Raw genomic sequence first — 72089 nt, forward strand, 5'->3', positions numbered from 1 at the left:
TCAAGTAATGTCTGAATAATATCTGACCTAGTTTAATCCCAAACCACTAAGCTTGGTAGCTTTTGGCAGCCATCATTTGACTGATTATTTTTCAGCAACTATGTATCTATTTTGTTTTGCTCCAGGATATTTCCTATGAAATATCCATGCCTTTTTTGTACTTGAGTGAATCCACAAACTCACTAACTTGATACCTGAAATACTATACTCCAATACAATAATAATGATTATTGATAATACTTAGCTCTTACATGGCCCTTTACGCTTTCAAAGTGCCAAAGAAACTTTAACTCTTGAATCTCAGATTGCTTTCAGACAAGCAAAGTGATCACTGGCATGTTCCCCTATTTTAGCCTGGAAAGGAACCAAAGGCCCTGAGTAAGGTGATTGTGATAAGAACCAAGTTTCATTATTGTCTAGGTTAACCTGAGGGGGTTTCCTGTGGTGGCTGCATGTCTTTAGACATTTTCCTTAAAATAACAGCAATGATGCATCTGCTTTTTTAAAGTAGTGTATTCAACTAGAATTCCTCTAAGGGTATGTCGACATGGCAGCTGAGCGGTGTGATTCCCAGCACAGGTCGACAGATTTGCACTAGCTCAGCTCCAGCTAGTATACTAAAAATAGCAGTGTGGACCTTGTGGCGCTGGTGGTGGCTCGGACTAGCGGCTCAAGTTCAGACCCTGGGGATGGGCAGGCTCAGACTCTGGCAGCTAGCTGGACCCACCACTGGTTCTGCCACACTGCTATTTTTAGCATGCTAGTTTGAGCTGACATAGCACAAGTCTGTCTACCCATACTGGGAATCGCACCTCCCAGCTGCAGTGTAGACATACCCCAAATTTTCCTAATTGTCTCAATTATCTCTGTAATAATATCCCAGATTAGAACTCTGTGATTTCCGCTGACCTGTGCTCTGCAGGTTTGTGAAAAGCTTTTCTATGGGTTTCTTCTGTCCTTATTTAGGTAAAATTCCTGTTAACATCAATAAAAGACTGCAGGATTTAGCCCAATGACTTCTGTGGGAGTTTCACCTGAGGGAAAACTGAGGCAAGAAGGATTTAGTCCATTAAAAAGGGTTTGAGGAAGAAGTAATGATTTTTTTTTTTTTTAAATAATTCTGATAGTAACTATAGAAAATCATGCCACTGATGGTTCAGGGCTACATTGGACTAGATAGGACGTGGGCTCTGCCCATGCAAGGGAGTAAGCACAAGTAAGAATTTGCCTTACGCCCCTCTGCAGCATTAGTGAACAACACATTTTCTTTTTAATAAATAGATAAATATTCGCCCCATCATCTTCTGCGAGGAGACAGGTTTTTACCACCTCTACCATGGAGCAGCAGTTTCTATTTTAAATTATTCAAGTGGGTGTCTGAGTTCTGAGGCTGGTCCCCCCCCTCCCAAATAAGTGAAAACTAAAGCCATTGGTTACCAGGTAATGGAGTGATCTGAGGAAAGCTTTGCTAGAAAGAAAATTCTTAATTCACTGTGAATATTCTGGAACCAAAGATTACCGATATGCTAATTTACACCTTCTGAAGATCTAGCCCTATAGCTCCTATAGGACTTACAGGGCCAGATCTCAACTGGTGTGAATTGGCATATACTGTATAGAACAAATTCCTATAGGATATATAGGGCTAGATCGTTCAGTAAACTCAATGGAGCTACACCAATTTTTGGCAGCTGAGAATCTGGCCTATAGTCTATAATTAGGTATTTTATAGATGCTATCACAATGTCTTATGGTCACTTATATTTTCAGTATAAGTGGCATAGTCCTGCTCCCACTGAAGCTGATTGGGATTTTTCCATTAATGTCAATGGGTTTGTAGTATGGATGCCCAAGGAATATGCAAACACACTTTTGACTTAAAAACAACTAAAATTGAAAACAAAAATCTATCCCTGAAACCATGGCACAGAGTTGTCTTGGGCAACCCTCATGCTACTTTTTATCAGCTGCATAACTTGTGTACAAGAATTAGTTTGCCTAAAAATAATTATTCTATCTTAATGAGTCATTGTTCTAAGCACAGAGATATTGCACCTACTCAGCTAAAAAAAAAGCTATTAATATATGAAAATTAACTGAGACAAGTTAGCAACAACTCCTCTGTTCTCTAATTGTCTAATTCAAAATAAGCTTTATAGACTGGTTTAAATAGGCTGTGATTTAAGTAGTTGGTTCCCTAATTTATTAGTCCCCTTTGAAAGTCCCAGCCATAGTCCCTTGCTGGATCTCAATATAAATAGATATGTGTCATTGCATGGTTATCTCAGAATTTTAGAGAAACATATTTGAGCTCAGGAGGAGTAATACATGGACTGACTTCTTTCCATTCTCTTATTCCTTCTCAACTATTTTCTTTCACTGTATTTTCCTGGGAAAATATCCCAAATCTGATCAAGTGGCTTGGAGTGGTGTTTGGTTTATAATCACTTGCACAAGCTGCTTTCATGATGCGTTTGGCCATCCTTCAACTCCAGATCAATAGCTGGATCTGTGTATTATTGGAAAACTTGTAGCATTACTACATTGAAATTCTTCATTATAGACGTGCTGCCTAGATACAGCTGTTGATGGGTGCTATGCCTTAAAGTTATCAGGGAATCATGCCCTTTGTACTTGGCACAATTAATGCATTTCCATTTCTGTACTTGCTGCCGTTCCATGGCTAAAAAGCATAGCAATAGAGGCAGAGTATACTTTAATGCTCATAGAACTGTTTCAGAAATGCCTGCTCAGAGTGGCTCTTTTTAAGGTCTTAATTTTACTGTGCACACTGTTTTAAGTCCTGAACAGGAATGAACAAGCTAACAGGTTTGGATAAAATAAGAACCTACCTGAACCTGTGACCAAACTTTGAACTGCACCTGAATCTTTGAGATCTGGAAATATTCAGTCATCTATTTTTTTTTTCCTAGAGATGGGCTTGAATCAACCCCCAGATCTGAACACTCTGCCCCTTAGGTTTGTATTGTGAACTCCCTATTTTGTAGGTTGGACCCAACTCTCTGTGTTTTCCATTTCATGTGTGGTTTTTCATTGGACTGGAAGTGGATGTGCTAAAGAACAGGTACTACAAGAACACTTTAATCGTATTTCTGGGAAGTCTGGGGAATCTCACACACGATACTGTTTTTGTGACTTTTCCAATCCAATAAACAGACCAAATAGGTTAAGCTTTGACTAGACTCCATACTTTAGAATGTTTTGTGACCCTTTTGAGATTTACCTGTCAATAATCCTGGGCTCACAAATCCCAATGAGAAAATAATGGACACAGATAGGATTCCAGCATACAAGTGTTTGAGTTCTCTGGGAATTCTAGTGGACTTTGTACGTGAGAAATGCGCCCAAGCTGCACATTAAGGATCTGAGTGTAACTTTCCTGAAGTTTGAGGGTGTTCTGATATGGGACGGTAGTTCAGCCCAAAATAGAATTCAGAGTAATAGAATTTGGATTTAGATCTGGTTCTGAACATACCTAAAGTTTGGGAATTTGTCCTAGCTCATCTCTAGTTCATTGTATATAAATGAATGTATGCAATATTTGTGACATACTACCAAGCGGGAGTCGTTAAGCTCTGACCTTACAGTTAAACAATTTTAACTAAACTTAACTCAGAAGATTTAGTAACTTCTTTCCTTCAGTGAACAATGTACTTTCCCTCACATAAATAAATGCATAGCTGGTAGTACATTCCATTGGAAATTGGCTTCATCCCTGAAACAATAAGATGTCTGCTATAATCTTCACGTTATCTGTTAATTTATGATCTGTTTTGTTTTTTCTTGACTGCACATTCATCCCAATGCATTCTTTAATTTCTGCCATTCGCAGTGCATTCTTATGTGAAGGTATGAGGCTTTTATACATATACCTCAACATGACTTTCCTGAAAGTAGGAATGCATTCATCTCTGCATGCAGTCTAAGGAGTTTTGACCTTGATAGGTACATCTTACTGTTTTAGTATTGCTGACTTTTTCCATCTTGTTGCAACCTGACAGGATACTGAAAAGTCTTAAAAAGCAAGTGTAAAATGGAACTAGAAAATCTCTTGCACTCAGTGTGCACAAAGATAGACACACTGGAGCTGGCAGTAATTACTGGACCAAATGTGCACATTCTTAATATTTCAGGATTGATTTAATTTGAAAAGCAAATAGTAATAGGGGACAGGCTAGCTAGACAGTAAACAATGTATCCCATGCTGATAACTAATTTAACAGGTTGTGGGATTAATTTCTAATATAGACTGTAGACAGGTTTCATGTAGGCATTACTGTCTGTTTGGCTGGTCAAACGGGAAGGTCTTTAGTGTTCATTTTTAAGTGGATTGAGGGTACAATTTTGTAAGCGTATATTTCAGACATGACCTGGGCACTTAGGTGCCTAAATCTCATTGACTTTTAATGAGAGATGAAAGAATACTGGAATGAACCCTAAAGAAAACATAAATCAGACAGCACAATTGTGATGAATAAATGGCTGTCTTCATGCTATTCTAAAGACTTACCCACAGTTCGTAGGATCAAAAATATTTCTTTGGATTGCCAAGGGCTTAATTGCTTAGAGAGATAACTAATGGGACTCTAGTTCCTTTCACCTCTAGTTCAAATCCAGCCCATGGTGATAGTGTTTGAAAGGCCATCTCATGTTTGATCAATAGATTAGTGAACTTGCTTCAACTTTTGTTGGATGCATGGCCACCTCACAAAACCCACCAGGCTAGTTGGCAATTTTTGCTTCCCAAGTGGTGTTGGTAGCATCCCTCTTTGACAGTCTCATCAGAAGCCAAGAACTGATTAAGATTTTGGGTCAAATTCTGCACTTGATCAAACCCATTGGAATCAACAGAATGTGACCCATTTTCAATGACTGAATTCTCGCCCTCAAGAAGTAATTAATCCAAAACAAGGCTGAGGCACACAGGTGTGTGGGGGCAGGGGTAGCCTGAAGCTTACATACAGAACAGCCTGAGTGCTATCAGGGAGCACCCTGGGGTTGAGGCTACATTTAAACAGGAAAAGGAAGCTAATCAAGACAGAGAGAAGGGGCAACAGCTATGCTAGCTGCTATGGGTTGAAGGCCCCTGGCCCCAGCCTGACCTAGGCCTTAAAGAACTTGGTTAAGCTGTGCCTTCTCTGGATAGGGTCCAGAGTGACCTAGACAAATTGGAGGATTGGGCCAAAAGAAATCTGATGAGGTTCAACAAGGACAAGTGCAGAGTTCTGACTTAGGAAGGAAGAATCCCATGCACCGCTACAGGCTGGGTACTGACTGGTTAAGCATCAGTTCTGCAGAAAAGGATCTGGGGATTATCGTGGATGAGAAGCTAGATATGACTGAGAAGTGTGCCCTTATTGCCAAAAAGGCTAACGGCATATTGGGCTGCATTAATAGGAGCATTGCTAGCAGATCGAGGGAAGTGTTTATTCCCCTCTATTGAGCACTGGTGAGGCCAAACCTGGAGTATTGCATCCAGTTTTGGTCCCTCCACTACATAAGGGATGTGGACAAATTGGAGAGAGTCCAGCGGAGGAAAACGAAAATGATTAGGGGGCTGGGGAACATGACTTATGAGGAGAGGCTGAGGGAACTGGGGTTATTTAGTCTGGAGAAGAGTGAGGGGGGATTTGTTAGCAGCCTTCAATTATCTGAAGGGGGGGTTTCAAAGAGGATGGAGGTAGGCTGTTCTCAGTGATGACAGAACAAAAAGCAATGATCTCAAGTTGCAGTGGAGGAGGTCTAGGTTGGATATTCGGAAACACTATTTCACTAGGGGGGTGGTGAAGCACTGGAATGGGTTACCTAGGGAGGTGGTGGAATCTCCATCCTTGTAGGTTTTTAAGGCCCGGCTTGACAAAGCCTTGGCTGGAATGATTTAGTTGGTGTTGGTCCTGCTTTGAGTAGGGGATTAGACTAGAAGACCTCCTGAGGTCTCTTCCAACCTTAATATTCATGATTCTATGACCTCCTGCTTAAGGGAATGGAAGAAAGTCAGCCTGCCTCCTGGAACAAGAGAACAAGGAATGCTCCTGGCTGGGGTTGGTTTGGGTTTTGGCCTCCCCTCCTGAGACCTTGTGCAATGGGTATTGCCACTAACCTTGTCGTGTTTATTCTGTGGAGAACTACATTCTTTAGAGAGAACTTTATGTGCTGAATTCAGCTGATAGGGAAATTGAGCCATTTGGATTTGTGTCACCGCAACCAGGTTCCAACCAGAGACACCACTAATGTATTTCTAAATGTTAGATCATGTATCGTATCCTTAGCTATGGATTTTGTTACCACTAGCAATCAGAATAGTCCTGAGCCTTACCAACTTTAAGGAGCATTGCAATAGCATGGCCCGTCTAGAAGTTACAATATTGGGAATAAACTCCTGCACATCAGTATTGCAACACAGCTCTTTGTAATCCAAAATATAACTTTCTTATTAGATACCTAGATCCAGAGCCTCTCAGACCAAGTCAAGTTGTTGGGCTCCAGCAATGTAAGTTCTGGCTCCACAGGGGAACTTTGAGATAGCTGTTTCAGGAGGGAATAGAACCAGGCTTGTAGGAGATGTTTCTTTCTCAGATAGGAACCCTGTTGGTGGAAACTATGAAGCCCTGACTGGTTTAAATTTGCTCTTACCAGGGCTAAATCCTTCATTCAGGGTAGCCATTGTCCCACATGATTGGGGTGCAGAATATTCCCTAAGTTTTAGCATTTAGTGTCACCTCCTTTTACTAGCTCATTTTAATAGTTACATATGTTTTCATATAATCTATTAAAATGTATATTTGAAATCTTTAATTTGTAGTTCTAAAAACAAAACCAACCCCCTCTCCCCACAGATTCCTTGTTGTGACAGTTCCTACAGTGCTTTTCAGAGTTGGTTGGTTTAAAAAACCACAATCAAACTCAAAATCCAGATAACTTCAGCCAGCTCTAGTACTTGCCCAGTGATACATCTTTCCTGCTATAATGAAAGAGCCTGTTTAGTGGCTGAGGACCGGGAGTCCTGGTTCCTCGGGTCTTTTTCTACCACTGAGTAAATTGTGAGTTTGGGACAAGTTGCTTACCTTTCTGTATTTCAAACTACCAAGCTGTAGCATGGGCATAACAAGTCACCTACCTCTAAGCGGTGTTGTGATGTGTAATTAATATGAGGAAAATGCTTTGAGATCATAAGAGGAAAGAATATAAGTAGGGAAAATAACACTTGTAATACATCACAGCATTCTTCTAGCAGAAGACAGAAGAAGGCTATAGATATGGTGAATATGGTTTCGTTTTATTTACATAGCTGAGTTGGTGAAATTTCATTTGAAAACTATTTGAAAAGCATCAAACACAAAAAGATCCATATGCAGCTGTTTTAATATTAATTCAGTAGCTGAATCTAATCTTTTCACAAAATACAACTGTGTGCTTTGCAAAAATGGAACTAAATGCCGGTTTGCTTAATGTAGTTAGCACCATACTTAATAGTGTAATAATGCTGCTTTATACTCTCCTCATATTTATTTTGTCTGATTGCTCCACACTGAAAGAAACTATCAATATAGTATTTGCTGGTATGAATAAAGATGGGAGGATTATAGATGCAGTTTTATGGAACACGACTAGAGATGGTGATTCCTCAAATTAAGAACTCTGACATTTGGGAGGGAACATCCAAACCACACAGGTTTACAATGTTTATATATTTCATTATCTAAATGAAATACATAAAAACTTCAAGTGGGTTAATATTAATAATCAAATTAGTCTAATTATTGGGTTGATTAAACCATATCAGATAAACCAGCCATTCCTTATAAATTCTATGTAAGGAATGTGAGAAGGCAGCATTCTTGTCAAGTTAACACCCAAAATAACAGGGCATTATCAATCTCAGTGCCAATTGATATATTTAGGCTCCAGCCAAATAGCTGATATAGGAGGATCAAATCATTCCCAGGTTGAAGCTAATTTGAGGTAGCTTGCCCAGGTTAATAGTGGTTAGGTGATAGCCAACCCATACGATGCAGGGTTATAATGAATTCCAATATAATTCAAGATGACAGATTTTTGAATGTAATAAATTTAGGTGAAAATAACATGATTTCTCAGGATTAAGCATACAACTCCTAACCCATGAAATGTGTGTGATCTTTTAGATAGCAAAGGTGTTTAACCTAGTGCTGGTTTTCATATCTGAGGAACTATTCTATAGTCACTTCTTAAATTCTAAGAGTTCTAGCCATGGCTCTACTAGCCATCTGCTGGAGTTAAAAACAAGTACAAGGAGGCTGAGGTACAAATGTTCTTCTGCAAAAGCATCAACCTTTTTGATTTGGTTTTCCAATGTCTATTAGTAGGAGGTGGTTGTGACTTTTGTGGTTTCATTCAGCTTCAGGTATCTAGTTGAAGAGATTACCTGATGGTCTTGGTGATTCCAGTGTTTAATGTTGATAGAATTGCTGGCTAGATGTTACTTGCTTGTAGAGTATGTTGATGATGTATTCTGTTGGACTCCCCCTTACCAGACAGGAGGGTGGAGGAAGCACTGGCCTCTTTGTTAGGTACAGTAGCCACAGACCAACCACCAATGGCCATAGCAACAGCCGTGGCAAGCAAGCAAGTCAGCAGCAATGTTCCTTCCTTCCACTTTTTGAACATGGTGATCTGGCTGGTATTTTCTCCTTTGAAACTTCTCTTAGGAGCTTTTTGGTACATCAGAATAGAGAATTCTTCTTCTGAAGCCATTGACATCACCCAAAGGGGTCTGATTAGGTCCCCTTCATAGAAATGAAAAACCTTCCAGTCACTTCAGGCTCGGAATGTCCACAGATCCAAAAAAAATACAGCCAGTCGGTCAACAGGTCCCTGGGTATTTTGAGGTCATGGGTCAGTCCACAGACAGACATTCTTAACCACCTTAGAATGTCCTGACTCAAAAATTACACCCAAATGCAAAGGTAGCAAAAAGTTCTAACTGAAATCAGGAATACACCACTCAGACTTGAACTCATCCAGACAGGGACAGTTCCTGTTCTACAGATTCATGTACCTTCCCCTTTATATTTTGATCAACTCAATTTTGAACAGTGTTTTTTAAATACACCATCTGGGAGAAAGGTTGGATTTTAACTTTGAGTAAAAAGTCTTGTCCTCCTTAAATCACAATTCTGGCCTTCAATTTTTATGTGCAGGCCTGTCTGCTGCAGAATGGATTATAACTAGGCATGAAGCAGATGCAGAGGGAAGATTCCTGGCCCCAAGCATGTGGAGTGGTTGCAGATGTAAAGCCCACACTGTGGCCCCATTGTGAATGTTATGCCTCCAGCAGGGCCAAAGGATTTCTCTGCAATTTCTCCTCTTAGCCACTGAGGCTGATACAGTGCAGGGGTTCAGAAAGTGAAGTTCCTCCTCTTCTTCTGCTAGCTGCACTCCTCTTAGATCCAAATCAGCATGGAGCTGTGGTGATGAGGAGTTGATCACAGTTGCTGCCTCAGTGGCTGTCGTCAGTGAAGAAGGCAGGCAGAGCCATGTGGCCTGGGACCTTATTGTAGAGTAAAAATAACACACATTTGCTGCACACCTTCCATTTCAGATTGTTGAAATATTCTGTGATGTACTCATCACTCTGAGAAATGAGAATCCTCACATATAGAAAGTTCATCCATCCTAAATACTAAGACCTTTACTTAGTTTTCACTCCTTCCTACGCAAGTTCACACTAACTTCATGCACACGCCCACTAAAAGACTGAGTGATAACTGAATAAAATCTTTAGGGTTTGGCCATTGGATTTGAGCTCCAATATATCAGAGACTATGTTAATACTGGAAGTGCTCCCATTGGATGTATACATTTTCTGTGTGTGCCATCTGCTGGAGTGTGATCACAACACAGTGCCCACTCTTAAATCTTTTCAATTGCCATTGTAATTAAACAATTACAAATTAAGTAAATAAAAAGATGGTAAATATGTGAACAACACATCTTCTAGTTTTTTTGAAAGCACCTTTAAGGGGACTGTAGTGTGTGGTATGTATGTACTTACTAATAAGTGTCAATGCTGCACATACTTTAAAAAAAAGTCAATTTGTCTTAATAATGTGGAGCTGCTACAAACTAAAAGGCACAATCAAAAGTCTCCATTTTAAAAGACAAACTTTAAAACTGAAAGATAAGTTGTCACAGGGTCACTCACCACACTGGTGCCTCCTGCTGGGCATTTCGGGAATTAGCTCAGTCTTAGCAGGTGTGCCCTTGGGTGGTGGAGGCTCTCCCATCCTCACCTTTGCCTGCAGACCTGTTACGTCTCCTTTCTCTCGGCATCTGCTTTGTGGCACCATGTGTCTGGTTTTTGACTGGAACACCAAGCTGAAAAGGGACCTGGTGGCTTCAGTCAGCACAGCTGACTGGACCGTTAAAAGTCCGGTCGGCAGTGTTGCGGCACTAAGGCAGTCCTGGCACCATGCTGTGCCTTGGAAGTGGCCAGTGGGTCCAGCTCCTAGGTTGTGGGGGGGTAAGGGGCTCCACACGCTGCCCTCGCCCCAAGCACCAGCTGCGCACTCCCACTGGCCGGTTCCCAGCCAATGGAAGCAGGGGGGGGGGACAGTGCCAGTGGGCGAGAACAGCATGCATGGAGCCCCCCACCTGCCTACTAGCGCTGGACCTGCTTCCAGGGCACGTGTAATGCGGTGTCAGGACAGGCAGACAGCCTGCCTTAGTCCCCCCCCCACCCCACTGCACCGCTGACCGCGAGCTGCCCAAGGTAAACCCATGCCCCAACCCCAAACCCCTGCCCAGCCCTGAGCCCCCTCCTGCAAACACCTCATTCCCAGCCCCACCCCATAGCCTACACCCCCGGCCCAAAGCCCTCACCCCCCTGCACCCAACCCGCTGCCTCAACCCACAGCCGCCTCCCATATTCCGAATTGCTCAGCCTCACCCCCCCAACCCAGAGCCCCCTCCTGCAAACCCCTCATCCCCAGCCCCACCCCAGAGCCAGCACCTCCAGCTCAGAGCCCTCACACACCCCAACACCTTGCTCAGCCCCCTCCCACACTCCAAATCCCTCGGCACCATGCCGCAGCCTGGAGTCCCCTCATGTACCCCAAACCCCTCATCACCAGCCCCAACCCAGAGTCTGTACCCCCTCCCCCACCTTAACCCCTTGCCTCAACCTGAAGCCCCCTCCCACATTCCAAATCCCTCAGCTCCCCCCCACACACACACCTGGAGCCCCCTTCTCCAGCTCAATCCCCTCATCCCCAGCCCCATCCTGGATCCTGCACCCCCAGCCGGAGCCCTCACCCCCTCCCTCACCCCAAGCCTCAGCCCAGTGAAAATGAGTGAGGGTGGGGGAGAGCAAGCCACCGAGGGAGGGGGAAATGTAGTGGGGGGGGGGGCAGGGCCTTGGGGAAGGGGCAGGACTAAGGTGTTCAGTTTTGTGCAATTAGGAAGTTGGCAACCCTTACACCTCCAAGGAGAGTCCAGCCACTCCTCGCAGTGGCTTGGCAGTTCACAGCCGGGCTGCTCCTTTAGCAGCTAGTGGGGGAGGGCCTAGGCCCACCCACTACTCTGTAGGATCCCTGGGCCAGGGCCCAAAGAGCAGCTTCCTGCTGCTTTTTCCTTACAGCTCCACCAGTCTGTCTTAATCCCCTGGGCCACTGCCCCACAGCCTCAGCATATTTGGCTCCTGCCTCTGGCTCCTTCACCGTCTTCCCAGGGCCTCAGGCCTGTAAGCCCTAGCATCCCTGTTCATGGTGTAAGTCTCTTCAGCCCTCTAGGAAGCTGGTCCCTTCCTTTGGGCTTCCTGCAGCAGATTGACTTGCGCTGGACTACAGCTTCCTTTTATAGAGGCCAGCTGGGCCCTGATTGGCTGGGCCAGCTGCTGCTCTAATTGGCTGCAGCCACTGCCCTAATTGGCTGCTTCCTTGCGGTCCTCCAAGCTGGGTTTTAACCCTATCAGGGTCAGTGCTGGACAGATGCCCCATTACATAAGTAAACAATATTTGTTTAGAAGTTCTTTAGTATCGAGTTTAAGGCTGATGCAACTAGTAGCTGGGTTATATTATTTTCAGCCTTAATAGTTTTAAAAGCCCTGAAGTCCTGGGAAATGTATTCTTCCAATACCAAATTCTACTCTGCTACACAATGGAGTTGCTTCAGATCTTTACTGGTGTAACTGAGAGCAGAATTTGGCCCGATAGCTGGATTGTTTTCCTGCCCATAACAATATTAAATTCCTTTCCTTCCACAAAACTGTAATTTTAATAAAGGCTATAGTTTAAGATTTAATGTTTCAATCCAGTGGAATAGTAACTGAAAGGATAAAATTAAAACTATTGGAGAATCCAGAGAGTGAACAATCTGAGTGCTATTGTTCTAATGTTAGTTTGTCCACTCTGACTTTTGGCATTTGTATTTTGCTAATAAATAATAAAACATAAATTTAAGCCTTTAAGACATCAAATCTTAGTTCTTTCCTTCAGACCTATGCTAGTGTGCCCTTCTCGATTTGTAGTGCCAGACCAAATTCTTCCTTGTTATACCTGTGCAACTGTATTGATTTTAGTGTACTGTCACAGGTATGAATGAGGTGAATTTCGCCCACTTTCTTTCCGTTGAAGACTTGTGCCATAATTTCACAGTGCATTCCGGAGTAAACAGACAAACTCATGTTTGAATTTTAATGATTTAATCTCTCATGATTTAATTGAAAACCATTGTGTGAAATCCTGGCCCCATTGAACAAAATGGGAGCTTTGTCATGGACCTCCATAGGGCCAGGTCTTCACCCATTGTATCTAATATTTTAAGTACTGATTGTGTAAATATACACGCTTTATTTTATTTTTTGTAGTTTGATATCATGAAGTAAAGTGGACAATTTAAAACTTTTTTTATGCACAGTACTTTTATTTGTACTTTTATTTGTCAAACACCTTTTCCATATTTAAGGTCTGTTCATCTATAATGACACTAACTTGTAAAATACTGATCTATATGAATAGATTTAACACTAGTGACGTAGTTACTGCGCAATAGTAGACCCAATGTCATTCTGAAGGTCAATAAACTTTTCACAATACCTGATAATGAAACATCATTTAAATCCAGAGCAATAACAAGGTACAATAGCACATTCATATCTAAATCAACAAATTTGCTTACATCCACACTGCAAATTTGAAAAGTGTTTTCACTATTTGCAGATCTTGTGGGGATGAAGGAAAGCACAGGAGAAAAATATGGGCCTGATCCTGCAAATACCCTTACAAGTAGCCCTATATATACCTACAGCTGGCTTGAGTAATGTTTTGGAAGATTGGGGCCCAGATTAACTGTTTATGGGTCCAATCCAGTAGTCCTTTCGTAGGTACATAGCAATAGGAATAATGACTGCAGGATCAAGCCCACTATTATCAAAGCAGATAGGGACAAGGCTAACTCAAAATATTTATGGAAAATAAATTTACAAGTTTCTGTACAAATAACAAAACAAAACTCTCTTCATTTGACAATATTATTTCTGTCATGTTTCCAAATTCCAGGCCACAAACTCTCAAATAAGGTATTAAAGGAATGATTGTCATTCATTTTCCAGTTATCTACATAGTTTAATATAATCCTTTTTTAATTTGATAGCAAAATTCAAATATAATGTATTAATTCCATTACTGAGGAAAGCTTTATCTATTAAAGAATAATAATTATTATTAAATGGAAAATTAGAAACTAAGATACCTCTAGAAAAGTAAAGTCTGTTTCATTTTTTTTTTTTGTGCAGGGTGAACAGAAAGAGAATTAATATGTAGTTCGTTCTCAAAGAAAATGAAGGCACCATGATTTTTACAAGTTTTTGTACCAGTGTAAAATATGTGGTCAGCAAAATACTGTGCTTAACATTTTAAGGTATCAGGCATATCAAGGCATGTTCTTAACAGAAAGATGCAAATCAGTAAATGATCAAGTTAAAGGAGACACAATCCAGGACAAAATGTTCTCCTTTTGTTTTCTAAATCTATATTAATGGAGGCATCTTAGTCTAGAATGGAGGTACTGTGATCTAGGGGTGCAGGCATGGGCATGGAAAAGAAGAATTTCTCAGTTCTAATCCTGGCTCTGCAACTGAAGTGCTAAGTGGCCTTGGGCAAGACTCTTGACCTCTCTAGGCACAATTCAGATCTTAGTTGTACTGAAGTAACTCCATATGAGTTAATTTCACCTTGGGTGTGAAATTTTAGTTCTAATGAAGTCAATGGCAAAACTCCCAGTCACTCCAATAGGGCCAAGAATTCACCATGTGTTTCTGTTTTCCCATCTGTGAAATGTGACTAGTAGTACTTACTTACTTTCCTCATGTGAAAATGTATTAGTTAGTGTTTGTAAAGTGCTAAGTAACACTAATAGTACATTTTAGAAGGGAGATGGGATTTAAGCACCCTTTGTCTTCTATAACGTGCCCATTTATATACATTGTTTAAATTTTTAAGTTAGCAGTTATAATATTAATACCAGGTGGTTTTTAGAAGTATTCTCTTTTCTACTTTAATTAGGGTGTCAGATTTTTGATATCCAGTTTTTAAGAAAGTTGAATAAAAGTTTATTTCTTTTATGTTATAGTGAGAAAAAAATAGTCTAATCATATAACATATATGGAACTAACAAACCAGTAGCATTTGAACTGTCATTCTTCAGGTACCTGTCCAATCCACTGGCTGACACAGTGACATCAACATGTTCCTATTACATTTTTTAATGCCTGCAAAGAAAGATATTAAAACATTTTATAGGGATTACAGAGGTAAACAATTACATTCTATACCTTCCATACAAGCCTCTATCTGCAACATGTCATGAAAAATTAGATTTAATATTTTGTAGCTACAGCAAGAAGAAAAAAGATTAATTTCCCCATTTTAGCTGTCTGTTTCTCCAGAGTACTGTATCAAAAACTAGGGCTGTTGACTAATCACAGTTAACTCACGTGATTAACTCAAAAAATTAATTGCAATTAAAAAATTAATAATGATTATTCACAGTTTTAATCACACTGTTAAACAATAGAATACCAATTGAAATTTATTAAATATTTTTGGATGTTTTTCTACATTTTCAAATATATTGATTTCAATTACAACACAGAATACAAAGTTTACAGTGCTCACTTTATATTATTTTTATTATAAATACTTGCACTGTAAAAATGATAAACAAAAGAAATAGTATTTTTTAATTCACCTCATTCAAGTACTGTAGTGCAATCTCTTTATCATGAAAGTGCAGCTTACAAATGGAGATTTTTTTGTTACAAAACTCTACTCAAAAACAAAACAATGTAAAACTTTGGAACCTGCAAGTCCACTCAGTCCTACTTTTTGTTCAGCTAATCACTAGGATAAGCTTTTGTAGTAGGCATTGCAAGATATTTGTTTGCCAGATATGCTAAACAGTGGTATGCCCCTTCATGCTTCAGCCACCATTCCAGGTGATACGCTTCCATGCTGATGACACTAGTTTAAAAAAATGCATTAATTAAATTTGTGACGGAACTCCTTGGGGGAGAATTGTATGTCTCCTGCTCTGTTTGACCTGCATTCTGCCATATATTTCATATTATAACAGTCTCAGATGATGATCTAGCAGATGTTGTTTGTTTTAAGAACACTTTCACAGCAGATTTGACAAAACACAAAGAAGGTACCAATGTGAGATTTCTAAAGATAACTACAGCACTTGACCGAAAGTTTAAGAATCTGAAATGCCTTCCAAAATCTGAGAGGGATGAGGTGTGGAGCATGTTCTCAGAAATCTTAAAAGAGCAACACTCCAATGCGGAAACTACAGACCCTGAACCACCATTCCAGACCACATGAATCCATGCTGATTCCCTATTTGGAATGGTAGTTGAAGCATGAAGGGACATATGAATCTTTAGTGCATCTAGTAAAAACCTTGCAAAAATGTCTAAAACAGTGCCACGAGAACGCCTGTTCTCACTTTCTGGTGACATTGTAAACAAGAAGTCAGCAACATTATCTCCCGCAAATGTAAACAAGTTTGTTTGTCTGAGCGATTGGCTGAAGTAAGACTGAGCGGACTTGTAGGCGCTAAAGTTTTACATTGTTTTGTTTTTGAATGCAGGTTTTTTGGTACATAATTCTACATTTGTAAGTTCAACTTTCATGATAAAGAGATTGCACTACAGTATTTGTAATGAAGGAATTGAAAAATACCATTTATTTTGGTTTTTACAGTGAAAATATTTGTAACCAAAAATAATTATAAAATGAGCACTGTACACTTTTTGTTTTGTGTTGTAATTGAAATCAATATATTTGAAAATGTAGAAAATATCCAAATATATTTAAATACATGGTGTTCTATTATTAACAGTGTGATTAATGACAATTTTTAATAGCTTGACAGCCCTATTAAAAATGCTTTTGTTCATGCAATGTGAGGGTCATCACATCTGTGCAGAAGCCCAAAGAGAATAAAGCCATTCCAGTGAGAACTGTTACAATATGTTTTCTGCAGAGACTTTATAATAACTTATCTATTCTCTACCAAGACTGTCAATACTTTAATGCTCTGTTTAGGCAGCTCTCTTAACCTAGGGATCTGAAATAACTTACAAACAATTTACAACTGAACCAATCTATACCCAAATCTGAGGTGAATACATCAGCTACTAATTAATGGGACCTGAATTTTGTTGTTGCTTTTCTTCTAGTCATTCCACATGGGTTTCTACATCAGGATATCTGCTGTGCCCTAGTAGTGTAAGGTGGGGAATTTAACTAGTTCATTACCACTTCCTCTTCTTTTTTTTCTACCCAACTCTTTGGGCATGAATTTTTCCAAAGCTCCTGAGTGACATAGGCACACACATCTCAGTGGAAGTCAATAGGATTCATGCTCTGAAGTCACTTAGGCTCTTTTGAAAATCACATTCTGTTTCTATAAGGTTTCAGTAAAAACATTTTCCTGGGCCTTATATTCAACACAAAGTCAGCATTACCAAACAGATACCTAGTATTGCCTATACACTTAGTTGACAGAATGATCTAGGGGCTGCACTTCATTAAGATATAATACTTAGATAACATGCCAGTGGGTATAAGGAAGGCACTTTGGAAAAGCCTTAGCTAGCTAGCAGTAGTAAATTAATCTGCTGCCATTTTGATCTTTGAACTCCCTTGTAGCACCATCTTCCCTGGAAGATCTCCTTTTTTCCTTTTCTTCCCATTCTTCTTGGCACTTGTGAGACCTCAGCTGGAGTACTGTGTCCAAGTCTGGTGCCACAATTCAGAAACAGAGTAACCCAAACGGGAGCAACAATAAATGATAACCTTTCCCCCGGGTCAGATTTTAAAAAAACTTGGCATGTTTAGTCTTGAGAAAAGAAGATGGGTGGTAACAGTTTTCAAATATGTTTAAGGCTGTAATAAAGAGGATGGTGTTCTCCATGTCCACTGAAGGTAGGACAAGAAGTTATGGGCTTAAAGAAAATTTAGGTTAGTTTAACTTTCTACCTATCAGAGTACTTAAACTCTGGAATAGGCTTCCAAAGGAAGTTGTCTAATTCCCATCAATGGTTTTTAAGAGCAGGTTGGACAAACACCTGTCAGGGATGGTCTAGGACAGGAGTGGGCAAACTTTTTGGCCTTAGGGCCACATCTGGGTATGGAAATTGTATGAGGAGTTCACTGTGCAGGAAGGGGCTCTGGGCTGGGGCACAGGGTTGGGGTGCAGTGGGGGGTGGGTGAGGGCTTTGGCCGGGGGCATGGGCTGTGGGGATGAGGGTTTGGGGTGCAGGAGAGTGTTCCAGGCTGGAACCAAGGGGTTCGGAGGGCAGGAGGGGGATCAGGGCTGGGGTAGGGGGTTGGGGTGTGTGAGGGAGTCAGGGGTGCAGGCTCCAGGCAGTGCTTACCTCAAGCAGCATCCAGAAGCAGCAGCATGTCCCACCTCCAGCTCCTATGTGGAGGTATGGCCAGGCAGCTCTGCATGCTGCCCAGTCCACAGGCGCTGCCCCTGCAGCTCCAATTGGCCATGGTTCCCGGCCAATGGGTGCTCTGGGGGTGGCACTTGGGTTGGGGGCAGCATGTGGAGCCCCTTGGCTGCCCCTGCATATAGGAGCCGGAGGGGGGACATGCTGCTGCTTCCAGGAGCTGCACGGAGCCACAGTATGCACGGAGCGGGGCAAGCCCCCGACCCCGCTCCTCGACTGGAGTGCTGGAGCAGGGCAAGCCCTGGACCCTGCTCCCTGGCCGGTGCTTGAGGGACAGATTAAAATGTCTGAAGGGCCCGATGCAGCTCCCGGGCCATAGTTTGCCCACCTCTGATCTAGGATAACTTGGTCCTATCTCAGCATAGGGGGCTGGACTTGATGACCTCTTGAGGTCCCTTCCTGTTCTACTTTTTGATGATTCTGTGAGTCCCCAAAATATGCAGCTTCTCGTCTTGATCATTATTTACAACTGAAGCTGTTTCATTACACATGGCTGAAAACTCTTATTTGTTTCAGTGATTGTCATATTCTTATTTTAATATTCAGTACTGTATAAATCTTGCTCTTGAGCAGTGAGCTGCAAAAGGACACCAGTCAGAGAGAGATATTGCAGACCTCACTTTGATATTCTCCTAAGTGGCATAAAACAGGATTTAGATATTTATTTGTTCTAGGCATAGAAGGATGTACTTTGTTTGACCATTTGTGTACAGATTAACTAACCTGTCAGGACAGGGCTAAATAAGAAGGCTTCTGACTGATTGTTTGGCCTTTATCAAGTCATTGATTTTGAGGACTCCCTTTCATATGCATAAAACCTGGAATTTCCTTGTCTAACCAATGTCTTTCATTAAACCACAAAGTATATTTTTATGACAGTTGCTACTGACCCATGTAACTGGTAACAGATACATTTTGATACACAGGACCTTGGGGTGGCTATTCTGCAGGAATGTGCAATGAAAGATGTTTCTGCACCTAGCCACATTTTCAGCGGGAAATGTTGCTCTGCATGTAGAACTCCTGTTAGCTGACTTTCACATATCTGATTTCTGGAAGGTCAAAAACTGGTTTCAGACCTGTTCTTAAAGCTAATCCTGATAAAAGGTGTACCTAGTTGTAAAAAATACCCTTCACAATGCTCTATACATGTCTGTTTACTGTTTCAGGATGTTTCCTGATTGACGTAGCAAACTTCTGATCAGTCAACCCCTGAACCCCACACCTGCCCTGGAGTGGATGAATGAAGTCCATTCGTCATTGTCAAGAGTGACCAGCATCCACATCTGGAGTCAGCTGCTGTTCTCGTTTACACCAGTGTAGCCCTATTGAAGTCAATAGGAGAGCACCCGTGTACTTGAGAGCAGCATTTGGCCCATTGCCTTGAAAAAGGAGCGATGAGGGTTGTGTGGGATTTGGAAGGGATTCTCCCTCCTGCTGGGGTCTCTTTAGGAGGAACAACCCAAAATCTTACCCTTTAAGACAGAAGTCCCTGGCATGTGTCAGCTGTGGTTTAAGTAGATGGGGTCCTCATCCATGATGATGGTTCCTAGGGGCCATGGTAATGTATGTAATAAATAATAATCATTGAAATAGGAGGATATGTTTTCATTGCAACAGCTGAGGAGGAAGAAGAACTACTCCCGCCAAGCTGGGAGAGGTGAGAAAGCTCTCCCTCAGGGTTGGGGAATGCTGTGTTCCACCTGTTCCCTCTTCCCTTATCTCCTGGGTGTCGGGCTCCATACTTTTCAGTCATGATTGGGCATAAATGGTGTGAGGTGAAGACACTTATGGAGCTGCTGTGGCTATGACTTTGGGAATAGAGACCTTGGAAGCCTACTGCAGTTGTCTCAAATGCTATCTATTTTTTGATACCTTTAGAATTTAATATAATCAACAAAATGTATCTAACCTAATCATTCTTTGATCTATCTGTTTAATATACCAGAAGGAAAAACATTGCAGAGGGAAAAATTGTTTCAAACTTCTCATTCTATAGACAGTATATTGGTAAACTGGCTATATCCTCATTACCCTTAGAGGAATTTAGTAATTGCTATAGATAAATACAGTTCATACATTTCCCAGTGTTTCTCATACTTTATACTTTATTTCTCATACATTAGTAGTGTTCACTAAAATGTTTTTGATGACAGATAATTAGACCTGTTATAACAACAGCTGATGATGCTTCTTGCGGGGGCCCACCTCTGCCAAAACAAAACAAAAACCCTTCACAGCGAATCCCAACCATATCACGCAAGCCTGCAGGCATGGAACACTCAGGACTTGCAGTGTCAGAAGCAGAACAAAATTCTGTTTGAATTGGATGTTTTTTAAAAAGTAATGACAGTTTCTGCATGCAACATCTCATCAACTGAAGACAGCACTTGTCTATATACTTGGAACTTATTTATCAGTTTTGAATAGTGACCAGAACCTGGTTCTGCTGTGCAGCAGAACACGTGATCACCTAGAGCAGCAATGCATTAAGAACAACAAAATGTTTAGTTCAGAGCATGCGTGACTGCACCTAGGAGGGTGGACATTTCTCAGAATTTGACTACAACCTCAGAAACCTTAGACCTCTGAGACCACTAGTGATGTGTTGTTAGTCATCCTGACACTTGTCTATGTTTCTTCTTGGCATGAGAAACATCTCCAAAAAGGGCTGTCGTTCATTTGGGTGCATGGATAAGTCATTGCTTTTCTGGATGTTGTTAAGGCCTCTTCCTTTCGGGGTCTGTACTCTGTACCGTCTCAGAAGAGTCACCAGGATCGCCTTCATCATTACCATGGCAATAAACTTTCCTACACAGCCACGAGGGCCAAATCCAAATGGCTGAAAGTAGCGAGAAGGAACCTGTGTGAAACAATCAGAAAGGTGCATTGAAAGCACATAGAACAATTTCCAGAACTGAATTATTAAGAATATCATTGAAATCTCTAAGCATTTTATGGGGAAATCTTTAGACAGATTCTTTTTGGTTTAAGTATTTTTTTACATGTAGACTTCCTGGCCTTAATATCATTTTGTTTGTTTTTATCCTTTTTTTTTTTTTTTTAAAAAAAGATCAAATAAAAAAACTTGTGGAAATAACATTTAAAATTGCAATCTCATTCTATGACCTCAAGAACTGCAAAAGTGAGGCAGCCAAATTCTGCCCATAAATGATGGCCAGTAGATCCCACTGACTACAGTGGTCTTGCACAGGGTGTGAATGAGGGCAGGAACTGGTCTCGGAAGCTGGAAATATGTGTCTGGATTCCAATGATATCATAATCTCATCAGTTAACTTATTGATTGGTGTGGGTTGCTGTTCATTTAGAATAATGTGTGTTATGTGGCAAACAGAATGAACTAAGTCAGATTGTATTGCTCACATTACATTAGTTATGAATCCCAAGAAAATATCTGCTTTAAATACTTGCTCAAAGGGGAATATTTTTAGCTGCAAAATGAGTTTAGAAAGCAATCAAGAAATCCACTGAGAGAAATGGTTAGAATGGAAATAATGGATAAGATTGATGAAATAATCTAGAGTGAATAATTAACTTGATAAATTTAGCCACTTTTTCTCTTTGTGAATTTTCCAGAATGATGAATTCTTGGGCTGAAGATTGTGTGCAAAGTTCATTGTTGGTAGTTAACTATCAGCATGAAAATATTCGCCTTGTTGGTTAGTTTTGATTGGTTGGACAGAGTACATGATACTATTTATTCTCTGACTGGATGAATGTAAATCCTAGGATCTCATTTCTGGTTTGAATCTTCACATTCGAGAGTTCAACTTTAATTTTCATATTTTCTTAATTGTTTCTGCAAAGATCCCCACCAGTAAACATGTTTCCTAAAACATTCACTAAAAATTAGCACAAAATGGATGTCAAAATGGATTCTTCTATTCACTTTTTTATTTGAATATTATGTGTGGATGTTTTTGGAGGTATTTTCCAAGAGCTAATAAAAGGTTTGAATAGGTAACAAAACAGTACCCACACACTGAGTATACAACAGGTGCTGCTAAACCTCTGGGAAACATTAATACTAATGTTACCCTCAAACCCTTAGCATTTGGCAGGTTACTAGAGCATGGGGGAGGGAGTTTGCATAGTGGGAAAACCCACAAAACCAGCATAAGGAGGTTTGCCTTATACAATCAATATGGGGATGTACCTGTTTTAGGAGAAGATCGTGTCAAGCCCTCCAAGTTTGCATGGCTTTTTGGCCTGCTACCTCTTGAAGTTAAGGAACTCAATACTTGCTTCAAACCATTAAAGCCTGATAATCCTAAATGCCTCTTGAGAAGTGCTAAATTGATCTTAAAATTTCATAATACATGTCCTTTACCACTGAATGCATTGCAGTATCTTCCTCTTACTTCCAGTTAATTTGATCAAAAGCTGAGGAACCAAATAATTTGTGTTATAAGTAATACCCCCCCCGACCTCTATTTTGATACATTTTTACCACTTGGAACAGCTCTTAGTGGATAATCTAATTTCTAGCTATGGAAAGCAGCCATTTAATTAATGACAAGCCAAAATTCTGAATAGGAGAAGAAGAAAAGCCCAAGGAAGACCCCTTAATAGTAGAAGGTGATTGCAAATAAGTTTTGCTGTTCATACATTGCTGTTGACATTGGGCCCAATCCTACAAGTTGCTGAGAAGGCTATCCCCGATGGTACTACTTGTGTGCTTACAGTTAAACCTTTCCTGAGGCGCTTGCTGGAGTGGTGCCATTTTGCTCAGCATCATGCATGATTGAGCCCACCATAATCATTATAATGTGCTATGAAAACTGATGTGCATCCAGGTGCTTACATGGATAACGAGAAACTGACTTGTGGAAAGGACTTAATCCAATTAAAAGGAAGACCCATTTTGCATTTTAATTAGAAATAATACTCTATCCCCTAGCAGAAAGAAGACAGGAAACTTACGTTCTTCTCAAAATTTTTGAGAGAAAACTCATTAGGCTTTGGGAAGAATTCAAGCTTATGCATACGTCCAATGTTCAGAATGATGTTTGTCCCCCTTTTCACAGGATAGCCATCAATTACATCATCTTGTAAAGCCTTGCGCATGACCAAATCCACAACTGGCTGGTATCTCATACTCTCATTAATAAAATTCTCCACAACCTTTAAGTTTGACATGTCATTGCTCTGTACATCTCTGTCACCTTGAGGAATAAAGCAGACAAAAGAAGTTGATTTTGCTATTCTAATTTTACCTGGTTGATATTTGAAATGTTGCAGTTGATGCCAGAATGGTTTTGGAAATCTCTCCATTCAGTAAAAATGCTGTCTCCTTTCATGATACATGGTGACAAGGAGCCTATGGGTTCTTGTGGCTTTGTGTTGCCTCACATACTACAGAAGCCAGCCATACTGTTTACCAACATGGACGCTATGTGACTAATAAAATGATCTACCCCAAAGCCAAATCTCCTCTCTCCCACACAGTCTGGCTCTAATCCTGCTGCCATTGAAGACCATGGAAAAACTGCTTCAGTTCAGTGGAGCAGGAGCAGGGCCTTGTATGAAACTGATTTAACATGCCATAGATTCTTAAGCTGAAGGGCCAGATTCACTGACATGTGGCACAGGCTGTGCGTGTAAATTACACCTCCAGTGCACCAGTAAGGCCCTGTGCTGAAAGATGGGGCTACATACACAAGGAAGGCAATTAGCATTTCCACTGCCTTTCTCTCTTAGGGGTCGCACTAGTGGGGGAACGCAGGAAAACAGGGCTAAGACCTGAAGGTTTCTCTACACAATATGACAATGAGCACTACGGAGGTGTGATTTTGAAAGCATACTAACATGTTGAGCACTAATTCGTCCGTGTAGACCCTGCTAGGTCATTCTAGAAGTTTCCTAGTGGATTTTAATGGAGTACTATTTCAGAGTTTTCAAATTATGAAACGTTGCTGCATCATGTAGATGAGCCCTGGTTCAACTCCTGTTGGAGTCAATGGAAAGACATTCATTCATTTAAATAGAAATTGGATCAGGACTTTAATTCCTGCCAGGAACCAGGAGTGATATAGGAGATACAATACCCACTTCTCGGCCATCTACTCTTAGATTGGTCTACTGATCTCTCTATCTACCTTACAATGATGAGGACCATGTAAGTGTAGTGTATGAGATCTTTTCAGACATCTGCAGGAGCCCTACTATGGCTGGTCAGAATAAAATTCCCCAAACATTCATGAATTGGCAAACTGTGATTAAAACAAAATTGAAACCTTTCATGGTGATGGGTTGATTAAAATAAAACTCCACTGAAAACCAAGGATTCTGATGGAAGCCTACATGCCAGGGGTTTCAAAACATGCGTGCCAGGCAGGTTTCCATCTGAAACCTTCCTGGTTTTCTGACAGCTCACCTGTCTGGCTTCTTGGGAATCTGGGCTTATAGGCTTCCAGCTCCTTGATGGGGAGCTGAGAGCCCAGAATCCTTGTTTCCCAGTATTTCAACTCCTTGACAGCCCAAACTCCCAGGGTGCTCTGCACCGGAGCAGGCCACCTGGAAGGCTGTTTCAGAGTGGGAGCTCCCTGTACAGATGAGGAGAAAACGTTTAATAGAAATTTTTGAAATGTTTGGGTTTCATTCTGAACTGTAATAAAACCAGACTTGGAAATCTCTCAACCTCCACAAAATGGAAGTACCCTTCTCTGCCCAGCTCTACTTGTACTCCCTCAGTGCAGGGGACAGTGAATCTCGCCCAAATTTTACAACTATCCTATACTAAAATATTTATTTTTTACAAAGTTAGCTAACTGTTGAAGCTATTTGCTGTCTTCGCGCTGTTCCAGTACAGTTCTGTATCCTCTTCAGTGAACTTTAATGGAATGGTGCAGGGGACAGTCATGGAATTTTTTGAAATCCTGGCAATTACTGGAACTGTTTGAAAGCTAAACATTTGGAGAAGTAAACTTTCGGTCAGTTGTTCAAAGGAAACAAATATTTCTGAAAGCTTCCCTGCTGTATTAACTCTATCTTCTGCTCTCCCAAATGAGTCTGCCTTCAGAATTACAGGTCTTTCTGAAAAACTGGAGCCTAAGGCAGCAGGGGTTAGATCTTAATATGGGCGGAAAACTCTGTATTAGTAAAAGAAGAATAATTAATTAAACTTACTATCTCGCCAAGGTACACAACACTGACTGGGGAAATCACTGATGTGTACGAGATTATAGGAGACAATTTACTTTAGAAAACTCAGCAGTCTGATACATTGTGGCACATGTAGGTTTTGCTGAGGCATTTTGTAGTTGATAGATATGAGGCTGCCTTTTGGCATTAAATTATAGCTGACTGCTTCTAGGAAGCCAAGTATAGTTGTGAAAGAGGCCTTTCAGCTACATATTAATGAGAACTGTTGTTACTCTTGTATGGCCCATGGGACTCAACACTTAGATATCAATGTGCTGACTTAACACACAAGTCCAGAGTTTTCTGGATTCACTTGGGTTACAAGGCTCCTGGCCAGCTAGAAAGACAGACACATCCACATGAAAGAAAGATAGAAAGAGAAGAGAGGTGCAGCTTGCTAGCTGGAGGGAAGAAAGGTGACAGGTGCCGTTTAGCTAAAGCTCTGGGACAACATTGAAAATATTCTCAAAATAGTTTTGCACAAATGTTACTTATTTCAGATATGCAACTTGGTTTATAAGCAACATAATGAACCAAAATAAAGGAGCAGAGTGCCTGGAGATAATGGTGGATGAGAGTGAATGCAGTGAATATTTACATTGGTTTTTAGGCTGGGAAGAGAAATTAAAGAAAGGGAAGACTAAAAGTTTAAGATAATTTGTGGGTCTTCTGTTCATTAGCATCCCTCAGAGAAGACCAGAAAATGGACCAGAGTTTTAAAAATCCTCAAGTCATTCTCTTCAGCCATTTAACCATTTTTGTTGCTTTTGTTTCAACTTACTCCAGTTGATCTACAACTTTCTACTAATGAGGTGCTCAAATTCAGGGAAGCAATTAAGCACATGTTTAAATCCATACGTATTCAGGAAGTATTTAGGGACATGCCTAAATCCTATTAACTTCTTTGGGATTTAAGTATAGGCCTGAAGCTAAGCACTTGCTAAAGTGGACTCTGAAGAGGGATGCTTCCCAGAACGGGGGCCTCATTTCAGTATTAGAAATGTGGCTTCACCAGTATCTTAGCGAGGGACTTTCACGATGCAGGTGATTCATCCTTTGGTGTGTCCATATAATATATCTTAATGAGATTGCATATTCAAAATAAAATAAAAGATTAAGTTTATCGCTAATAGATCAACTTGCAAATTCTGACTTTCTCTTTTTTCCATATGCTTTTTTGATTGCTTGAATGGTTTGACTATTATGCAGAAAATATTCACATGATAGATTTCTTAATTTAAAATTTTCCGGAGAGAATGTAGTATTTTTAAACAGCTTTTTACCTGTGCATACTATGTATATAGGGATAATATGATGTGAATAGTTGTTAGCTCAGCTAAGCTGGAGAGATCATACCTAATTTCACAGTTCAATACCAGTGGTTAAAAAGCATCATGAATCAGTTTCTGCTCTCAGTTACACCAGTGTAAATCCAGAATAATTCCACTGAGGTTGGTGAAGTGACTATAGGTTTATACTGGTGTAACTGAGGGCTGAATTTGGTCCCATCATTCTAGCCGATTGCCTCTGATCCTAATTTATTATTTCCTTACTAGTTGTTTATCTTTTATCATTTTTTTCCACTCAGTTTTGAAAGATCTTTCTTTTTATAATATTATGCAGCAAGATAATTATTGCACCTACTTCACAATAAATAAACTTTAGATTTTTCTTCCTGAAAATGATTAGATCACTGCTCAAGCATAATTATTTTCCAACATCATTGTCTTTATAGACAGCCTTTACCTATAATAGCTTGGATTTCCTTCATCATATCCTCTTCCACTTTAGGGTGCTCTGCAATCAGTACTAGCATGAAGAAGAGAGTCACAGACAGTGTGTCAGGTGCAGCTATCATCATCTCCAGCACACACTGGTTCACATTCTCACCAGTCAGATCTCCACGACTCTACAAAATTCAAGGGGGCAAATGTTGAATGCTGGACTTGAGCTCCAGCAAAGGTTCTTAGGTCAACAGGAAAGGGAGAATGTAGAATATGTAGACTCACTTGAAACAACTGGTTCAAGCCCTATCAGACTTTACTCAGTCCTTTATACTACTGGGAGAGAGAAGTAATAACCACTTCATGTGTCTCTCAGATGAAGCACTGAAAACCAATGTCTTGCCTGGCATATATGATCCTATAACTCTTTTAAGAAAAGTAAGGGTTTGTGCTTAACCCAAATTCCTCCTCCACTCACTGTGCTGCAGCATACTGTGCACCATTCACTTGCTATACTCCATCACAGAGTGTACTTGATTACCAGACATTCTGCATGGTTATGATTTCTGAAGCACTTGGGGATCCTTTGGAGTAAAAGGTGTTTATATAAATGGAAAATATATGGGCCAAGGAGAGGGTGGAGGGGATATGGGCATGAGCTTGAGAGCCTTGGGCACGTGGATATAACCTGAAAAGGTTCAGACAAGCAACCAAACATTTGGATGCAATTATTCAAAGCCTGGAACTTTGTTGCGATGCTCCAAACACTAATTAATTTGTATTAGTTTTAAATGACATTACTTTCTGCTATATAGGTTAAGTCAAACTCTGTTTACAAATCCCATTTTGTTCTCGGTGACAGGAGCATTTTGGACAAATTCATATTTTGTTCATATTCTCAGTACCTGTGCAAAAATCAGTTGTGATGCAAAGTCCATGTGGTCTTCCAGTTTTTCAACAGTGGAAAGTCTCTGTCGTTTCTGTTCTATTAAGATTTCAATTGCTTCTTTCAAATCCTTGCTGAAAACAGATAGAACCCAGTATATCTATAAACATCTGTGATATTTTAGTGCTTAGTAATGCAGGATGGGAAATGTAACAATAAAACAGACAAACAAAAACATTCTTTGGATAATTCTGTAGTGAAGCAGTAAAATAAGGCAGATTGCCTCTAGAGAAGTGAAAAGTGACGCTGTTCTTATAGTGAACCTATAAGAGCATAGATTTGCCCTGCCAGACCAGATTGGTCCATCAACTAAGGTAATATGTCTCTAGCAGTGTCCAATACAGGTGGATCCAGAGGAAGGTGGGCAAACCCATAGAACAGGTAGCCTACTGTAAAATGCTGTACATGAGAGAGGAAAAAATTCATGACCATTATTAGATCTGATGAAAATGTGGCAAGGAATTTCACAACTTGACTATATACTGAATGAAGTCCTTTTTTGCACAAAACCGTGGGAGCGTCTACACTTGCCAATGACTTTTTGCGGTGAAACTCAGATATGCCCAGTAAAAATAATGTGTGTTTTACTGGCGCTATATTTGATGTTTTCCAGTGAGAGATTTGACTGCCCTCTTCGTGACCAGGGGAATCCCCAAAAAGGCACACTTATTTTATGTATAGTGATAGAGCCATTTTAATAACAACTGTAGAGGGATTAAAATGTCTGTAGTTGATACAATTTGTGTGGAAATACTGTATGCAGGAAGTCCTGATTAATGCATGGTCCTCCCTTCCAGTTGAATCAGAAACCTATGGGAAACCCTGGTATGCTACAGTTCTCTAATTCAGTTCACTTTAGGTTCAGGAGTCTGTCACATTCACAGTAAGAAGTAGTGGCCACTAAAAATTCAACATTTGCCTCTAGTTGTCATCTAGCAGTAACTGAGCACCACGGTTATCTCCTTAAGATATACTGAGTAAAGCTCTAGTATCATACATACCATTGTGTAGTGACTAATGTTGGCATTTTAGAGATTGACTGGAGGCAGGATTTCACCTTCTATGTGAATTTTGCCATTGACTTCCCTGGGGACAGGATTTCCACCATGGTAGATAGCCTTCCTTCCTTAAAATCCCATGAGTTCTTGTGACACAATAGTATGAAAAGTACTTAATACACACGCTTTTATAGTGAATATTTTATCAGACTAGTCAAGGACATCTGTCCAAGTAAGGACAAAGTGACTGCCTGTTTGTTTTATAACCAGTCATTTTTTGGTAGAGGAAAACAAAGGAGACCCTGAAAACTCAGTAGAAAAGGTTTTGGTTGTTTTTTGTGCTTGTTGTCTTTAAACAGAAAGATGGCAAAACTAATGTGTTCCTATTTGAGGGAAAAGAGATGACAACCAGCATGATAAATGCTAAGTTTAAATCTGAAATGAAGAATTTTGGCAAAGATATAAGCACCAACAAGCAGGATTATACTGATGTGCTGATTTAATATTCACTATATTGCCATGACTATAAAAAGGACTTGCTGTCTCAAGGAATTGCCAGCCTTCTAGGTTACTACTGGAGCCCTGGTTGGTTAGGTAGTAAGTGAAAGTGGATACCATAAGATGGCATTTCACTGCCTGTGTGAAGTGAACTGGTGATTTTCAGTTTTATACCTGAGTTAGCACTAATGTGTGTCTCAGCAGAGAAACCAAGACTAAATTGAATTAAACTGAATGGTCCCTCTCATTCACTTTTAAAACAGAGAGAGAAAACTGACAAGCAAGAGTGACTCTAGGAAGGAGGGATTTATGTTACTCAGGTGATCTGTAAATCCGTTGATACTTACGCTGACTTTTCATATTTCTTGTACAGCCAAGAAATCTTAAAGAAGATGTCAGGTTTCAGCAAAAGTGTTTGCCAAGCATCGAAGTAGTTCTGAATTTTAAGCACAATGGCATTTTCTGAAAATTAAAAATAAACGAACAGCAATGTAAAATGTAAACTTCAATAGCTAGTTCACACAAATGTCACCCTAAACTGCACAATAAAGGCCTGCTCCTGCTGAAGTCAATGGGAGCCTGATCAGGCCTTAAAAGTAGGGTTTCAATATTATCATATTTCTCTTTTACTGCCATGGCATTGTCATTACTGACATTCAAATATTTTGTTTTAATGTGATAAATAGCAGCGTGAAATATTTTTAGACTCCTGTGCAGATTGTGCAGTTTGTAAAAGCCAAGGCACTTCAGCTGAAAGGAGGCTGCAATGTGATAACCAATGCCAAGCCACCTCCCACACAAGTGGAGTGATGGTGGGTGGGGGATTACAAATGAGTGGAAAACTTTAAAAGCACATAATCGTGGGATAGGTGCCTGCAGGTACGTGGAAATCTTGTTTTGCAGATTTCACAAACTTTTGTCTGCCAACAAACATTCTGCAGCTGGCAATTTGGTACTTTATGTTTGCAGCATGCCCACAATAGAGGAAGTGTGGATTACTTTGTGAGCTGTAGCTCACGAAAGCTCATGCTCAAATAAATTGGTTAGTCTCTAAGGTGCCATAAGTACTCCTTTTCTTTTTGCGAATACAGACTAACACGGCTGTTACTCTGAAACCTGCCATTTGTTGACTATATCGTGATTGTTAGGAACATTGGAAAACTAGCCTAACTGTCAAGATGCAGATGCTACTTCTCGATACTTGGGTCTTGTCAGGCTTAAAAACTGAATACAGGTTTTTAAAGACCTTTTTAAGCTCTTGCTCATGATTAGAATTAATTGCAATCAAATCTGACAGTGTTATTAAAAACTGAGCATTAGAGCCAGACCATGATGTACTTACTCAGGCAAAACTCCCCATTCATGGCAATGGGAAATTTTGTGTGAATATGCACCTTAAAAGTGGATCCATTATGAGATATAAGAATGTTATCTGTACCATCCAAAGGGATCCCTAGAAAGAGTGTGTTAGAAGCGTCCAGTGTGATCTGTCTCATAAAATTCAGCACATTGATGTTTCCCGGTCCAGCAGTCACATCCTCCAGTCTGTCCAGATGGTCTTTCGTTGATTCAACACAAATTGCTATCATGCGCACGAGACCTGGACCAGACAAAGCTGAAATGTACATATAAAATAGTCAGATTGTTCAACTTTCATGTTATCTGTATTATCTACCCAGTGGCAATAAAGTTGTAACAGATGATGATGTAACCAACATAATTGGAATACAATATTTTTACAGTTTTTAGCTTTTTAACCTATCCTCTGATTTAAACAAAAAGCCCTCTTTGGACATATTGATTAAAATAGCAAAATGTTAAATCAAAGCAAATATACGCTCCCATTCCCCAGCCATTACTATTATAATACTTAACACAGTGTGAGGCTTAATTAATCTGGAATTTTCAATTCTCGGTGCCTTTGTTAGGTACCTGGATCCATATTTATGCACCTAAGTAAATGGCCAGATTTAGAAAGGAGCTGGGCAACAACTTACATTGACTTCAGTAGCTGTGGTGGTCAGCACCTGTCATGATTTAGTAAAACAACTTGAAATATCCTGAGCATGAAAGATGCTACATAAACCAAATTCTATTTAATTCTTCTCCATTTTCTAATTTTAACAAAGCTCTAGTAATAACATATACCTCATCATCTGCCCACTTTCTATAAAATTCCAGTAGACTCCAGTAGACTTTCCGTCTAGTCTATATTGGTTTCTAATGGTATCTTCTGATTTTTGCCAGGGTGGTTGTTCTCACATGGACTATAGATTGTCTACAGAGCACTTGCTGGTGGTTTGTAGAGAACTAGCCAGCCACATGGTGGCTTGTCTATCTTACTACCAGATTGCATTAAAAGAATATAAGAATGGCCATTCTGGCTCACACCAATGGTCCATCTAGCCCAGTACCCTGTCTTCTGACAGTGGCAAGTACCAGATGCTTCAGAGGGAATGAACAGAACATGGCAATTATTGAGTGATCCATCTAGTTGCAGTTTCTGACAGCCAGAGGTTAGGGACACCCAGAGTGTGGGGTTGCATCCCTGACCTATCCTCCATGAACTTAGCTAATTCTCCTTTGACCTCAGTTATACTTTTGGCCTTCACAACATCCACTGCCAGTGAGTTCCACAGGTTGACTCTGTTATGTGAAGTACTTTCTTATGATTGTTTTAAACCTGCTGCCTATTAATTTCATTGGGTGACCCCTGGCTCCTGTGTTGTGTGAAGCGGTAGATAACACTCTTTCTCCACACCATTCATGATTTTATAGACCTCTATCATATCCCCCCTTAGTTGTCTCTTTTTTTTCTAAGCTGAACAGACTGTCTTTTCAATCTCTCCTCATCTGGAAGTTGTTCCATTCCCCTAATAATTTTTGTTGCAATCCTCTGTGCTTTTTCCAGTTCTAATATATTTTTGATTCAGGGTGACCAGAACTGCATTCAGTATTCTAGGTATGAGTGTACCATGGATTTATATAGTAGCATTCTGATATTTTCTGTCTTATCTATCCTTTTCCTAATGGTTCCTAACATTTTGACTGCCACTGCCTGTTGAGCAAATGTTTTCAGAGAACTATCTATACTAGCTCCAAGATCTTTTTATTGAGTGGTAACAGCTAATTTAGACCCCATCACTTTGTATGTTTAGTTGGAATTATGTTTTCCAATATGCATTACTTTACACTTATCAACATTGAATTTCATGTGCCATTTTGTTGCCCAGTCACCAGATTTTGTGAGATCCCTTTGTAACTCCTCACTGCCAGCTTTAGTCTTGACTATCTTGAGTAATTTTGTATCGGCTGCAAACTTTGCCACCTCACTTTTTACTTCCTTTTCTAGATCATTAATAGGGCCCTACCAAATTCACGGCCACGAAAAACATGTCACGGACCATGAAATCTGGTCTTCTGCTGTGAAATCTGGTCTTTTGTGTGCTTTTACCCTATACTATACAGATTTCACAGGGGGAGACCAGTTTTATCAAATTAGGGGTCCTGACCCAAAAAGGGAATTGTAGGGAGGTTATTTTAGAGGCGTCACGGTATTGCCACCCTTACTACTGCGCTGCTGCCTTCAGACCTGGGTGGCCGGAGAGTGGTGGCTGCTGACTGAGGGCCCAGCTCTGCAGGCAGCAGCGCAGAAGTAAGGGTGGGAATACCCTACCAAGGCATCCTTACTTCTGCGCTGCTGCTGGCAGGGGCTCTGCCTTCAGAGCTGGGCGCCTGGCTAGCCGCCACTGCTCTCCAGCTGCTCAGCTCTGAAGGCAGCACTGCCACCAGCAGCAGCGCAGAAGCATGGGCAGCAGGACCACAACCCTCCCTACACTAACTTGCGGAAACCCCCCCACCCCAACTCCTTTGTGGATCAGGACCTCTACGGTTACAACACTGTGAAATTTCAGATTTAAATAGCTGAAATCATGACATTTACGATTTTTAAAATCCTGTGACCATGAAATTGACCAAACTGGATTGTGAATTTGGCAGGGCCCTAATTATTAATGAATATGTTGAAAAGCAGTGGTCCCAGTACAGATCCTTGGGGGAACCCCGCTATTTATCTCTCTCCATTGTGAAAAATGACCATTTATTCCAACCTAAAAATGTTATGGGTGGGATTTTTAAAAGCATTAGTCAACTCTGCTCCCAAGAAGTCAATGAGAATTTTAAAGTTCATTTAATGAGAGTAGACTTAGGCCAATTTTGAGTGTGTTTGAAAATCATGCACTCAATGCTTACTCTACTCTTCGATGTAAGAAATTTCTGTAGTTGCCTCAAGGATGTTAAGCTATCATATATGGGGACAGGTGATCGAAACAGTGGTGAGTGGGAGGGGAGGAGGTCAACACTGTAACTGAGTTGGTGAACATTTGTGTAATTAGAAGTATACCTGCCCAGGACTGAGTAGACCAATCGAACCAAAATCTAGATGCCAATTGGAACCAGCTGATATTTTTCAGCAACAATGTCCGGTAGGGTGAAGATGTGGGACAAAACCCCAAAATAGGGGGTGGCAGAAGAATAATAGCATAGAAAACTTAGAATGATGGCAAATTAATACTTTTCTAATATTTCATGTCTTTTCAGCTTCTTAATTCAGGCCCCAAAATCACCACAGGGAGCTGTTGCAGTGAGCCCACAGCCTTTCTTGAATTATGGGGGGTTGCAGAAGGACAAAGTAATAAGGGAACTATTGAAACTCCGTGGGTTTGTTAAGAAACCTGCAAGTTTTGTTGGAATCATTAAAGTTGTTAGGTTCAAATGATCCCCAAATGTTATAAAAAGTCTACAACTGAAATTTGACAGTTTAGGTTTGTTGACACCATATGAGCCCAAAATTACAAATATTGTGCAGCCCTAAAATAAAGTTTCAGGCCCAGATTCTCAAAGGAATTTAGGCACTTAACTCCCATTGAAAGTAATGGATGTTAATGGATCTAAATACTGCTGCAGATCTGGGACCCATTGTTTAGTATTGTCATAACACCTCACATTTCCTTTTTGAGTCTGGGCCTTGTTACATAGCAGCTAAGTTGATATTCTCAGCTGACCCTGTTACTTCCCTGATTTTCAATGTTCTAAAACAATTAATGATTCCTGCTGCACAGAGCTCTTAAGTTCATTCTGAAATGATAAACACATTTTAAATTAGGGTAGGAGTGAAGTTTCTTTGAAATCAGTTGAAGTTGGGATACAGAACCTTCTAGTTAAATAAATATTCTTACAAAATTGCCATTGAATTAAGATGAACACTGGGCCACAAATGTAAAAATATTCAAATCTGTGGCTTGTGGGACATAATTAGGATTTGCTTAGAGGAAATTAGGAATTTGCAAAGTTATTGAAAGTCCTTCTCTAGTGTCATGAGAATCAGGATGAGTGAGGAAAGAAGACTGAAATATTTTGAGGGGCTGGTCAGAGAAGGAAAAATGGTTCCTTATACTTACTTACACAAAATGCCAATCCCAGCATTTCAGAAGCACAAAATATATGGTACAGTAGATATGTGATAAATATAGAAATACATAATAATTTACCTTTGGTGAAAAAAGGTCGAATTTCTTTCCAGAGTGCTGGGTTATTATTAAATATAATACCATTTTCATGCATGCCAATGCACTGTAACCCAAGCTTGCTTCCAAATCTAGAGATATATTGCCCATGTTTCATTACATGGAAGATACTGGAGGATCTGGGAAAGGAAAAAAAGATCCTTTTGTAAATATATACCTTTAATTTGACTTATTCTACTTCAGGCCCAATTGTCTGAGGTGTTGATCACTTGTGAGACACAAAGCACTTTCAACTCAAACATACTATGCATGCAACATTGAGAATGCATCTGATGAAGTGAGCTGTAGCTCATGAAAGCTTATGCTCAAATTAATTTGTTAGTCTCTAAGGTGCCACAAGTCCTCCTTTTCTTTTTGCGAATACAGACTAACACGGTTGCTACTCTGAAACATTTCTTATACATATGATTCTTTAAAAGCCATGAATTGATTGACAGTATGATGCATGGCATTATTTTTATAAGTACAGTTTTTTTATACTTGGGCCTAGGCATGCACTGTTTTCTCAGTAAAATGGCAATTGACTGCTACGGAAATTCAACCGGAGTAAAGAGCGGAGATGCATAGAAATCTATCGGAACATAGACTTTGCCATACTGTCTCTGACAATGGCCAGTATCAGCTGCTTCAAAAGCAGATGTAAAACATTTGATGGCAGTTATGCAATAACATGTCTATAAGGGAAGTTGCTTCTTCACCCTCGACAGTTTTTGGTTGCATTTCATTTTGAATCATGAGGATTGATAACCTTTGTACATTTTTAATTTTGTTACATAATTCTAATGTAATAGAGAATGATGTTCTTATTATTCCTGTGTCTCATCCTTTAGTGATTTCTGTTAAGATTTGTTCCTCAATAATCTCTTATGGCAGGGAGTTCCACAAGGGATTGCATGGAAGTACAGACTTGGAAACCTTATATATACTCATTACGCTTGGAATGTGGTGGTGTGTTTTATTCGTGGAGAGTATTGTGTTTAGGAAGGTTGAGCCTGGTACTGAAAATACAACCCTCTACATCTGTTCACTAGCCCCAGACACATTAACAGAGTGAGATTTTCTAGGTTACCAGTTGAAATCCAGTCCAAATAACTGGAAATTGTTATAATCTAACAGCTTCTCAGTGACCTAAATGAAATGAGTTGGTGTTCCTGAGTGCACAGGCTTTCACATCTTAAAAACTACCAGCACCATTAGCACTAATTGGCAATAGGAAAAATTAAATACAAACAAAACAAACATACCCAAAAGTTTTGGAAGGGCTATAAATTCTCATGCTTCAGAGCATAAGCCAATCTCCATTAATGTGGGTTAGGAGCAAACCAAAGTAGTGAGTATTGCTAAGGAAACTCTCTGGTCACTTAAATCACATGATATTTATCTGTTTTCTAAGTAGATGATCCAGTCTTTATAAACTACTGTTGCTTCCATCCAAAATGAATGTACCTGTTCTCTTGTGAAAAAACAAATGTTGTGCTGAATGTAAAGATTTTGAACTATTGACCCCATTGGAGCTACTGACTTGCCACAGATAATTGTCCAAACTGAAGTTTCCTTTTATGCAGGATATGAATGTGGCCATATTTTAATGTGATTTGGAATTCAGCATAATGGTTCTGAATTTTCTCTCTACTTTTCACTCAGCTCTCCTTAGGACCACAGTCATATTCTGATCATTTTGACAGGCTCAATTTATAAACTATGGGACTGCAAAACTGCATAGCCTGTCTTTGAGGGATTGAAATGTTCAGATGTTAGATCCCATTAGTCATAGCAGGCATATACTGCCACCTACGCATTTTATAGATATTTGATCATTGGCAAACCGATGATGAAACCACAAATATACATGTGTAATAAAATTCTGCTACCTGAACATAAACACTACCCATTGGAGAATAAGGGAAGTCTCTCACAAGGATGCTCCTTAGAGACGAATAAATGTGACCTCAGTCTTCCAGTTTCATAGGGCTCAATCCTGCAAGGGTCTGAGTCCTGTGGACCATTAGCTGCTTTGCTGGGTCAGAGCCAGAGTGCTCATTGCTTTGCAAGATCCAGCCCATAGTACGCAACATGCATCACACGATTCAGTGCCTGGTCTAACTATGTACCCACGGTGAATGCACAATATAACAAGGACCTTGCTTTACCAGTATATGGTAGTTAGTTACATTACAATTCTTTGCTTTCATATGTTTAATATAAAATTACTAATTAATTAGCAGAGATTAGAAATACTCATATATATAAAACCAAAGAAGAAATATTACAAAAACAAAGTATGTGTCAAAAACAACCCTAAATAAATAAATAACCCTAACACCACCAGAATATACCCTCCTCTTTTTCTGTTAACCATGCTTATTCAATTATCACACTCTGGCAAACTGGCCTCCATCAGCATTACTGCTTTAGAATCCAATTTCCTGTAGAGGGAGCTAGCTGCTTAGAAATGCTGATCCAGTGGCACAAACTGATCAGATCAAAGACACCAAAGAAAGGAAGAGTGAAACTGGCAGAGATCAAACAGTCAGCCACTTTTCATGCCATGCACGCTTCAGAGACCAAAGTCTGAAATCCTTACTCAGTGTTAATTGAGACAAAACTCTCATTGGAACTCATGGCCTGAGTGAAGACAATGGAGTTTTGCTATTGCCTTTAATGGGGCCAGGATTTCACCCAGGGAGTTTTGCCTGAGTAAAGATCGAGTGAACACTAAGGACTAGAGTACGGGGTAGAGCAGAGGCAGACAATCAGAGAGGAATTCTGCTTCAAGGATTCTGCCAGGGGATTGTGCTCAGAGTTGCAACCCTTCAGGGAGTGCAGTATATTCCCCCGTGTCCCTACTGCCCTGCTCTCTTTCCCTTCCTCCCCACCGCTCCTGGGCGTCCATTGTGGTGGATTGTGCAGGGAAGGAAGAGTCCCTGTACTTCCGTGCGCGCAGGGAGTGGAATGACGACAGGCCCATCACAGATGTGCAATCGTGGGGAGAGGCTCCCTATGCTCTTTTCCAACCTGTACACTCACCTAAGTGCGGATTTCAGGATTTATCCCCTGTCTGAGCAGAGAGAAAAAATAAAGGTAGCTATTAAAATTGGGCTGGATTTTGCTGATGGAAGCTATAAAATCATATTTCATAACAAAATTATGCAATCAAGGCCTGGAGGAGACAATGTAAATTGTATTGCAGACTCTGCAAATCCCTCTGTGCATCTGCTTTTAATCTAAGTGGAGTTGATGGCAAAAGTTCAATTGCCTTAAAGGGAGCAGGACTGTACCTGTATTTTTACAGAGCTCAGATCTTGCTGTTTAACTGTGACAGGCCCTAAGAACCACTGTGAATGCTCTATTGACATTGTAAAGGATTTTTAAATATTAGTTTTCCATGTCCTGTCGTGGTTTTTAAGTGAGAGGCAATCCTGACCAAAGCTGAGGTAATGACTGCACAGTCTGATTCATCTGCTGCATTGATTTGTGTATCTGATTATTTCTTATAGACCTGAATCAAATAGTGAAAGAGAGCAATAAGCAGTCTTTGCATTTACACAGTCTGACATGTTTTAAGCATTGTGTGGACATTAAGTAATTAATCCTCACTACCCCTATATCCAGTCAGGAGGACGGGTAGTATTCTCATTGTCATTACCAGTTAGGTAGAAACTGAGACAGAAAGGTGAAATGACTTGCCCAAATCTGTACAGAGTCAGTGATAGCATCAGGATTAGAGCTCATTTCCCTGGACTACAATGTCTTTCAACAAGCTGGCTCTGACTTTTATATGACTGACGTATCTGAATCCAGAATAGTTAGAATGGCTAATCCAACAGTTGTTTTTGTTGTTCTTTATGTGTGGAAAAGACTTTATTAGAATTTTCATTTATGGAAAAATCCTCAACCTTATTACGAGTGCCCAGAACGTCCAATAAAAAAATCACTCCCCAAAAAACAAAACAAAACCCCCACCTCTATTGCAGTCAGTAAAACTACATGCTCCAATTCAGCAACATGTTTAAGAATATGTAATTTAAGCACATGAGTAGTCCCATTGATTCCAACGGGATTACTCATATTCCTGAAGTTTTGCATGTGCTTAAGTACCTTGCTGAATTGGGGCCATAATCTTCAGCTTTTACTCACATTTTGAGAAAGATCTCCATGAGGCTATATGAAACTAATTTTTGGCTTGATCCTGCAGGTTATCAATCAATGTTCTTATATAGTGTCTTATACTCAGTAGTCCTATTATAATTAATGCAGTAGAAGTGAGAGTAAGTGTTTACAGGATTGGGCCTTAGGGTCTGATCCTTGATCCATTGAAATAAATGGCAAAACTCCCATGTACTTCAGTGGTGCAGGGCCAAGCCTGTAGTATATAAGTATTGACATTCAGAAGCTGCACACAAAAAGAGAGTCAGCAAGTAGCAGAAGATAGAAGATTTCTGTTAGTGAGAAACAATTTTGAAAATCATGAAATAATTCTAATATAGCAAAGTGCCTGGCAATGTATATTATTAGAGACAGAGAACAAAGATTTACTTGCTAATAATGAGTGTTTCCTCTCCACTGATCCAGACTCTCATAAATTCTCCATACATCTTATTGTAATAGTTGCAGGCATTGCCCACTCCCATCCAAAGGAATCTCCCATGTGAAATGAGGGGACCAATTCCCATACAGAAACCAGGCCCTAAGGAAAAGGTTAAAGAAAAATATGACTCTTAACAACTGATTAGAAAATATATCAGTATCACTCTTTGCCAAGGATCCTTAACACCCAAGTCACAGAGTCTATTGGACATTTGATTTCACATAAAATTGGCTTATGCAAACCTGATATGGAACACCTGTATCTGCAGAGTTGATAGTTTTATATCCACAGCAGCTCGATCCTGAGCCTGATGTACATTCTATGTGCATGTAATAAACTAGACTCTGAACCTTTTTCTGATACTTCAAGCCGATGACTATGGGGTGGTTTTCATTTAGAGGTATAGTGGCTAGGTATCAAGGCAAAGGAGTAAGAAATAGTTCAAAGAATAATGACATCATACTATTGTTTATCCACTTGCAAATTTAACAAATAGTTTTAGTGACAAGGGCCTTTTTTAGACAGTAATATCACCTACAAAAGTCAACTTCCTAGCTTTCTTTTAATATAAAGAATAGTAAATGAGGAAAATACAGTTTTAGAGGATTGGTTTGTATAACAGCATTCTACTCAATGAGTTTATGGAAAGTAACATTCTAATGTAAGAGGTCAGAACGGAATCATCTAAATTTAGTCAATGGTTATGATACTGAACTGAGTTCCACCAGTTAAAATCTAGAATAACTCCATTGACTTCAGTAGAGTGATTCCAGAGATGCACTAGTGTAACTTAGAGCAAAATTTTGTCCCCTAGGGGAAAAAGTGTGGGGGAAGAGTCTTAGAATGGCTAAAGGAACCTGTTCTAAAGGGACCCCCCTCTGTTCTACGTGGTCAGTCTAGTCTGGCTTGCCTGCTGTAATGTCTTGGGATTTGTTCAGAGACATGAAAGAAAGCAAGTAAAGTTCTTACAGAAAAGTTTCACACATTATGTTCACAAGATGTACAAATACCTCAAGATACTAGCCTTTATGAACAGGAATCAGAAGCCAGGGTTATTTAACTGTAAATTTAAAGCAAATGAATGCTGTTATCTCTCCTGGTTAATCCCATAAAGCATTCAGGCTGGACTACATAACCTTCTGCAAATGCTTTTCCAGTATTCTCTGAACTCTCCATGAATAAAGGTTATTCAAAGATAGTTTGCCTGGGTCTCCTCTCAATTAGTTTTACTCAGGTGTAACCCCATTAACTTGAATAGCTATTCCTTATTTACACCAGTGCACTATGTTCCAGTTTATGGAAATGTATTATCCTGTACCTGATGGAGAATAAACTGAACAAGTGACATCTACATATGTTCCTGAAAACCTAGCAACAAGGGTCATCTGAATGGAAGGACTTTTGATGTTGGTCCATAAGGGGGCTGTTCTTTAGTGTCAGATACATGGGAAAAGGTGGGTAACCAAAAAGCTCCAAAATGACCCCATCCCCTAAATTAGGCTTGTTTCGAGCAGAAAGCATCTTCCAAAGCTCTGACGTTTGCAACTGTAACAAAATGTGAAGCTCTAAAACATCCATGAAAATAATCCAGACCATAAATATCTAGGCACCATGCTTAAAATTATATACTATTATTCTATCATAAGCACACAAGGAGAGATCTGTTCTGAAGAAAGTAAATAATGTGATACTTTTAGCTGACTAAACAAACTTTAGTGCACAAAGTAGGGGGCAAATAGGGCACTTCAGATTTTTGTTTTTCTTAGCATTAAATCTCTCCTATATTTTATACAACATATTCCTTCTGTGTTTCCTTGATATACACTTATTACCCATCACTCCCCTTTTTAGCATAGTGTGAACAACCAAAAAACCCCTTTGTAGCATTTTGGGGGATACCATGTCTAAAATCAATTTACCTGGTATTGATGTTTCTTCATAATTCCATATTAGGAAAAGAAAGCACATGAGGAGGAGTATGGGCACGGTGGCAGTTGGCATCACTTCTGGCACCACTCTGGTGATATTGTAATGCGTCAGATTCAGGGTTTCCAGTATCATCTTTTCTAAGAGAGTCTACTTTGCCTTCAGGGGGAAAAATATGGAAAGAGGCAGAAAGTTTCAAAATGCTAAGACACCTTTAATCGGTACCTTGCAACCCCTTTGCAAGTCCTGTAACTGAGCAAATTCATACCAGTAGTAGCTTTGTTTTATAATGAGACTGGCTGCTTAGACGAGACAAGCTAAACCACAAGTCAAAACAGACGTACAGCAGATTTACTTTTTGCCCAGAAATAACAAAGCATTTCTGACCTTGGTATTGAAGCTCAGGTTCCTTTGGATGCTTTGGCCAATAGACCTTTTATCTTTGATATTGCCCTTGGCTGGCCAACAATGACGTTAACTCCAGACAGAGTGCCAAATTTCTAATCATAATAAAAGAAATTAAACTCTCAACACATATGGAGGGGTTGAATGAACTCACTTGTAGTCTTTTATCTAAGATACCTACCTTTTTTCCCCCTCCATGTCACTAGCATTTGTGAATGTCCTTGGGTTTCCAAAATAACCAAGTATATTTCCCAGTAAACAAATGTAGCTTGCCCTGGGTAAAAATTAGCAGGCATCTGGATAAAAATTATATTGGGCTTTATTTTTATCTGACACTGAGTGTTGTAATGCTTTGCCTTTCTTTAATTTTTTCAAAATATTTAGCAGAAGAGTATAGTACTTGTCAGATCAGACCATAGATTCATCAGGCCTAGTGCCATATTTTCTCTTTGACAAAGACCAATGCTTGACTCTTCAAAGGAAGTCAAAAACATAACAAACCATGCTGTAAAAAAGGGAGAAGAAGGGTTCCTTGCTGGTCCCTGCAGATGTTAAGTTATGCCATAAAGCATGGGATTTGATTGTCCCTGTGGAGGCAGATACTGTTATCTGTATGAGGATGATCATGCAGCGGGGTGGGGGAGCATTGTCCAGCTTGCCAGGGAAGAGGGAATAGTGCTTTACGTGTGTGTGTGTGTGTGTGTGTATGCATGCATGGGGGGGGGTGCGGGGTGCTGCAAAAAGGGGAGTGGGTCAGTGTGGTGACACTGACTCATCCCCAAGGACCAGAAGGGTTGGGGAGTTGAAAAGGGACAAGCACAGCAAGAGAAGCCCCTTTTCCCCTGGACCAGGTGGTTCAGCACCCACCCACGCTCCCTCCCCTTGAGGCGGCGAAATACTAGGTTTGGTCAGGACCTGCTGTGGGCATCATGCTAGCTGCTCCTTCCTGGGGGGCTGGGCAAGAATTTTTCCCTCACCACCATATTGGCCTAGGTGGAGTGGGGGGCTGGGGTTTGTCTTCCCAACAGTGGGTTCAGGGAGAGTGAGTAGGGAAGGGAGTTAGGCTATGACGTTACAACTCATTATGTAGGTGTGGGGTGGTTGTGCAGTGCACGGAAGGGATACAATGACCTCATAAATGGCTTTGTAAAGGACATATAAAGGAGGTGTTGGTTAAAGGAGCAGAATGAGGGAGTTCAGGGCTCCTATGACTGCTACAGCAGGAAACCAGCCCCTCTTTCTTATAGCCCACCTTAACCCTCGTTTGTGGGTGGTGGTGGTAAGGTCCCAGCAATGGGTTGGCTGGGGGACCTGGATGGAAAAAGAGGGGGAGGGGGCTGGTGAAAGCCTGCCAGGTAGATACTGAATGAACATGGAGTTACCTGCATTGTACACTTTCATCTGCTGGGTAGTCCCAGACATCTAATAACAAAGTCGTGGCCTGATTAAAACCATATCAAGTGTCTCCTGTCCTTCTTTTGGTATAGCCAGACAAGAGATGTTTTACAGTTTGTTACTGTGCAATACATTAGATTAGATGAGTAAAACACCCTTTTAACTCTGCTCTTACAATAACTGTCTGTTTGTGTTGTTCCCTAATCACTTAATATCTAAGTTCCAGGGTATAGGTACTCAGCATGTCCAGGTACAGCTGTTCTAGCTATTTCTTCCCAATAGTTTGTGTTTTCATAATATTTATCTTGAAATTTTCTCTCATATTGTGCTTTTATTTATTGTGTGTTTTTGTCTCGTACTGTAGACGAATGTACTACCATACTCAGTTAGCATTAAGAGTATTATTATTATTATATTTATGTAGTGCACAGAATGTGCTAGCTGCTTTACAGAAAACAAGAAGATGAGCTTACAATCTAAGTAGAAGATGTACAGAATACAAACAAAGGATGGGGCAGGGAAGTAATGATTCAGAACCTTATGAATTGAAGTGTTGCTACAGTGTTTTGGATCATTACTGTGAAATACTTGTAGCACTTTTTAAAGAAAATGTCTTACTGTAAAACAAAATGCCAAATGACCCTTTGGAAATATGTGTACTACACTGATAGGTACTTGGATCTCTTGATGCCTTTTGTACCTATGGATGCTCCTATATCTTACGTTGCTTTACTGTTGTCCTCTCTTGCATGCTGGGAAAGCTTTGTGGATAAAAGCACAGGAGATCAGAGCTATATTCGTTGCTTTGTCACAGCCTTACCAGGTGAGTCTGGCCAAGTCACTTGACCTCTTCAAAATGCAGGTAATTATACTATAGTTATCCACAAGGTACTATGAAGACTAATTCATTAATGTCTGTAAAGCGTTTTAAGATTCTGGGATGGTAGTATAATTGTATTCTAATTATTGTTGTTCTGACTTCAACAATGATTTTGATGTTAACAATATGTGGCTCCATAGTAGCAAGAAGGTAATTGCCTTAAAGATTATAGATTTCATATATGGTAATGGAGATGTCTGCTTTTATATGACCGTAAAAGATAAGCATAGAAAGTGCTGCCTATGAAAAAGTTTGCTTTCTTCTACAATTCAAGAAAATATACCCTGAGAACAGGGTGTGCGTATCACCGCTGTGTATCTTTGCTCTCTGGTAAATTTAATGGACTGTGATTTAAAATAAGTACCATTGACATGCCCCTATATCTGCTGCAGAAGATGAAGACAGCAACGGAAGTTTTAAGAGTGCAGTGGAGATGCAGAAACAGAGGTTGAGAGTCCAAAGTAGCCCCTAGTGTCCTTTCTGACCCCCAAGTCCTCTCCTCTGGAACCTTCATCTCCTAAAAATCCAATCCCTACTGTGTAAGACATTACGTCTCCAATATGTCTCCAGTACATGTATGGGATGTGATAGATTAAATCCTGGATTAACATGAATCCCATGACTTTTACTATCACCTTCCCAGAACCTAACTCTAGGGACTAGATTTTCAAAAGAGCTCAGCACAAGGGGATGCCATTGGATGCCGAGCTCTTTTGAAAATCTGGTCATCCATAGGTTTCAGAGTAGAGTGAGCTGTAGCTCATGAAAGCTTATGCTCAAATAAGTTGGTTAGTCTCTAAGGTGCCACTAGTACTCCTTTTCTTTTTGGTCATCCATAGAGGCTTGTTTGTCCTGGTGAACCTGGTATTTCATTGGTTAGTATTAAATGAGTGTTTTAATTGGAATTGGAACAGGAATCCAATTTCCCCATAAGAATGAATGTAAATAGTGGGGGTTACGTTCTAGGGAAATTTTTTTTGCCAGTCAGAAGACATTATATACATATACAGTATAAGTTTTAAATAACTGTAAACAAGCAATTTAATACTGTACTCACCAATGATGATTGTGAAGCTTGGTTGAGGCAGGGGCATAGTGGGGTCGGAGTGTGGGGGTTTGCCCCATTCCACCTGCTCGGCACTCCTGCCTGGGAGCAAGGTCGGGGGCTTGCCTGCTCCCTGGCTGGAACGCTGGGCAGGCAGAATGGGGCAAGCCCCTGCGCTCCAACCCCATTCCCCAGCAGGAACACCAGGCGGGCAGAGCGGGGCAAGCCAAACAACGTTATAACGGAATATTGTGTGTCTTTAAACGAGGATATTCTGTAATAGATCAGCAACCTAATAACAAAACAGTGTTAACCAGGACAACTTTAAATGAGGAGTTACTGTACTTTCAAGTTAAAAGTCTCTGGCATAGGAGAATGACGTTGTTCAGTTCCTTCATCCATAGATGTATGTTTCCCCAACCTATCTGCTACCCCAAATACTACGTCCTAGAAACACCATTGCCCACAGCCACCACCCAGACAGTGAGATAACAAGTATCTAAATGTTTCCTTGTAGTACATCTGTTGTTTAGAAAACAAAATATGGGGCCAGCTCAACAGCTTAGAGGCAGTTCTGTGTGCTACCAAACAAGAGACCTACCCTGGGCTCACTTTTTCACTCCAGATTGTTGGTCCAGTGCATGATGCAGTTGAGGAGCTTATCTCCCAGATGAAGGTTTAGGCTTGTGTCACTTTTGTGACCTGAGCCAAAGGATAGGCAAAGTGAGGGGCAGTATGGATAGTGGTAAGAGAAGGAGATGGTAGGAGTGGGGAATAAAGAGAAAAACAAGGCTTAATGCAGGTACATTTTTAGAGTGGTCTTCCTGGGTGTCAAGCCCGAATGAAGCTGTTGACAGTCGGCTTTTGGAGGTTTGTGTGTTGCAGAGAATGGAGCTATCACAATTTGTGAAATGCAGCTATTGTGACTGCAGTTGTGTGGGATCTGAAAAACTTGAATGGAGGAAGTGGCTAGTAATTGAACAAACAAATTTTTAAAAAATGCAATTGTTTTCACTGCGCAATGATATTTATATTAATGACAGTAGTGCATGATTGCAAACTAAAAACAAATAGAAACACCTAGCACTCTTACTTGAAATTGAGAGATTAATTAGAAACAAGTTTGGGTGCTTTATGTGTGTTACCACAATATCTGGATGCAAGCATGCTTGAATGTATAGTGTACCAATGGATGAGTTCCTCCATTTTTCACCTAGTCTCCATCCCTTTCCACCTGCTACATCACTTCATGAGCCTACAGTCTCCAGATGGTAGTATGTACCAAAACAAAAATAGCACATCTGTGTGGATTAGACATGGAGGAAATGAAGGTGTTTCTTTTCAGAAATGCCAAAATTTTAGCCATATATAAGCCATATATTCATTACAAATTCAAACTCTGCGACCCTGCTTTTCAAGGGCTGCTCCTCTCTCCTACCAACCTTTGGCAGCCAGTGAACAGCAGATTCTTTGTTAACCTGCCAGTGAAAATTAATATGCTACATTCTCTTAGCAATGCAAAACATGACATTATTTTTGTCTTGTGGTGGGTTCATCCTTTGCCTCTGTCTTTAGTAATCCATGGCAATAAAGGCAGCAAACAGAAATAAGTGACAGCACATTTGGATGCTACAGCATGGAATAACAGCTGTGCAAAGGCCCATACATACAAATATTTCAGCTGCAGGCTCAAATGCCATGTGAGGGTCCTGAGCACCTAGCAGGAAGTACTCAACATCTTGCGAAGTTGAACCCCAAAGTATCTTCCAGGCAATCCTAGATTTTGAACATGTTCACAGCTGGGATTTTGTCCCATTGTAAAGATATGGACCAGCTGCAAAATTCAGACCAAGAAATCGATGCAGACTTCAAACCCCTCCAAAATTCAAGGATTATGGGGGTTTGAGGTCAGACTACTTCTAATTTTAACACTTATTCTTCTGTCAGAATAAAAATTGCACCTCTCTGATCCTTTGTGCGGTGGCATGAAGACAACTCAGTTACACCTTGTCATTAGTTTGAATTTTACACTGAGGACTAACTTATTTTGGATGGGTGAGCATTGATGTTATTTTTCTACTTTACTAAGACACAATCTATTTCAGAGTGGCTTGAGAAATAAAATGGAAAATTACAGCTTCTTTCTTTTAAGTGTTACGCTTCACAATATGTGCTTCAGTGTTTAAAGGTGTAACTTACAAACCATCAATCAACACTGATACAAACACATTCATGTGTTTAACTTCTTGTAATTCAGCCTTTTTCTATGACTCTCCACTTTCTACTTTTAACTGTCATTCACTTCCCTTTTTCAATGAGTCATTATATTTCTAGATAATAAAACCTGTTGAATGTAAATGTTTACGAATAAATGTAACTTAAACATACTTGGCCTAATTCTTATTTACACTAAGACCTTTTAACATTATTCTGCCTTAAAGTTATGGCCCCCTTTATACTACCAGAGTGGTGTAAAGGACTCTTAGGGTATGTCTTCACTGTAAACAAAAAGCAACAACAACAAAGGTGTGTTCTTAACTCAGTTTAGCTAACTTGGATTAAAATAGCAGTAAAATGAGGTAACTCAGGTTAACAGCTTAAGTTATAGTTTATAAGAGTGCCTTGGGTTGAATTTGACCTGCTAATCTGCTTAAAACCCAAGTTGCTTTGTCTTCACTGCTATTTTAACCTAAGTTAGCTAGCCTGAGTTAAAAACACACCTGTACTTTGCAGGGAAGACATACCCTCAGTGCAGATAACAATCATAGAATCATAGAAGAATAGGGTTGGAAGAGACCTCAGGAGGTCATCTAGTCCAACCCCCTGCTCAAAGCAGGTCCAACCCAACTAAATCATCCCAGCCAGGACTTTGTCAAGCCAGGCCTTAAAAACCTCTAAGGATGGAGATTCCACAACCTCCCTAGGTAATCCATTCCTGTGCTTCACCACCCTCCTAGTGAAATTGTATTTCCTAATATACAACCTAGACCTCCCCCACTGCAACTTGAAACCATTTCTTCTTGTTCTGTCATCTGCCACCACTGAGAACAGCCTAGCTGCATTCTCTTTGGAACCCCCCTTCAGGTAGTTGAAGGCTGCTATCAAATCCCCCCTCACTCTTCTCTTCTGCAGACTAAATAACACCAGTCCTCTCAGCCTCTCCTCGTAAGTCATGTGCCCCAGACCCCTAATAATTTTTGCTGCCCTCCGCTGGACTCTCTCCAATTTGTTCACATCCCTTCTGTAGTGAAAGGACCATAACTGGACACAATACTCCGACCTCAAACTCTTTCATAAAGAGAACAGATTTCACTTACATTTCTTAAATATATTCTCTCGTGCACAGAAAAACGTTGGTCCTAGATTCAGTGAGTGTTAAGTGCCCAAATTTGCAGGTTTCTATTTTTTATGTCTATTTACTTTAAAAAAAAGTTTGTTGTGAGGAGAGAGTGGGACGATATTTATCCATAGAGAATCACTTCAGCTGAGCCATCCTGCCTACCAAACTGCTTATACTCCTTCCTGTATCTGCCTCTCCTGATGACAGCCATATGTGGCCTCACTTCAGTGTTATTCTAGGAAATAATATGGATCTGATGCAGAAGAGTTTATTGACAGACAAACTTGCCTAGATGATAGATCTTGCTGCAAAGACTCTTATTTTCTTGAATTTCTATTATATATCCTTTGAATCTTTTGATAAAAGACTTAGAAACTTAACAAAACCAGGAATGACAACTGAATTAGTGACAGAGGCTTAGCTATTCCTGGTAATTTCTTCCTGGAATGTACCTTGTGTGTATTATTCCTTTCATGAATAAAACAGGCTGATTTGTGTATTTGGATAGATTCTTGCTAATGGACTGTGTCTTTACTTTACTCTACTTTACTTTACTTTAAGGAGAAAATTAATAGATTTTATATTTTCAGGGAGGCATGTGGTATATTGTAGATCAAATAATTAGTGAAGTGAAAGGGGAAGCAATGGTGAAATTAGCAAAAAAAAAAAAAAAAGAAAAAGAGAGAGAGAGAAAGGGGTTATTGCTTTCACATCTTGATTTTTATTTTGAGTAGAAAATGCTTCAAACATGTTAATTCACTTTGCCTGTATCCTGACTAGGAGACAGCCTTAAAAAAAAAGTAAAAGTCAAATACTGGGGGGAAGCGCATCTCTATTCAAGAGAGAGGGTTTTGTGAAACAGAATGTTTCTATCATTGCGGAGCTATAAGTGTTTACTGCAAGTTTCAACTGCTGCTAAAGTATTTGCCACCAGAGGTCGCTATAGATTATAAATCTAAAAGGTCTGTAATCAAGTATATTAGGAAACTTCTAGATTGAACTGAATTCCTTAAAATAGATGTTGCTGTGAGTGATTAGATGGGCTTCAGTCAAGCATAAGAATGTCCAGGTTTTAATGATTTTTGTTTTTTTCTCTCAGGTTATCAACGTTGTAAATGTATAAGTTTTAAAATAAAAGTAGGGAACAATAATCCTTCTCACCTGGCTCACAGAATGTGTGATGGCACAGGCCATGAGGTCAGAACTCAGTGTGGTACACTAAGTATAGAGGAGTTTATGATTCCTCATTGAGAGAGAGGTTAACTAATCCCAGAAGGTTCTTTACAGAATCAGTCTTGCCTGTAGGAATTTTCCTCCACTCCTAACAGCGAATCAATGCTTCAGGGGAGGGGAACGTTCCATCCTTTATTCCAGGAAAGGTTTTAAGCCACCTTGAGAAAGTATAGCTACCTAGTTAAAATTATAAGTCATCAAGAGTTTTGCAGAGTAACATCATCCTCACAAATGACTCTGGCTTAGCTCAGGTCAGAGTATTTTCTCTGAATAGCTGGGGATAACAAATTCGGATATGTTTATTTAACTGTACACAGGTTTTACAAAAGTGTAACTCCACTGACTTCACTGATGATTTACCTTGGTGTAAGTGAGGGGACCTCAGGTATTAATTGTATAGTACTTTCCTTATTCTAGGGGTAAATCTTACCGATTGCCTGCTTTCATTGCTAGTTTAAGGTTGAAGGTTTCATTCAAATAGCAAAGGGTGAGCCATCCAATTGTGAGTAGACACCTGCCAAAAGCTGTGTGTTGCACATTACGTGTTCATCTCTGGCCAAAAAATTATGTTATGTTTATTCTGTGGATGCTGCTTAAATGTGATATAAAGAAAGAGTTAAAGTGGAGAGGAACCAGGGAAAATGAAGTACACCCTGATGGGGAAAAAAGGAATTAATTTCATAAATAAGGGAAATGGGTAGACAATCCCCATATAAAAAGTTTCCAAATCCATTCTGTTTTACTCCAACCAATAATATTCCAGTGCAGGATATTCATAAGGAATGTGACTATTCACATAAAGAAGATTTTTTTGATTGCTGTAGCAAGAAGTTCCACACAGTTGTAGTGAACTCTATGACTATTCTAAACATGCTTTTTTAATAATAAGGCTGTGATGTGTTTTTCTGGCAATAAAATCCATAGCTTGAAGAAACTATTTATATAGATTATAGTTTGTCTGCAAGACTTGTGCAGAACTCCTTCAGCATTAGTGCTCTGATATGAACAATATGATTATAATTTATCTCATTATGGGCATGATTTTGCCAGGTGCTGAGCATTATAGCCCAAACCAGAAAAACAATCATGCTGTAAACTAAGCACATGAATAATCCCACTGAAGTCAGTGGGACTCTTCACATGCTCAAAGTTTAAGCATGTGCTTAAGTGTTTTGCTAGATTGATGTCAAGTACTCAGCACCTTGCAGGATCAAGCCATGTAGCTTTTCCCTTCTGATTGCAAAAGGATATTGAATATGGCCATAGAAATTCCTCTGGTGCTATATGCAGTTTTTCTCTAATGCTGTAATTCTTACAAGATGTGAAGGAATGGCAATCAAAGAGTTCCTTCAGGATGTACCATGCACCTGATATCTGCCTATCACTCCTTCCTGATATTTTTTTGTTTTCAGAAGTTCCATGATTTCTTATTTCCCTTTTTACTTGCTTAATAGTGACTCCATTATGACAAAGCATACACCTTGCCATAAATGATGCTATCCGCATTTTCTTGCATTTTGTAATAGGATGTGCAGTGCTACCTTCCAAGAGTTACTTGTTTACATTTTTCTACACCAGAAAAAAGACTTTTTTATTTTGGTCCATATAGTGGGGTTTTTGGTTTTTTTTTGAAAAATCTTCATTCCATATTAGAAAAAGAAACACAATTCCCTAATATGCACATTTAACCATAATTAATACCCAATGCCTACAGTTAACTCTTCCCCAATGGTTTCTAGAGCTATAGGCAGCACATCTAAAACTAGGTCAGTCACATAGATTTGACTTTTTAATCAATTTTACGTAAAATCATTAGGTTATATTCCAACATCTTAAAGATGTTGCAGGTTTGGTGTCTTGTAATTAATTCTGCAGTATTTGGCAGAGTATGAGCTCAACCAAAGTCCCCCCAGCAATTCCTTTAAACTTTCTTTTTTTCTTTGAAAAATTTTTTGGAGGGAGTAGAGGCAAAGTGGGTGAAGTAACCAAGACACAGGGTCTTCATTGAGGGGCTGAGATGGAGCGGGGGACTTTATACTGAACCTCTTTGCAGTCTGAGAGGAATTCAGCACTACTCTTGTTTAATGATGAAAGGGTGAGGAGTTTGGCAATTTATTGTGTTTTGGGGCAGGTGAGATATGAGAATGTGGGGGTATGTGTCACCATAGACAGTAGAACCTAGAGGTCCTAGTTGAGATCAGGGTCCCATTGTGCCAAATACTGCACAAAGACCTAACAAGAGACAACCCCTGCCTTGAAGAAACTGTAAAGAGAGACAAAGATTATCTCCACTTTACAGATGAGGAGCAGACACACAGGGTAGGTTTAAGTGACTCGACCAAGGTCACACAGGAAGTCTGTGGCATACACAGCAATTGACCCCAGGTCTCCTAAATCCCAATCCAGTATTATAATCAACCACTATGTCTGTCAATCCTGGCAGAGAGAGAGAATTGCATGCAAATGGGTCTATTCTCTCTTTTCTTAGGACCCAGAGAGCCATACTGGGACAAGCAAGGATCTGTTGTCACTTCTGTTCAAAGAATACTAGAAGGTGGTGCTGGAGATAGGGAGGCAGTTTGGGTTTCGGTACTGTCCCTCAGGTGACATGTTTTTCATTTGATCACTTACCTTTGAGTGTCGGACTAAGAGTGGGGCACCGTGCTGAACTAGTTAGTTAATTAATAAGAGTGGGGTGATGTTGGGTTGGGGGGACAACCAAAGCAAAAGGAAACGTGCCCTTTCAGTTGAGTGGATCCACCCTTTTGTGACACAGGTAACGTAGGAGTCTTATTGGATTCTTGGCTCTTTTATATGTCCAGATAAAAGTTGTAGATAAGAATATATTTTCCATCTTTGCGTAGCAGGGTGGTTGTTACCTTGCCATTATTATCCATGCTTTTGTCATCTCCTGTTTTGATTACTGTCATGTACATTGGGTTATACCAGAAGACCATTCAGAAACTTTAATGCAAAATGCAGTTGCCACTTGTCATTCAGGGAATGCATTATATCCACGTCCCAGAGACTGTGCTGGCTTCCGATTTCCCTCTGCATGATATTAACAATGCTAGTTTTGAGCTGCAGTGCCCTGCAAGATTTTGATCATAATAATTAGTATCATGTTTGAGCTAAAAATCCCTTTAGAAATCAAAGGATAGGGGTTAGGCTTTTCCAATGAAGTCACTTCCCTCCCACCCCCCATTGGTGCTCAAGTTTGTTGACCTTCCAAGTAGTCAACCAATCTTCTCAATTAACTCAGGCCATTTCTGAGTGGTGGATTGGGAAGTATGTTCATTTTCATTATACTGGATATTTTAAAAAGTCCTATTGCTCATGCACGCAGAGAATTATAGGTGAACAACAGAAGTTTATTAAAAATATTTCACCAGCTGAAGCAATAGAGTCAAAGAATTCCTATTCACAGCCTCATAAATATGCACCTGATACAGCACTATTAGTAGTAAATCTTTTTTTCAGAGGATATCTAGAAAACAGAAGATGAGAGATCTGGCCTTAATTTCACTGTATGATTAAGTTTATTAGTAGTACCCTACCTATACACCACAAACACAGAGAAACAAGCACCTTTCCAAACCCATAGAAATAAATAATGAACAAACCAAAAGCCATCTGTTAATTTTATTTTATTTATAATACCTGTATGCATTCAAAATATCTTGTTAGTCATTGCTCCACCACCACATGCAAATTTCAAATCTATGAAAAAAAGAATTTGAATATAAGTGGTTACTATCAAACACCAATAAACATTAGAAACATAAGGAAAAGTTAAACAAACAAACCCTGTGAAATACAATCAGAGTGGAAAACTGTGAATAAACAATCGGCACAAGGAAAATAACGGGCTACACTCTCTCCACTTCCAGGAGAGAATTTGACCCACTACTTCTGTGTCCTCCACTCTTTTTGCAAACTCCTCCTTCACTCTCCACCATGCAATTTCCCCCATCTCCAAGATTTCAGTCACATTCTGGTATCCTGGTACAGCACTTCAGCTTGCCTGCTGCCCCTCAGCTTTTCCTTCTTCTATCTTTGCAACTTTAGTGTGTATGGAAACACTGCAAATCTGAAAGAGAAGAGAAGGTCATGCCATGCTGGTCTGACAGTTGGACATTGACTCAACAGTTATGGTTATTTTATTGTTCATAAAGTAAGAGCATTGTCTGCGCACATAAAGAACAGCTAGATAAAAAGCCTACCTACAGTACACAGATGTTTTGCAGGCAAATTCTACCATAGCACACCTTAGCAAAACTCCTCTACACAGTGACTAATGATCAAACAAGATACTGATTATCAAACCTGAAATAATATAAAGCTTTACTTACAGCCTGGGAAGAGCAAGATCCACAATTGTATCCCATCCTAGTCTCCACAGATGGTTGCAGGGGCCATGTGTAGCCTATTAAAGGTTACCAGTTGTTCCTGGGTCATTGGGATTGCTACTTTGATGGTGCATCTTGTTGATTTGTAGCTATACATCAAACGTGCGTTGTTTAGTTAGATTTCTGAATGGTGCCTATCTAAAACTCTAGGTACCAGTACAGTAATTATACGAATATATTCCTGGATCAATACAGAAAAAAGAAATACCCCACAGGAAAATGAAACCTTCAACCCCAGTCTTCACAATCACACCCTCTATTCCTATGTCAGTGAAAATCTGAGAAATTGGCTACGCATTGCAATCTGACCTGGAGAGCAGCACGTTAGGCCTCTGATAGAGGAACGGGGTAGGAGCGAGGAGAGAGTTCCATAACTGGGGACTTCTTGGGGAAAATGTGCTGCTGCCATCCTTTCCCTGTTTATACCAAATGGCTGTTTCTGATCAGCAAAGCTGCTTCAGCTATTGCTGCATCCGTGTCACACAGAGTCCTCAAGCTCCTTAAAGATCAAAATCCACACCTCTAAATGCATCCAGAAACTAACTGGAAGCCAGTACAGATTAGAGTATTGGAGTAATGTGGTCACTGTACCACCTGAAGTTTCCAAATGGTCTGATGGTGTAGCCCCATGTTGAGAGCATTGCCAAAATCTAGTCTTGGGGTGACAGCAGTGGGATCGTCTACAAGGAGGTCCACTTCCAAGAGGAAAGGTTGTACTTTTGGCCACTGCTTATACCTGGCTTCTTGGCAGATTATGGAAATGCCAATAAGACCTTCAGATTACAAACGTGACTAACAAAGAACAAGAAAACTGCCCTCGTAGGGGGGGATAATTGTAATCTCTGTTTGGGTGCATCCCTAGCCTAGCAGCACCCCTCCTTCAGGCTTACCTGACAGAGCTTCAGCACGCTACCCTGCTCTATTTAGTGTATATAGTTATTATGTATCTTTGGTCATAGTTGGTCACCATATGCCAATTAATCCATGTCCCCAAACACAGCAATGCTCCCTCCTTCCTCGTAGTTCTTATAATTTTTTATGTGTATAAAATATTTGCTTAGGTAATACAGGTTTATCTAACACATTTATGTGACCCCTTTCTGTAGTATCTGAGCACCTTACAATCTTTAATATATTTATCCTCACAATACCCCTTTGAGGGAGAGTACTACATGCAATGTTTCCTGTACCCTAGTTGATATATGTTCTATCTTTTGGATGGGTACAAACCTATGCAATGATTTCTCCAGAACAGGCATATTTTTGCAGACTGCTCTGTTGCTATATTATTTCAAGGAAATTTTGTCCTGATGCTTTTAGTGGGTTCTCTCCTGGAATACTGTGCAAATTGCCACTCCCCACCCCCTGAAAGAGCAGTCTCATTTTGACAGGGCAGTCCTGTACCCTGCAAGGTATTAAAATGGTCCCAAATATCTTTTGGGACGATGCAACAGGATAATAGAATCTCTTAATATTACAACACAATCACTGTGACCTAGAGGACAGTGTCTCTAATATGACCAAGGCCATGTGGATGCCTTGTTTAGTTGTGGAGCTGTGAAATGGCAGACTCAGTGTTATACCAGTATGAACTTAAGCCAAGACTTTCAAAAGTCACCAGTGATAATGGATGCCTCAATTCTTAGGTGGCCAACTTCATTTTTCACAGCATGGTTGCTCAGTGGTTTCTGAAAAATCAGGACCCAAGTTGGGCACTCAAAAACTGAGGCACACAAAATCACTAGTAACTTCTGCAAATTTTGCCCTAGTGAATTAATAGACCTGCCCAGTTATAGAGTGATGTTAGTTGCCCATAGTAAATGAGACTAGAAAACACACCTGCTTTGGGTAACTTCATAGCGAGTATTGCATCCACCTTTCTTTCATGCCAATCACTGTAGTACCTTGGGAGCTGTTATTTACCTTAGATCAAAATACGAGGGAAGGTTCACTACATGGTGTCCCAGTGCACAATAGGGCTCTTCATTTCCACAATGATCTGTGATTGATTAAATTACAATTTCCACAAAAAATAAGAAGGTTCTGAAATTAGAATTTGGACAATGGCCCTTTCTGAGATTTTAATTACATTCTGATGTATGATTTGAAAAATACCTTGCCAATTGTGTCGCTTTTACAATAGGACTTTTTGTTGCTTAGAGACCGAAGTAGTGTTCATGAAAAGTGGCATCCCCAGTAGAAGCTAGATGATGATTTTTGCATTGTACCTTTTAATCGAAAACACTGGATGATGCAGAATGAGAGTATATCAGTTCATGCTAGCCATCAGATTGAGACATATATACTAACAAAGCAGATTCAAACATATATATTAACAATGATCTAATTTGTAGGGACACTTTCGAGGGTTTTTTTTAATTCCTGGTTTGAGAGTCTTGTAAACCATATTATTCCCATGTCTTGTCCAAAAGAAACTTTTAGGACAACTTAAAGTGCAATTATACCATCAAAAGTGACAGGAAGATTAGTGGAGAACGGATGGTCAGTATTTATCTCTAATTTCTATATCAAATTTGCTCAGTTTACACGTCAACAGCTGTTTTTCTTAACTGCTAGCAGCCCTGCAAACTCTACCTGTTATCTGAAAATCCAGCTGTGTTCTTTTTGCCTCTTACCTCACCACTAGCAATATAGATTATGCAATTATAACTGAGCAGACAATTTAGTTTATCATATAGAGAGAGAACAGAATCCAGATCTCTTTGTCATGATTATATGTCTACCATGGCAATACTAATAGTAGTAGAAACCTGTTTTCGCTGGTAAACAGATATGACTTTTAGAGATAGAGGGAGCTATTTTATTAAGTGGCATCACTTTTCACATAGCGACTTTAATGTCTGTAACCTCACCAAATGTTACCTAGGATATGAAAACCGCTGCATATATTCCAATGAGTATGTTAATAAAATTTAGAGAAGCAAAAACAACTTTGGTTTGGAAATGGAAATAACAAAACTCATTTAGAATACAGTTTTTCCAGACATAATTTTCTGTTCAAACAACTGTATGTATCAGAAGTGGACAAGGAAGAAATTCTAGTAGTTTAAGTAAAGACAGATCCTTACCACAGAAAACACCAGTGGCCGTGAGACAATTAACCAACTCTCCAGATCAGTTATAGATGTGTAGTGTTCTACCCAATGCCTTCTTTTTCACCTCCATTTTCATAATTCTGACAGTTGATTTCTCCCTGCTATGGCTGTGTTACTTGGAAACCATAGTTTGCCCAATTCCAGTCATTTTCTGCTTAGCTTTACTTTGAGAATCCAGCTAACAGTTGACAATATCCATTCTCTCCCATATCTAGTTATGGAGCAAATCTTTCTCTCGAGCAGTGCATATGGACAGAGAACAGGTTATTCTAAGTAGAAGGAACCCAGAAGGTACTAAAACATTAGACAGCGAGCATATTTCTTGCCCATGGAATTTGCACAAAAAATGCAAGAAGTTTGTAATTAAATACTTTTCATACTGTCTAAATGGTTTGAAAAGTTGAATGAAACGAACAATTTCATTACTGCAATAGTTCTGCCAAAATGTGCTCCTTTTTTGAAAAAAAAGTGAAACATCCCATAATAAATACTTACAAAATGAGTTTCTATAATTTTGTTTTAAATTGCAAGATGTGTTTGAGTAAGAATGCTTTATGCTGTAAGTCAGAAAACATGTAAAGAGCTATTCAGACATTATATAATTTACAGAAAGTTAGCCAGAATAAAGTAAGATCAAAACAACGCTAACATTCTAAAGATCAAAACAACTCTAAAATTAATCAAATAGAATCTATGTCTCTTTCACAGTTGTTCTAGCTTAATTTTTAAAGAAAAAATGCTAAAATATGAATGTTAAATAAGTTACCTGTGTCCTTTTGTTATTACTTCGTTCAGTTCCTGATGAGAGCTACCTGTGTTATCGGGTGTGCTCCTTTTAAAGATCAGAACAGGTTTTCTGATGACCACTCTGTGTGGCATCTCTTATGAAGGTGCTTCTTGTTGCTAAGAGATCAGTTGCTTAGAGATGAAGGTTTTTTGGTTTTTGTGTGTGTTTTGCAATAGGTTGGGGAAGGAAGGGTGTTAAAAAGGATAGCATAGTGAGGAATAATGGGATAACGTTAATTCCTTGAAAACAGGAGACTTTTAGAAACAAAGCTTCCTTACACTGAGATGTATTAAGCAATCAAATAATTTCCAGCATAAATGCGAAGAAATGGAAGCTGCAGTACTTTGGCTATATAAAACTGGAACGGACAAAACAATATAAAATGTGTTGTATGGAACAATCCTGAAATGGCAGCTGCATGACTAATGGGTCTTTTAAAGATCTATCTTATGTGACTTTCTGACTGTATACAGATACAGTACACATAACAACACATACAGGTTATAGTCATAATGATTCTTTTGAGGAATTGCATATACACTGCTTGTTTCTTTAAACTTCTGTTTTATAGTGCTCCTAGTTACTTGTATAGTTTTGGCCACCTTTGTAACTCTAATTTACCCTATGGAAGTACAAATGAGTTATTTTGCATTTGTTTAAGATGTTGCTACAAGACACACAGAATGCCCACTTTGCTTTGGAAAAAGATTTGCAGCTTTGTTAAAGGGCAAGATTAATAATGATACCTGAGGATAATATACCTATATCAATTAATTATTCTCAAATCCAACATAGAGGTCACCCTCACAACTTCTACTGAGGCTTTATGTGAACAGCAGATCTTTAGTCAATTAATTGCCTCTGCCAATAATCTATAGAGGAAGACTCCAGGATTGTCACTCTGTGTGGCGTGTCATTATGAAGCCTAGAATGTCTGTATAGTCAGTAAAAAGAAAAGGAGTCCTTGTGGCACCTTAGAGACTAACCAATTTATTTGAGCGTGAGCTTTCGTGAGCTACAGCTCACTTCATCAGATGCATACCGTGGAAACTGCAGCAGACTTTATATATACACAGAGAATATGAAACAATATTGTTTCATATTCTCTGTGTAAAACAATATTGTTTCATATTCTCTGTGTATATATAAAGTCTGCTGCAGTTTCCACGGTATGCATCTGATGAAGTGAGCTGTAGCTCACGAAAGCTCATGCTCAAATAAATTGGTTAGTCTCTAAGGTGCCACAAGGACTCCTTTTCTTTTTGCGAATACAGACTAACACGGCTGTTACTCTGAAACCTGTATAGTCAGTGTGAATGATGGAAACAACTACAAGGATGATTCTTTTTGTTCAGAATATCACCAGGTTCAATCATCACTGGGATTTGTGCTCTGTGACTGCCCAATCTTTGCTGTGAGCCATTTTCAACTCACCGGTTTTCCTTATTACTGACAAGGGGACTGTAGCCAGCAAGGTGGCAGCCATTGCCCTATATTCTATCTCCATGTAGAAGCGAGGCTGCCCTTAATAAAGTTGGCTGCCACCTCTCACTGTTTTCAGTAAGATTGAAGCTGTGCCCACAGGCACAGAGGCTGCCCTGCTATGGTTCAGGGATCTAGACAGCACACAGGGACTTGATGAGCAGCAGAGACACTATGAAAGGTGGAAGAGTGAGGGGGAGCAGACAGTGGGGGGAGCAGAAGACAGATTTAGGGGGTGGAGGGGGACTGGGAACAAGGGGAGGCTGAGGAAGGAGGGAGGCTGTGGGGACGTGGAAGCAGAAATCAGAGTTAGGAGTTGCAGGAGGTTATGGGGGCAGGGGAGGCTGAAGGCTAGGAAGGAGGCTGGGGGAGTACAGGGAAATAAGGGAGCAAGGGAGGGGTTAGGGGGGTGCAGAAGATGGGAGGCTGAGGGGGATGCAGAGGACAGTTATGAGGGTGGGATATGGAGGGAATAAAATGGCAGCTCCTCCACCCTAGGGGTAATGGTGGGTAAGGGGAGTCACCACCAAACAGCCACAGGAAATAGTGTTGCCAGCTCTCATGAGCTGATCATGAGTGGTGGGATTTTGGTGTCTTCAGGGGGCAGCTGTTGTGGATACAAGAAGTTCCTTCGAACTCATGAGATTCAGAGCAGTGTGAGAGAGCTTCAGGGCTGAGGACCTAGAGCTGCCCTGCTAGTGAGCCCTCTCTTCATGCGTGGCCCTATAACAGAGAGGGTCCTGGGGCAGTGGGAAGCAGAGGAGGGTGAATATGGGGAAGTTGGATCCAGGCAGAAGAGAAGCCCCTGGGCAGCAGGAGGTAGGTGAGTTGGGGAGTGGGGCTGCTAGGTACCAGGTAGAAAAGCGCTGAAGCAGTAAAAAGTAGACAAGTATTTCTGTTGAGTCAAGACTGTAATAGGTAGTTCCCTATCACTGGGGTGAGGTAGAGGGTAAGTAAAGTCTCCAGGGAGAGGCATGCAATTTTTGTGTGTGTTAAAGGTTGACATTTCAACCTAAAATTATCACACATACATTCAGAGAGGAATAGAGGGGAGTTAAAAAGTCCAGAGACAGGCGACGGTGGAAACATACTTGAATACGTCATCAGTACAGTGGTATACTGAGACTGGCAAAACGTAATAAATAAGTTTCATATTCAAATCAAAGAACTGGGAGGAAGGTGGGCCTGTTTTGGGTTAGGTGATATGAAATAATGTTGTCACATGCACATGGCAATTTGGCAACATGCATATTTTCTTTCTATGTTTGTTGCCTAATATTTTCTTCCAGCAGGCACTGTTGCCTCACATGACTTGGGCTTTCAGCCAGTTTACCTATAATCTCTCCAGATTAATTTAGAGCAGGTTAGACAAACACCTGTCAGGGATGGTCTAGATAATACTTAGTCCTGCCTTGAGTGCAGGGGACTGGACTAGAAGACCTCTTGAGGTCCCTTTCAGTCCTACTATTTATTACATACAATGGGCCAATTTATTCCTCAACGGGAGCTTCTAGTGTTCAAAACCTCTGAAAATCAAGCCACTAGAGCCTATTTTTTTTAGACGTGCTGGGTGTCTCCAGTTGAATCAATGAAGGGCAAGAGTGCCACATCGTAGATTGGGTACCTAAAAATGGTGATACCCAAAGTAAGGCCAGTTTTGAAACTGCAGCCCTTAAACTTTCTCCACCTAGTTTTATCCATCTAGGAAGATATGAAAATGTTTCCATCTTTATAATGCTCTTTCAGAAGTAAGAACTGCAATATTGGTCAAACCGATGGTCCATCTAGCTCAGTATCCTGTCTCTGGCAGCAGCAAGTACCAGAGCTTCAGGGGGAGTGTGTAGAACAGGACAGTTAGAGTAACACAACTGTCTTCCTCTCCCAGTGTCTGGCAGTTGGAAGCTTAGGGTCGCCCCGAGCAAGAAGTTGAGTCCCTGACCACCTTGGCTAATAGCCATTGATAGACCTATCCTCCATGACTTTATCTATTTTTTTAAATTCAGTTATATGTCTGGCCATCACAACATCCCAAGGCAATAAATTCCACAGGTTAATTATGCTCTGGGTGAAAAAGTACTTCCTTTTCTTTGTATTAAACTTGCTGCCTATTAATTTCATCAGATGACCCCTGGTATCTGTATTGTGGGAAAGGGTCAATAACGCTTCTTTATTCATTTTTTTTCCACACCATTCATGATTTTATAAACCTCCATCATATCCCCCCATTTGTAATTTCTTTTCTAAGATGAACAGCCGTAATCTTTTTAATCTCTCCTTGTATGGAAGCTGTTTTGTAACCTTGATCTTCTTAGTTGCCCTTCTGCGAACGTTTTCCAGTTCTACTATATCTTTTCAGAGTAGGGACAACCAGAACTGGACACAGTATTCAAAATATGGGATTACCATGGTTTATATAGTGATATTATGATATTTTCTGTCTTATTTTCTATCCCTTTCCTTATAGTTCCTAACATTCTATTAGCCTTTTTGATGGCTGCTGTGCAATAAGTGGAAATTTTCAGAGAACTATCCATGGTGATTCCAAGATCCCTTTGTTAAATGGTAACAGCTAATTTTGAATCCATCATATTTGTGTAGTTGGTATTATTTTTTTCCAATGTGCATTACTTTGCACTTATCAGTGTTGAATATCTTCTGCCATTTTGTTGCTCAGTCACTCAGTTTAGTGAGATCCCCCTTGTAACTCTTTCGCAGTCAGCTTTGGACTTACAAAATTATTCAAGATACCTGTAGTTATCATCTGCAAACTTTACCACTTTACTGTTCATGCCACTTTACTGGTTGCTCCATTTTCCAGATCATTAATGAATACAGTAGAACCTCAGAGTTACGAACACCAGAGTTATGAAGTGACCAGTCAACCACACACCTCATTTGCAACTGGAAGTATGCAATTAGGCAACAGCAAAGATCCCCCCCAAAAAACAAAACAAAACAAAAAAAAACCCCACACAAATACAGTGCAGTACTGCATTAAATGTAAACTACTAAAAAAAATAAAAGGGAGGGAAGCATTTTTCTTCTGCATAGTAAAGTTTCAAAGCTGTACTAAGTCAATGTTCAGTTGTTAACTTTTGAAAGAACAGCCATAACATTTTGTTCAGAGTTATGAACATTTCAGAGTTACGAACAACCTCCATTCCCGAAGTGTTTGTAACTCAGTGATTTTACTGCATGTTGAACACCACCGATACTAGTATATATCCGTGGAGGACCCTGCTGTTTTACTTTTCTCCCTTGTGAAAGCTGATCATTTATTCCTACCCTTTGCTTCCTATCTTTTAACCAGTTACTGGTCCATAAGAGGACCTTCCCTGTTATTCCATGACCACTCAGTTTCCTTAAGAGTGTTTGCTGAGGGACCCTGTCAAAGGCTTTTTGAAAATCCAGGTACACTGGATTACCCTTATCCAATTGCTTGTTGACACCTGCAAAGAATTTGAATTGACTGGTGAGGCATGATAGTACTACAGCTTCTACCAGCTTGCCTGGTACTGAATATAGGTTCACTGCCCTGAAATTGCCAGGATTACCCCTGGAGTCCTTTTTAAAACCTAGCAGTCTATTAGCTACTTTACAGTCATCTGGTACTGAGGCTTGTTTCCACAACAGTTACATACTACGGTTACAGAGTAACAGCCGTGTTAGTCTGTATTCGCAAAAAGAAAAGGAGTACTTGTGGCACCTTAGAGACTAACCAATTTATTTGAGCATGAGCTTTCGTGAGCTACAGCTCACTTCATCAGATACATACCGTGGAAACTGCAGCAGACTTTATATATACACAGAGAATATGAAACAATACCTCCTCCCACCCCACTGTCCTGCTGGTAATAGCTTATCTAAAGTAATCGTCAGGTTAGGCCATTTCCAGCACAAATCCAGGTTTTCTCACCCTCCACCCCCCCACACAAATTCACTCTCCTGCTGGTGATAGCCCATCCAAAGTGACAACTCTTTACACAATGTGCATGATAATGAAGTTAGGCCATTTCCTGCACAAATCCAGGTTCTCTCACTCCCTCACCCCCCTCCAAAAACCCACCCCCATACACACACAGACTCACTCTCCTGCTGGTAATAGCTCGTCCAAACTGACCACTCTCCAAGTTTAAATCCAAGTTAAACCAGAACATCTGGGGGGGGGGGGGGGGGGGGAGGAAAAAACAAGAGGAAATAGGCTACCTTGCATAATGACTTAGCCACTCCCAGTCTCTATTTAAGCCTAAATTAATAGTATCCAATTTGCAAATGAATTCCAATTCAGCAGTTTCTCGCTGGAGTCTGGATTTGAAGTTTTTTTGTTTTAAGATAGCGACCTTCATGTCTGTGATTGCGTGACCAGAGAGATTGAAGTGTTCTCCGACTGGTTTATGAATGTTATAATTCTTGACATCTGATTTGTGTCCATTTATTCTTTTACGTAGAGACTGTCCAGTTTGACCAATGTACATGGCAGAGGGGCATTGCTGGCACATGATGGCATAAATCACATTGGTGGATGTGCAGGTGAACGAGCCTCTGATAGTGTGGCTGATGTTATTAGGCCCTGTGATGGTGTCCCCTGAATAGATATGTGGGCACAATTGGCAACGGGCTTTGTTGCAAGGATAAGTTCCTGGGTTAGTGGTTCTGTTGTGTGGTATGTGGTTGTTGGTGAGTATTTGCTTCAGGTTGCGGGGCTGTCTGTAGGCAAGGACTGGCCTGTCTCCCAAGATTTGTGAGAGTGTTGGGTCATCCTTTAGGATAGGTTGTAGATCCTTAATAATGCGTTGGAGGGGTTTTAGTTGGGGGCTGAAGGTGACGGCTAGTGGCGTTCTGTTATTTTCTTTGTTAGGCCTGTCCTGTAGTAGGTAACTTCTGGGAACTCTTCTGGCTCTATCAATCTGTTTCTTTACTTCCGCAGGTGGGTATTGTAGTTGTAAGAAAGCTTGACAGAGATCTTGTAGGTGTTTGTCTCTGTCTGAGGGGTTGGAGCAAATGCGGTTGTATCGCAGAGCTTGGCTGTAGACGATGGATCGTGTGGTGTGGTCAGGGTGAAAGCTGGAGGCATGCAGGTAGGAATAGCGGTCAGTAGGTTTCCGGTATAGGGTGGTGTTTATGTGACCATTGTTTATTAGCACTGTAGTGTCCAGGAAGTGGATCTCTTGTGTGGACTGGACCAGGCTGAGGTTGATGGTGGGATGGAAATTGTTGAAATCATGGTGGAATTCCTCAAGGGCTTCTTTTCCATGGGTCCAGATGATGAAGATGTCATCAATATAGCGCAAGTAGAGTAGGGGCTTTAGGGGACGAGAGCTGAGGAAGCGTTGTTCTAAATCAGCCATAAAAATGTTGGCATACTGTGGGGCCATGCGGGTACCCATAGCAGTGCCGCTGATCTGAAGGTATACATTGTCCCCAAATGTGAAATAGTTATGGGTAAGGACAAAGTCACAAAGTTCAGCCACCAGGTTAGCCGTGACATTATCGGGGATAGTGTTCCTGACGGCTTGTAGTCCATCTTTGTGTGGAATGTTGGTGTAGAGGGCTTCTACATCCATAGTGGCCAGGATGGTGTTATCAGGAAGATCACCGATGGATTGAAGTTTCCTCAGGAAGTCAGTGGTGTCTCGAAGGTAGCTGGGAGTGCTGGTAGCGTAGGGCCTGAGGAGGGAGTCTACATAGCCAGACAATCCTGCTGTCAGGGTGCCAATGCCTGAAATGATGGGGCGCCCAGGAGTTCCAGGTTTATGGATCTTGGGTAGTAGATAGAATATCCCAGGTCGGGGTTCCAGGGGTGTGTCTGTGCGGATTTGATCTTGTGCTTTTTCAGGAAGTTTCTTGAGCATATGCTGTAGTTGCTTTTGGTAACTCTCAGTGGGATCATAGGGTAATGGCTTGTAGAAACTCGTGTTGGAGAGCTGCCGAGCAGCCTCTTGTTCATATTCCGACCTATTCATGATGACAACAGCACCTCCTTTGTCAGCCTTTTTGATTATGATGTCAGAGTTGTTTCTGAGGCTGTGGATGGCATTGCGTTCCGCATGGCTGAGGTTATGGGGCAAGTGATGCTGCTTTTCCACAATTTCAGCCCGTGCACGTCGGCGGAAGCACTCTACGGTTAGTAGTTCTGCAATTTCTTATTTGAGTTCCTTTCAGAACTCTTGGTGAATATCATCTGGTGCTGGGTACTTATTACTGTTTAATTTATCAATTTGTTCTAAAACCTTTGCTATTGGCATATCAATGTGGTACAGTACTTCAGATCTGTTACCTACATCAGAGCTATCTTTTTGGGCATCTCTCCCACATCCCCTGCAGTGAAGACTGATACAAAGAATTCATTTAGCTTCTCTGCAATGGCCTTGTCTTCCTTGAGTTCTCCTTTAACACATTTGTCATTTAGTGCCCTCACTGCCTGTCTGGCAGGCTTTCTGCTTCAGATTCTTGGAAAGAAGTGAGCACATAAATGCAGAATATCATTACAGCTATAAAACCAGCTTCGAAAAATAAAAGTAGAACAATGTTCCTTATACTGTGAGGGGCAAAGGGGGCAATTGCCCAGGGGCCAGGGCGATTTAAAAGGGTCTGGTGTCTGGGAACCTCAGGCCCTTTTAAATTGCTCAGGCGGTCAGCCAGGGCCTTCTCTGCAGAAGCGGCAGGCTGAGGAATTCAGTGGCTGCCCTGGCCCCGCAAGGAAACACGTCCTCTCTGCCGTGGGTACCAGTACCAGGCAGGTAGGGCTGGGTGGGTCCCTGGGGGAGGGGACCGCTCTGTGCTCCCAAGCTTCAGCTGTTCTTGCTTGGAGGGGGGATCCTTGCTCTGTGCTGGCTCAGCAGGGCCGGTGAGTGTGGCCAGAGGGCAGGGAATGGGGGGTGCTGGGCTGTGAGGAGGTGGGTGGCGCTGGGCAGTGGGGAGGTGTGTGTGTTGGGGTGCTGGGCAGTGGGGGGGTCTGTGTGGAGTGCTGTGTAGTTGTGGTAGGGCTGTGGGTGGCAGGAGTGCTGTGCAGGGATGGTAGTGTGCATGGCACTGGGCAATTGTGGTGGGGCTGTGGGCAGGGGGAGCTCGGCATAGCAGGTCCGGCGGAGGCGTGGCATAGGGAGTTGCAGGGTGTTGGGTGTGGGGGCTGTGTGGTATGGCATGGGCCCGTCCTGGAGGGAAAGGGGCACGCTGGCAGCACAGGTCTGGGTGGGCCAGTGTGCATCTGGCAGCTGCAGGTTTTTAAACAGTGCCCTTGCACTGGGCTGGGCAGAGCAGGGCTGCCCCCCTCCATGCCATGCCTCATTGCCCCTGGCTGGCCCCTCACTCCAGGTACTGACCTCCCTGCACCGTGCTCGATTGCCCCCATGGGGGCCCAAAAATGTTTGGTGCTGGGCCCACAAAAGATTAATCCGGCCCTGGCTCCTAGGCACGTTGGGGTGGTACTGACGACAAAGGCAACCTGGTGGGCACATCCCTTTCTAGGAGGCCCATTAACTGTTCTGCCCTGGGGCCCAGAATTGCTGCTGGCAGGTCTGTATAGCTTTAATATATTTTATCTTGAACTTTGCCAGCTGCTAGTTTTCTCTTTTCCCCTGTTTTCTTATTTTTTTTCTTCTTCTTCCCTGACTGTTCCATATGTCATAATCACCATTGAAAAGTAACCATTTGCTGATAGATAATACAAATTTATTATGGTTATTTTCTATTCTGAGTGTAGGGGGAAATTATGGGATCTCAGATACCATTGTGTGGTTACTATTGGCAATTGCTGACTTTTTAAAAGTGACTACATTATTTTATAGATCCTGGAGCAATCTCTAGTATTTTGTAAGTGTAATAGTACTATTAGAAAGAGGAACACTGTGAACATCAGATTCTCTATTGTTGAATCTTAAAGGACACCATGATTGTCTTAACATACAAACAAGTATAGTAATAGTAGTAATGGATGGGGTTTTAACTTCCAATATACCAGAATGGTAAGCATTTGAAAATAAGCTACTTAACTATTCCTGCTTTATGAACAGCATCAAAGTGAAAAGATATTGGGCCAAATCCAGAGGTGAATGTAAGGGAGACTAAACTGGTGCAGTTCCCCCCTTCTTTTGTTCCCCGCAGCATGTAATTTACACCCACAGTGACTTCCAGAGACTATGATTCAATTACACATCACCAAGTGGGTGTGAGTGTAAATGAAACCTCTTAAAACTCACCTCAGTTTCCCCCACTGAACCTAAGGGACTTTCTCGTGGTATAATTCTATTTCAAGGGAGCAGAAATAGAAGAGTGTAATGGGAAAAGCAACTGTTGTACATTGGGGAACAGGACTAGCTTGTACACAGTTGGCTCAGGGTTAGGGAAATCCAAGAGTGACTCGTCACTTTTGCATACATGCAGACCTACCGGATTTTTAAGTGCCCTATGGACATATCTCTTCCTAAACATACTCTCGGGCACAAACCTGCAGCTGCTCTGTATGCAGAACACCTACACGAACTAGCCTATTATCTTCATGTGCCCTCTTGAGACCTGTATTTGAAACAGGCTGCTAAAAATGGCAATGTCTTTCAGGCTATGGCAGAATCCATGAATACTGCTAAGAACACATTACTGTCATCTTGAGTAAATGAATATCAATAGTGATTTACTGAGAATTGCTTGATTGAAAGGATAGTGTCACAGATGTCAAATTGTTTTCTAAAAATGGACAGTCCAACCATCTTTTAAACAGGACATAGAACTTTTTGGTGACATAAATAATGTTGGTCTTTTCTTCTTTTTGTCTGAGGGCATGTATTTACTAATTGATGAAAAGTATTTTATATATGAACTGTGATGACACAGGGGACAAGAACCCCTTTGAATCAGTTGTAAAACGTCAGCACAGAAGAGGTTAAATAATGTGAAGATACTTGTTTCTTAACACAACTAGGTTTAGGCAAGAGTTACTTGTGTGGGATATATCTTGAAATCAAATGTTGTTATGATGTGCCAGAGAAAATGTATTGTAGTTCTTTCATGCCAAAGAATTCCCGGAACTTTGTAGAATGCGACCAGAATAATTGGACTTCTTGTTCATTACAAAACTCTCTAGCTGAACACTAAAAATTCTTCAGTCTGAGTAGGCATTCAGTGAATTAACAAAGTTCTTTTTTATAACATTAAAAATAATGCAGATCACTTCTAAATATTTTACAATAGACTTTTGTGAAAACAAGATGCAAAATGTTTTCTGTAATTGTAACAGGAGGACATTTTCCTCCCTGACAGTATGCCTCAAAATAATGATAAAATAGAAACCTAACTTTGGGTTTGTTTTAACAGCAGGATCCTAGTTCTCATCTCACTCCAGTGTAGATCAGGAGTAACTTGATTCAAGTCACTGGAGTTAAAACTCCTGAGGGTTAGACTCATTAGTGTGAGATTAAAACCCAGCATTGATGTTGTATGGACCTGATCCAAAGCTCACTGAGGTCAATAGGAGTCTTTCTTTTGATGCATTGCCCTCTCTGCCCCATGCTTTTCTAGAATGGAATCTTCTAGAGTTGAGATAGCTCTATGTTGTAACCATTGCTTGACCCAGCATCTCCTATTCTTCTCCCCATGTCTACATTGACTGTAGCCTGCTTCTTTCACGCACCTTTTGGGAAGAAGCATTATGTCTTTGACCAAGTGTTCAATCACTTCACTTCTGTCTCTTTCTCTCGGAGCTACCTGCCTGTGATTGTCCCTCACTGACTGATCCTGCAAAATCTTAATCACACAAGTAGTCACTATGGCATCATGAAGTTCCTTTTATAAGGAAAGTTTTGCAAAATCAGGGTCTAACAGTGTATATGACAGAACTCCAGGGAGAGTATCTTAAATACAAAGAAAGTTTATTTGAGGAAAATATAAAATTAGAGGTAGCTAAACAAAGACTAATATTGCTAAGCAGGAAATATTGGGTGAAATCCTGAACCCACTGAAGTCAATGGCAAAACTCCCACTAACTTCAGTATGTCGGGATTTCACCTGCTATTTCTGGTGTGTCAGGAAAAAAAGTACCTTAAGTGACTCAACTCAACAGCTGTCTCTTTATTCCAACTGTGTCCCTTTGGAAGCTTCTGCCAGGGTGCATCTCTGAGCTTTATAAGACAATCAAGTTTCTTGGTCTCTTAAAAGCACTTGGTCTTGTATCAATGGAGTCCAGTTACTCATGGAGGACTTAATATAATGCCCAATGCAATCTCGATTACAAGTTCATGACATTTATATTCAGATGGAGCCATCTGTGTGTATAAAATAAACCCCACTGCCATCCTATTTTAAGCGAGATAGGCCCCATCTATAACATGCAATATGTGTAAGGGATGGAATTAGCAATGAACCTTCATAACTTCTTCAAAAAGGAGATATTCTTCATGTACTATTCAACCTAAAAACTAGCCTCAGACATCTTATAAAAGATATGAGGCTAGCTCCTCAGTGCTAAGAGCTGTGGAAATGAATTCAGTGAAATTTGCCTTCTAGATAACTTTTTCACATATATCAAAATCAATCATTTCCTTTAAATTACTTTCAACAGTAAAATGAATAAATTATACCATTATCAACTTCCATCTCAAATTTCTAGGACCAATATTTTACAGTTACTCTAAAATTATCAGGTGTCAGATACCATTAGAAAAATGAAAACAACAAGGAATCCAGTGGCACCTTAAAGACTAACAGATTTATTTGGGCATAAGCTTTCATGGGTAAAAAACCCCACTTCTGAGGCGGCATTTGAAGAAGTGAGGTTTTTTACCCAAGAAAGCTTTACCCAAATAAATCTGTTAGTCTTTAAGGTGCCACCGGAGTCCTCGTTTTTGTGGATGCAGACTAATACGGTTACCCCTCTGATATTAGAAAAAAGTAAACTGCTACTTGTACCGCTGTGCTTAAATACTGTCTGTTTTGTAATTTAACAGTGAATTTATATTGCTCATGGAAAGTGCCAACACTTGGAAATAAAGTTCTCTATTTATCCACTGATAAGGTACAACACTCAGACAAAAGCTCTGTTGTTGTAGCATATGCAATTTCCTTACAGTTATTCTAAGAGTACCACTTATGTGAAGATGTCCTCTTCTGAGTCCAAGCCATAGACAATAAACCCAGTTCAGTGTTTGCAGAAAATCCACTTGTACCCATCTCCTCCCATCTTTTATTCAATACTTGGGAGTGATATATTTCATATGACTTTGATTTTACATAAAATCAGCCTTTCAGGTTCCTGAGTGCTAGTTCTGAACAACTATTTAATTCAGTATCCACTATGCTCTTCAACCTGCATTTTTTTCCTCTTTCTACCTTACAGTGATTCTTTATACCCGCACCTCTCTTTTCTAAATGATTAGCATGTGCATGCACTGTCAGACATTTATGCTCCAGAAGAGTAATCTGCAAATGTCTGTTTTTTCAGAAAGAATTTCAAAAGTATTTTGGTGAACTTTTCTTGCTTTGACTTGTCCAAGATGGTAGTCGCAAGGACAAAGGTTCTAAACATTGGGTCTGAAATAACTAAATGTTAGTCCCTGGCTGAAGAAGCGAGACACTTTTCTGCTTTTCTGGTCCTGGAGTTTGCTAGGAGCCAAACTGTCTGTGGGCACAAGTTAGAGCAATTTAAGATCTATGTCACTTTGTAATGGCCCAGGAGGGGTTATAAGGATTGGCTGGAGTGCATTACACTCTGGCATCACAGCCTCCTGCCGTCCTTTTCAATGAGAAAACTCTGATTTTCAGACAATCTGTGAACAGAAACAGGGAAACATTTGTGTCAAATTATTTGTTCTAATTCACACGTGGGTTCTAGTTGTTATGAAATCTTGCCTCCCTAAATCTATACCATATCTTCCTTGTCATTAGTGTGCTTCTCAACATTTCAGAACAAACCACAGATCACTTCCAGATTAGATATTGTGACAAAGTTCCTTCTCTACCTTGGTGGGTCTTGCACTTATTGGCGGATTTGCTTGCCTTGGAGCTTCACGGCAGCCCTCAGCTTGGCCGTTTTTCTGAACCCACAGTCCAGGTCGACTCCTCCTGTGTCTGACCAGGAGTTGGGAGGTTTTGGGGGGAACCCGGGCCCGCCCTCTACTCCGGGTTCCAGCCCAGGGCCCTGTGGAATGCAGCTGTCTAGACAGCTACAACTCGCTGGCTACTTCACCATGGCCTCCTCCCAACACCTTCTTTATCCTCACCATAGGACCTTCCTCCTGGTGTCTGATAATGCTTGTACACCTCAGTCCTCCAACAGTCCACATTCTCACTCTCAGCTCCTAGTGCCTCTTGCTCCCAGCTCCTGACACGTACACCACAAACTGAAGTTTTTTTAAAACCCAGGTGCCCTGATTAGCCTGCCTTAATTGATTCTAGCAGCTTCTTGATTGGCTGCAGGTGTTCTAATCAGCCTGTCTTAATTGTCTCCAGAAGGTTCCTGATTGTTCTGGAACCTTCCCTGTTACCTTACCCAGGGAAAAGGGACCTACTTAGCCTGGGGCTAATATATCTGCCTTCTTTTACTCTCCTATAGCCATCTGG

General features: G+C 40.5%; 1 protein-coding gene across 1 annotated transcript; it reads right to left on the bottom strand.

Annotated features, from left to right (window-relative positions):
- Positions 1-20630: 20630 nt before the first annotated feature.
- CYP19A1 (cytochrome P450 family 19 subfamily A member 1) lies at positions 20631-41583 on the bottom strand. Its single transcript, XM_077828138.1, has 9 exons — positions 41442-41583; positions 39471-39621; positions 34899-35053; positions 30788-30964; positions 29697-29811; positions 27813-27927; positions 26930-27092; positions 22964-23205; positions 20631-20882 (listed from the first exon to the last, which is right to left on the bottom strand). The coding sequence occupies exons 1-9, from the start codon at positions 41581-41583 to the stop codon at positions 20631-20633; spliced, it is 1512 nt and encodes a 503-aa protein (XP_077684264.1).
- Positions 41584-72089: the final 30506 nt, after the last annotated feature.

This window comes from Eretmochelys imbricata, chromosome 10, assembly GCF_965152235.1.
Source record: "Eretmochelys imbricata isolate rEreImb1 chromosome 10, rEreImb1.hap1, whole genome shotgun sequence".
Taxonomy (NCBI): domain Eukaryota; kingdom Metazoa; phylum Chordata; order Testudines; family Cheloniidae; genus Eretmochelys; species Eretmochelys imbricata.

Coding starts and splice junctions, on each gene's coding strand:
- CYP19A1 (XM_077828138.1), bottom strand. CDS start 41,583: ATGATACTGGAAACCCTGAATCTGACGCATTACAATATCACCAGAGTG. Junction 29,812..30,787: donor TCTAGGGATCCCTTTGGATG/GTACAGATAACA, acceptor TTTAATTTTCAG/AAAATGCCATTGTGCTTAAA. Junction 27,093..27,812: donor CACAACTGATTTTTGCACAG/GTACTGAGAATA, acceptor TGAATTTTGTAG/AGTCGTGGAGATCTGACTGG.